Raw genomic sequence first — 72,089 nt, 5'->3', positions numbered from 1 at the left:
TGAATCGAAGGAAGTCGAAAATAATGAGGAATGAGAAATTTGAAATTTACTTATTCACTAGATGAGAAACCCAGCTATGCTCGGGGATTTATTCATTCCATTTTTCTGTTAGTTCGTCTCCTCCTCCCCCCTTTCGTGTCCGTCTCCTCCCTTCCTCTCTCTCTGTCAATCTCCTCCTGCCCACTTTCTCTTTCCATTTTCTCCTTTCTCTCTCTCTAACTCCTCCTCCCCCATCTCTCTGCCCATTCTCACGCTCTTTACCCACTTTTGCTTCCCTCTCTCTATCCATCATCCTGTCCCTCCACCCCTCCGCCCCTCTGTCCATCCTTATCACCCCTTCACTCTGTCCACCTCCTTCATCCTCCCCTTTTTGTCCCTCTCCACCTGCTCCTCTCTCTATCCATATCCTCCTCCTTCATCTTTCTGTCAATCTCTTCCTCCCCCTCTGTATATAACTCCTTCCCCCTTTGCCCATCTTCTCACCCCTTTAATTCCAACTACTCTTCTCTCACCTCGTCCCCTCTCTCTGTCCATTTCATCCTTGCACCCCTCGCTCTCCATCTTCACCTCCTAATCTCCCTTTTCATCGCCTCCCCTTTCTTTTCTGTGTCCATTTCTTCCTCTCGCTTACCTCATTCCATTTCCTCACCTTCCCTTTCTCTGCCAATTCCTCCTCCCCCTCTGTCTATTCATCTCCTCATCCCCCATCTCTGTACTGTCTCTTCGTCCCTTATCTTTGCCCATCTCCTCCTCTTTCCTTTCCCTCTCCATCTCCTCCTCTTTCCTTTCCCTCTCCATCTCCTCCTCCCCCTCCCTCTGTCCATTTCCTCCTCCCCTATCTCTGTCCATCTCCACTTCCTCCTATCTGTGCCTATCTCCTCCTTCTCCCTCGCTGTCTATTTCCACCTCCTCCCTTCTCTCTTCACGTTACTTTACTCTCCCAGTAGACTGCCCCTATAGTATTTCCCTTCGGTTTGTGACTAGTATGTGCACCAAATTTGACAGAAATAGATCCTGGAGTTTGAGATAGCTTCTTACCAGTGGCATTGCTCTCATACACAAATATCAAAAACATTGAAGAGCCAGAGAAACTGGTACACCTGCCTAATATCGTGTAGGAACCCCGCGAGCAAGCAGAAGTGCCATAACACGGTGTGGCATGGACTCGACTAATGTCTGCTGAAGTAGTGCTGGAGAGAACTAATACCATGAGTCCTACTGAGCTGTCCATAAATACGTAAGAGTACGAGGGGTTGGAGATCTCTTCTGAACAGCACGTTGGAAGGCATCCAAAATATGCTCAGCAATGTTCACGTCTGGAGACTTTTCTGGCCAGTGGATGTGTTTAAACTCATAAGAGTGTTTCTGGAGCCACTCTGTAGCGATTTTCGATGCGTGGGGTGTCGTATTCCCCTCCTGGAATTGCCCAAGTCCGTGGGAATGCACAATGGGCATGAATGGATGCGGCTGATCAGACACGATGCTTATTTACGTGTCACCTGTCAGAGTCGTATCTAGCCGTATTAGGGGGGCCATATCACTCACACAGCAAACACCCATCACCATGACAGAGCCTCTACCAGCTTGAACAGTCCCCTGCTGACAGGCAGAGTCCTTGGATTCATGAGGTTGTCTCCTTACCCCCAAACGTCCATCCGCTCGATAAAATTTGGTACGAGACTCGTCCGACCAGACAACATGTTTCTAGGAATCAACAGTCCAATGTTGGTGTTGAGGGGCTTTGCGTCGTGCAGTCATCAAGGGTACACGAGCCGGCCTTCGGCTCCGATAGCCCATATCGATGATGTTTCGTTGAGTGGTTCGCACGTTGCCACTTGCTGATAGCCCAGCATTGAAATCTGGTGCAATTTGCACGGTTAACGATTCTCTTCAGTCCTCGTTAATCGCCGCGCGGAGTAGCCGTGCGGTCTCAGGGGCCTTGCCAAGGTTCGCGCGTCTGCCCCCATCGGAGGTTCGAGTCCTTCCTCGGACATGGGTGTGTATGTGCTGTCCTTAGCGTAAGTTAGTTTAAGTTAGATTAAGTAGTGTGTAAGCCTAGGGACCGATGATCTCAGCAGTTAGGTTTCAAATTTCCAGAGTGATATAATGGTACTTTCACTGGCGACATGAATACTGCCTGCTAAATGTGTCATAAATACAGATAGTAGCAAACAGGTAAGAAATTAAAATGCCATGGTTTACGTGGCAGTTTTACTGCGTGGACTGCAGAAATATAATAAGCGACAAATACTTTTCCTTTTATCGTTTTGTAGGTGTCGACAGCGAGAAAAATTTCGCAAAAGTTTTAAATTATGTTTAAAGTCTGTTGCAAGTCATTAAGTGCTCTCGTTCTCAAATGCTGGATAAATAAAGTATAAGTATTCTCGCGTTGTGTGTTACACTGCTTTTTCACCCCCACCCCATGATAGGTAGGTGGTTTTCCCCCTCACCGTGATTCTTTGCAGACAAGATGTAATGCATGTACCAGGATTCATTGAAATCGGTCCTTTGGTTTAGGAGGAGATACGGACATTCATTTTTATATTTGTATTGATTATCGCCGCAGAAGTCAAAAAAATTATAATTAGATATCTCTATTACTTACAGTGTGAGAGAATCAGCTGTCTACGGAAAGTTCTAGTCCGTTGACCGGGGGCGCCCAGATGTGCTGCAACTGCAATAAAAAACATCCTTCGGGGAGGCTCTCATGTCCCTCAGTCTGAGATAAGCAACAAACTTAACATCAAAATTGGGGGCCACGAAGTAGAAACCTGAAGAAACTGTGCTACCTTGAAAGCAAAGTAGCACACGGCGGCCGAAGCAAGGGGGACATAAAGATCACACTAGCACAGGTATAGCGTGTAATCCTCGCCAAAACAAGTATCCTAATATCAAACATGGGTCTTAATTTGAGGAATAAAGTTTTAAGAACGTTCGTTTGCAGCTGTCACTGTCTGGAAGTGAATGAAACACTACCTACCTCCGTAGCCAAGGTCGCCAATACACACCTGGAGGTAAGTCGTTTAGAATCCCGGTGGTGGAAAGTTTTCACTACCAGTTATTGGCCAGGAAGGGGAGTGACGTTCCCGTCCACCAGTTTACGTCTTAGTGTCCTGGATTAAATTTCAGGTCTCTCTGCATTGTCTCATGAAGTGACGGTATGTGACACCGGTGATGTGTCAGTCGTATGGGGACTTAAAGCTCGGCGGCCCCATTTAGACAATTGGAGAGGAGTTGGCGAGGTGCTGCCATCGGATTTCACCCTCTCGGAACCCTTCATGTGTAACAACACATACCTAACACTACAGCATACAGGCACTCAATCAGCACAGTCATCCACACGTTATAGATACACACTTGAAACTTCGCAAAAATTCGGAGGACGGCGACGACAAACCATCTTCACGAAGACCCTGTCTAGAACAGCTATGCAGGATTCGTGCATCTGCTCCCTTACTCTCATATTTCAGGAATGGAAATACTTTGAATCACGGACTACGAGAAAACTGGAAAGAAGAGAATCGAAGTATTTGAGAAGTGGTGCTATAGAAGGATGCTGAAAACTAGAAATGTGGAGGTTGTCTTCAGAATCGGCGAGCAGAGTAGCACGTAGAAAACATTGACAAGAAGAAGGGACAGGTTGATAGGACGTGCTAAATCAGGGTAGTTGAGACAACTCTAGAGGATAAAAGCTAAAGGACATTGATCAGAATATATACAGTAATCAAAGGACGACGTTGGGTGCAAAAGCTATTGTGAGATGCAGCGGTAGGCATAGGAAAGAATTCTTGTTGGGCCACATCAGTCCATTCAGGGGTCTGATGTTCCAAAAAAAGTTTCTGGGCGTACAGTTCAGATTCGCGTTGAAGATTTTTCGCTATGACATCGGGATAAAATGTTTCGTATTGAAATGTAATTTAATTATCAGTCTCTTTATTAAAATGGTTGAACAGAGTAGTATAATGATTACAGAATAGTTAAAGTTTGCACTGGTCTCTGTCTGCCCGACAGGCCAGCTACGTAATCCCTTTACGCCTTAGTTCGTTTCATTTTCGTCGGTGCCGTAGCTCTCGCTTTCACTGGGCTCTGGAGTTTTCAGGGTTTTTGCGTGCCTCCCGAGGCAGGCTTTCCTCTGACTGGCGTGCAACTGTTCAGCAACTGCCCGTCCAGGCCAGTGGTCGTCAAACTGCTGTCCGTGGGGCGAATGGGCTCCGAATCGAGTGCGCGTGCGATCCACGGTCCTCAGCCGTATTTTGTAATATGCATCTAGCAGCCGAAACCAAAAATCAGTTAACTTCTTAAGAGTGTCGTTTTCTTGATCAGTAACAAACAAAACTACAAAGACTGTAATATTTTAAGATATCCTTAATTTTAGTTGACGCTGGCTTATTTGACTGTGAGCTAAGTAAACTTGTCCGATAACCTCCTGGGCAGAGAATAAATAACCGTAGACACTGTGGGTTTAGAGAGTGTGAGAGCGGAAATGTTTTACTACTTGGCTTTCAGTACTGACAACTCAAGGTTGTGCGCGGATAGTACTGATCAGCTGCTGTAGTATACATTCCTGACTGAAGTTACATGGAAATAACGTGGATTCGTAAATGCTCATTATAGAGACGGACATCTTCAAATGTAGTACATTTTTGTTGCAAGTAATATGAAATTAAGTTAAGAGTGCTGTAATACAACAGAATGAGTAGAAGAAAAACGGCAGTTGAAACGTTTAGTAAAGATACTTGTGATCGTCTCTCATATTGCGTAATTTATTTAAATATAAATAGAAGAAGTGTTATCAGTCAGTTAATCATCTATTCACACCGAGATAACATCACCACTTCGTCATATAATTACAGTGTCGCAGCTTCGGGGTCGCTGAGGGTGGCAGCAATCTGAAACAGAGAACAGTCGACACGAATTGTTCCGAATGGTAGCGTCTTTTAACGACGAGCATTTGGAGACAAGTAGTCAACGTATCGCACTCTTGCTATAATCTAATAGCGGCTCTTGGCATGTTAATTTATGTAGTTTAGCAACTAATTCTCGGCATGCCGTTCCCAAAGTCAGTATTGGCTCTCGATCAAAAACGTTTGACAAGCACTGGCCCAGATGAATCAAGAGCTACATGCCGTATGGGCTTCCGCAACAGACGCCAGGTTCACGCGCCCGCCCTGAGTGCCAACTGTTGTGGCGTAACAAGACAGCTACGCCACACTGAAGTAGCCGAAAGGCACGCGTTACTGACGCAGGCTAGAGATAGGTCTGAAACAGGATACGTAATGAATGCTATAAAGAAAAGTACGTAGCTGCTATAATACTTAACTTTAATCCATCACTTGTATACAGCATTCTTGATGTTACAAGTGAGACTCTATCTTGAAATGGTTAATGGCGCCTTGCTAGGTCGTAGCCATGGACTTAGCTGAAGGCTATTCTAACTGTCTCTCGGCAAATGAGAGAAAGGCTTCGTCAGTGTAGTCGCTAGCAAAGTCGTCGTACAACTGGGGCGAGTGCTAGTCCGTCTCTCGAGACCTGCCGTGAGGTGGCGCTCGGTCTGCGATCACTGCCTGTGGCGACACGCGGGTCCGACATGTACTAATGGACCGCGGCCGATTTAAAACTACCACCTAGCAAGTGTGGTGTCTGGCGGTGACACCACACCAACCATGGCTGGAATTTGCATCGCCAATGCCGCAACTGGATGTCCACTGAGTGGCGACTGGTGCAACAGACAGTGACCGCTGGCGTGACATTTCTGGAAACAAACACCCTGCAACAATCTACTGAAAGGTCTAGGGCGGGGAAAGGAGAGTTATGGTCTGAGGAACGTGTCCGTGCCATTTCCTTGATGATCTCGTCATTCTGGAAGGGACAATGGATCAGCACCATTGGCCATGTCCACCCCTACACGCCGTTTGTTCTGCCTCGGCACGATAGCATCAACCAGCAGAACAATGTAGCAAGTAACACATCTCGCAACGTACGTGCGTGATTCGAAGAGCACCAGGATGAGTTTACTCTACTCTTCCGGCCATCAAATTTCCCGGGTCGAATCCAAATCGAGAATCCCTGTGACCACATCGATTGGGCTGTTCCTACCATGAATCCTCAACCGAGAAATATAGAGCAGCTGACCACGGCACTGGAGTCGCCACGGCACCACATCCCTGTCGGTACCTTCCAGAAAATCACTGACTCTCTTCTTGCACCTCCCTCAGCGGTCCGTGCTCCAAAAGGTGGAGTTAAGTTCAAAAATGGTTCAAATGGCTGTAATCACTATGGGACTTAACATCTGAGGTCATCAGTCCCCTAGAGTTAAAACTACTTAAACGTAACTAACCTAAGGACACCACACACATCCACGCCCGAGGTAGGATTCGAACCTGCGACTGTAGCAGCAGCGCGGTTCCGGACTGAAAGCGCCTAGAACCGCTCGGTCATAGCGGCCGGCTCGAATTAAGTCTTTTTGTGAGGTGGCCACATTAATGTGACTAGACCGTGTATAATTTAGAGCAAGTTTAGAAGTCGTATGAGACGATATGTTTAATAATATTTAATTTTCAGTTCAATACCTATTACCACTTACATTTCGGGGAATATTTTCTTTGTCCCACTATGGGTCGTACTGGTAGGTATCTACTAATACACCCACTATTTGTCCCAGCCAAACGCATTCTGAGGCTGAATCAATTTATTAATTTATAGAATGCTTATTCGTAACGATCGCGCGCTTGCGCCTCTACTGGGAGGATGATGTCACAGGCAAAAGAAATAGTACGCGACAAACAAGCACAGGTATTATCTATCTGTTTTTGGGATTAACAATTGTTTACGCGTTATGAGACTTGTAGATGTATATATTGTATGTTAACCGGCGGCCTAGAAACGACGGAGAGGCTCCGTCCCCGCCGCAGCAGCAGCGGTCCACAACCCCACGACGACTACCGCAGTCCACTTCACCCCTCCACCGCCGCATTCCGAACCACTCTTTCAGAGTTATTGTGCGGTTCGGCCCCCGGTGCTTCCCCCCCCCCCCCCTTCCCCCTCCCACCTTCTCCCACGGAACGTCTCACACCAGACGAGTTCGCGTGGTAGAGCAATTTTGGTGTACCCGTACGTAGATAACTTAATTGCACAGCAATCGCCGACATAGTGTAGCTGAGGCGGAATAAGGGGAACCAGATGGAAAACTTCCAAAAACCCTTCCACAGACTGGCCAGCTCACCGGATCTCGACACAAGTCTGCTGGGCTGATTCGTGCCGGCGACCAGGCGCTCCTTCCCGATCTGGAAAGCCGTGTGTTAGACCACACTGCTAACCAGGCGGGCTAAACTTGTAGTTACTACTGATTCAAATCTTACAGTAATTTATCACACAAGAAATTCTAACGATGAGCGAATAGACGTCTCCACATCAAAAAGTTGGATAAAAATCAACACCATTTATATAATTTATGGTTTCCTTACCCGTTATGAAGAAGATCTACTTAAAACTAGCGCGAATCAGGAAGTCTTTACCCGTATTTTATTCTAACCAAATTGTGGCTGTAAATGCAAATTCAGCACTTTCATTCCCGTTGGTGGGCCTTTCTTTTACCGGCCCGGTCTTATCAGCTGATAGCTCAGCTGAATGGCGCTGGTGTCAGTTCTTGAAAATGGTGGTTGTGCTTCACAAGTCCACCGCGTATCAGCAAATAAGTGTGATTCGTTTTATATGCAGCAAAGAACGATCTCCCATCGTAAACCTCTGGGAAATACAGTCCATGTATGGGGAAAAGTGTCTCGCCTTAGAAGTGTGAGGAGGAGGAGGAAGAGGAGGTGTTTTGAATTTTCAAACGGCCGTGAAGACTTGCTTTAAAGCTTTGGGAGAAGCAGTGCTCGTCGCAAACTGACGAAAGAATTTCTCTTGTGGATGTAATGATGAAAGAGGATCGACGTGTTTATCTCAGGAATATTGCACAGGAGCTTGGCATTTCGTATGGGAGTTTATGACATCGTCCACAGGTCCATAAGATACTGGAAGGTTTCATGTCGGTGGGTGACCAAGTAACTGGATGACATGATGAAAGTCTAGCAAATGTTTGCTTCACTGAATCATCTGGAACGGCATACCGAGAATGGTGACAGTTCGCTAGACCGCATTACTACTGGTGATAAAACGTGGATCATTTCACGCTGCAATCGAAGCAGCATAATATTATGTGGATTCATTCGGATTCGCCTGTGGAAAAAAATTCCGTTCAGTGCCATATGTTGTGAAAGTTATGCTAACGCTCTTCTGGGACTGTCGCAGATGGCTCCTATTCGATTTCACGCCAACTGGTGAAGCCATCAATGCCTACAGTTATTGTTTCATACTGTCACGTCTGCGGCCTGCCATCAGGAACAAGCGCCAAGGGATTCTGATGTGGACAACATGGTTAAACTCCGCGAAAATGTGAGGTCACATTTGGCAAACAGAACAATCGAAAATTTTCTGTCCTTTCACTGAGAGATTCAGGACCATCCGTCATAAATTCCGGATCTTGCCCCTTGTGATTTCCACGTTACAGGTTTGCTGAAGAGTTTACTTGCAGGACAGCGATTCAGATGCAACGCTAAATTGAAAACAGCAGCACAACGGTGGTTCCACAATTAGCTGGAGAAACTGTACAACCAGGGAATCTCAAATTTAGTGCTGCGGATGAAAAAATGTCTGAACCGGTGTGGGGAGTATTTGGGAAAATAATGCGAGGCTCGAAGAATGGTAGTACTCTCTCAGATGTCAAAAGTTGTGGGTTACCGTCTAATATCGTGCCAGACCTCCTTTTGAACAGCGTAATGTAGCAAATCGCATGGCATGGACTCCATAGGTCGTTGGAAGTCCTCCGCAGAAATACTGCACCATGCTGCCCCTATATCCGAACTGTGCATGTACTGATCTCCCGATTATGTTCCATAAATGTTCGATGGGCGGCCAAATCATTTTCTCTAAATGTGCAGAATGTTATTCAAACCCATTGCGAACAATTGTCATCCATAAAATTTGTACCGTTGTTTTGGTACATGAAGTCACGAATGGCTGCAAGCAGTCTCCAAGAAGACGAACATAACCATTTAGAGTCAATGATCGGTTCAGATGGACAGAGGACCAAGTCAATTCCAAGTAAACACAGCCCTCGCCATAACTGAGCCACCACCAGCTTGAACAGCGAATTGTTGACAACTTGTGTCAATGGCTTCGTGGAGTCTGCGCCACGCACGATCCCTACCTTCAGGTCTTACCAACTGAAATCGGGAATCATCTGACCAGACCACGGCTTTTCAGTCGTCTAGAGTCGATCGGACATTGTCACTAGTCCAGGAGAGACGCTGTAGGTGATGTCGTGCTGTTAGCAAAGGCATTCGTGTCGGTCGTCTGCTGCCACAGCCCCTTAAACACCAAATATCGCCTCACTGTTCTAACGGATACGTTCACAGTACGTCTCACATCGATTTCTGCGGTTATTTCACGCAGTACTGCTTGTCTGATAGCACTAACAACTCAGCCACCGCTCACGGTCGTTAAGTGAAGGCCGTCGGCCACTGCGTTGTCCATGGTGAGAGGTAATGTCTGAAATTTGGTGTTCTCAGCACACTCTTAGGACTGTGGATCTCCGAATATTGAATTCCCTAATGATTTCCGAAATGGAATGTCCCATGCTTCGTTGGAAGTCCCCTGCAGAAATATTGGACCATGCTGCCTCTATAGCCGGCGCGGTTCTAGGCGGTTCTAGGCGCTTCAGTCTGGTTCGAATCCTGCCTCGGGCATGGATGTATGTGATGTCCTTAGGTTAGTTCGGTTTAAGTAGTTCTAAGTCTAGGGGGCTGATGACCTAAGATGGTAAGTCCCATAGCCCTTAGAACCATCTGAACCATTTTTTTTTCAAAGTCTGTTAATTGCAGTCGTGTGGCCGCAATCACATCGGAAACTTTTTCACGTGGATCACCCGAGTACATATGACAACTCTGCCAATGTTCTGTCCTTTTATACTTTGTGTACTAAATTGCACATTGATATCCCATGACGTTAGTTGTCCGCAGCTCGTGGTGGTTCGGTAGCGTTCTCGCTTCCCGCACCCTGGTTCCCGGGTTCGATTCTCGGCGGGGTTAGGGATTTTCATTGCCTCGTGATGACTGGGTGTTGTGTGATGTCCTTAGGTTAGTTAGGTTTAAATAGTTGTAAGTTCTAGGGGACTGATGACCATAGATGTTAAGTCCCATAGTGCTCAGAGCCATTTGAACCATTTTTTGACCTTAGTTACCTCAGTCTATTTGTAATTAGCCAGTTCGTCTAATAAAAAATAGGGGCTAAGGTTTTCTGCTTCGCCCTCATGTCATTGCTAACTGGTGTGATTTTTTATGTTCCATCCACTGTGGGCCAACCATCGACCGACTGAACGTTGCCGTTACCTTACCTGGCCTCCCACCAACTACGAGCATGAGAGTGGACCTCAAGATCGATTAACAAGGAGTCCGGCCGACATCGGCACGTGCGACAAGGCCGTTGCCGGAGAACTTTGGGTGTGTGCCGGGTGGGGGAGAAACTCGTCGACCCCTCCCCCCCCCCCTACCCCAAACGCCAACCGCACTCACCCTTCTCCTCCGGGCGGGTGCCGCCACGCCCCGGCGGTGTGCATCCAATTTGCCAGTTAAAATGTCGAGATTGCGGTGACGTGCGAATGGCGGCGCTGGCGGCGGCGAGAAAACGCGGGATTAGCCCGGCCCGGCGGCCGGATTTGCATACTATTTAGTTCTATCAGCGGGTGGCAATAATTTGTATTGGGCCGCTGCGGTGCGCCGGTGGCAGGTAGCATTAGCCGGCGCAGCGCACCGTAATAACTCGCCATGGATATTTAAATTAGAGGCGGCGGCGGCGGCGGCGGCGGCGGCCACGGCTCCTGCCAGCCGCAGCGCAGGGCGCCACCTGCTCCGCCGGCCATGCCGCGGCATTCAGCAGCGCAGGCCGAGCGTGCAGGCGCGGGGGCCGCCCCTGAAGGCGGGACGGACCGCGACACTGTGCCCTCCTCTGGCCCGCGGGTTTCAAGCTGGTGCGTCCCGGTGTAGAGACCGTTTTTCATTTCATGTCTGTCTGGACTCTTTCGTGGCCGTTGTCATTGGTCGTAAAATCTGTTGAGTCGTTAGGCCTCATCGTTATTGTTACACTACTGGCAATTAAAATTGCTACACCAAATGCAGATGATAAACGGGTATTCATTGGACAAATATATTATACTAGAACTGACATGTCATTATATTTTCACGCAGTTTGGGTGCATAGATCCTGAGAAATCAGTACCCAGAACAACCACCTCTGACCGCAATAAAGGCCTTGATACGCCTGGGCATTGAGTCAAACAGAGCTTGGATGGCGTGTACAGGAACTGCTGCCCATGCAGCTTCAACACGGTAACACAGTTCATCAAGAGTAGTGACTGGCGTATTGTGACGAGCCAGTTGCTCGGCCACCGTTGACCAGACGTTTTAAATTGGTGAGAGATGTGGAGAATGTGCTGGCCAGGGCAGCAGTCGAACATTTTCTGTATCCAGAAAGGCCCGTACAGGACCTGCAACATGCGGTCGTGCATTATCCTGCTGAAATGTAGGGTTTCGCAGGGATCGAATGAGGGGTAGAGCCACGGGTCGTAACACATCTGAAATGTAACGTCCACTGTTCAAAGTGCCGTCAGTGCGAACAAGAGGTGACCGAGACGTGTTACCAATGGCACCCCATACCGTCACGCCGGGTGATACGCCAGTATGGCGATGACGAATACACGCTTCCAATGCGCGTTCACCGCAATGTCGCCAAACACGCATATGTGACCATCATGATGCTGTACACAGAACCGGGATTCATTCGAAAAAAATGACGTTATGACATTCGTGCAGGTTCGTCGTTGAGTACACCATCGCAGGCGCTCCTGTCTGTGATGCAGCGTCAAGGGTACACGCAGCCATGGTCTCCGAGCTGATGGTCTATGCTGCTGCAAACGTCGTCGAACTGTTCGTGCAGATGGTTGTTGTCTTGCAAACGTCCCAATCTGTTGACTCAGGGATCGAGACGTGGCTGCACGACCCGTTACAGCCATGCGGATGAGATGCCTGTCATCTTGATTGCTAGTGATACGAGGCCTTTGGAATCTAGCATGGCGTTCCGTATTAGCCTCCTAAACCCACTGATTCCATTTTCTGCTAACAGTCATTGGATCTCGACCAAAGAGAGCAGCAATGTCGCGATACGATAAACCGCAATCGCGATAGGCTACAATCCGACCTTTATCAAAGTCGGAAACGTGATGGTACGCATTTCTCCTCCTCACACGCGGCATCACAGCAGCTTTTCACCAGGCAACGCCGGTCAACTGCTGCTTGTGTATGAGAAACCGGTTAGAAACTTTCCTCATGTCAGCACGTTGTAGGTGTCGCCATCGACGCCAACCTTGTGTGAATGCTCTGAAAAGCTAATCATTTGCATATTACAGCATCTTCTTCCTGTCGGTTAAATTTCGCGTCTCTAGCACGTCATCTTCGTGGTGTAGCAATTTTAATGGCCAGTAGTGTGTATAGTATTGTACCTAATAGGAGATCTGTGTCTTCGTATGGAGAATGTCTGACGCCAGTGTTCTCTGTCCTTAGTTTCTTCCTTTAGTCTTTTGTATCTCCTTCCATCTTTCATGCCATCGACATGTTGAATTATTCTTCTCCACGTACTGTACAGTTTTCTTCTCTCCTAGCGTTCTTAGTACATCGTCCCTTCGTTATCCGTTCTGTCAATTTGATCTTCTGTATTCTCCAGAACCACGATTTAAAATTTTCCAGGTATTTTTTTTTGTATCCCGCCTGGATAGGCGGCACCTCGGTCTGCTCCTGTGAACTGCTTCTGTAATATAGGCCGAGAGTGAAGGAAGCTAGTAGGAGCAGGACAGGTGAAACACTCCGGTACTGCATGTAACGTTAATATTTTTACTTTGGTTGAAAGGTGGATTTCATTTGCGACGTTCATTTCACAGATTATTCTCCATGTTTGAAGTAAATAAACCCATATAATGGTTAATTAGTCTTATTAGGTGGATTAGGAAGAGAGAGACACGTGATGATTAAACACGTCTGAAACAATACGGGCTTTGGTAATGATAATATTTAGTTGCATGCTGTAGGTGTAAGCAAAGTGGATGGGGCGGAAATCAAGGCGGCACTCCCTGAGCTTCACAGCGTCGGCCAGAGGGCGCTGTGGTCGGCGTAGTTAGTCTTCTCTCGTAGTGCCAACTTACGAGAGCGTGCACCTACGTTGTGGCATCGTAGCTATCGACGCCACATATTTCTTTTTTACATTTTTTTCAGAGACCGCGTCTCTGCTCCGTACAGTGCAATGTTCTATACGGAGCACTTCATCAGTTTCTTTCTTAGTTCCAAGTTCAACTTGCTGATCACCAGAGTCAACCTCTTGTTGAATGCGGATTTGGTCGTGGCGAGTTCTCTTGGTATTTCATTTGTGTAATGGGCAGCCTTTGCAAGCGAGCTTCCCAAGTACTTGAACTGCATCACATTCACTACTTCTAGATCGTTCAGTTATCCTCAGAGGTTTTCCCCTTCCCCGAATCACTTTTGATTTGTCGCTTCTGATTACAGTGCCGTATTTCCTTCCAGTTTCACAATGTGTGCAGTGGTGAGCATTACCAGGTCACCTCCACATTTGATGATCATTATAAGTCGTCTTCCTACCATGAAATTTCCACATCCTTTCAAAGCCTTATCGCCAGCCATTCTCCGTATAGACTGAAGAGACCCAGGTTAGATAACATTCTTGTCTGATTCTCTTCCTATTACCACGCTCCTTGTCTCTCCGTAGTTCAGTCGCATCTCAACTCTTTTTCCCAGGTACAAATTAGTCTCTGGTCTCTCCAGTTTATTCCTATCTCCTATTCACCAATTTTGCGCAACTGATCCCTACGGAGGGTTCTGCCAGTCTATAAAACAGGCACAAACTTCTCCCTTAACAGTCAAAGTCTCTCTCAAAACATCCTCATCATGTCCACGGCGTCTCTGGTTACTTTTCCTTTCCTAAATACAAACTGGCCCTCTCCCATTACCTCCTCAGTTTTGTACGAGGGTCGTTCAATAAATAAAGCCCCACAATTTTTTAAATATAGCCAGTAATATACATGCACAACCGCCCTTGTTCGTGCTTCACATTCGATGTTTGTTCTGTACGCAGGGGAAGTTTCGAACCGTTCTGGCAGATGGCTGAGCCGTAGTACAGCGTCAAAATGGCGTCTACATACGGCTCACGTTACAAGCAGCGTGCTATTACTGAATTCTTATGTGCAGAAGAAGAAACCATGGTGAACATCCACTAACGTTTGTGTGCAGTGTATGGCGATGCTGCAGTTGATAGAAGTACAGCTGGGGTGGTGGGTAAAGAAAGTCACAGCCTCAGGAAATGCAAAAACAGAGCTCCTTGATGAGCCACGCCCGGGACGTCCTGTCACAGCCACTGGACATCATTGCCTCATCCAACCTACAGTCCAGACCTGGCACCTTCGGACTTCCATCTCTTTGGACCGCTCACGTACAGGACAAGAGCTTTCAGCAGCAGGCAATGCATGTTCTTCCCCAGCGTTGGCGTACCGCCATAGAACGTTATGGAGATTACATAGAAAAATAGGGAATGGAAAAGACATGTTGATGTGTATTGTCACCAAATTCTGACTCTTAACAATAAATACGTTCTGAGAAAAAAATGTGGGGCATTATTTATTGAACGACCCTCGTATTAGAGCCAACAGTTGAGTATTCTTGCAATCATGTTAGCCACATGTGGTATCATACTAATGGTTCTGTAACCACCACATCTCTTGGCCTGTTGTTTCTCCTCAAGAGCTACATCACATTCCTCATCAAACTTCACTAGTCGACGTTTCTATCCGAATACCCTGATCTTCTTCGAAATTCCACTGATGTATCTCAATGGCTGAACACTGTGGAAAGAGCGTCACTTACACTCGTAAAACGCCCTTTTTGTCAGAGAAGTGAAGTTACTGGTCAAAAATTTTCAAACTGCTGTTGGCGGCAGGTCCATACAGTGAGCGTGCTGAGACAGGCCCCTGCCAAGACCGTAAACATAGAGAGCGCGTAAGAGATGAAAAAAAAAGTGAAGAATAACGGTTTAAGACACAATCAGAAGATAAACGTGAGTTCTCGTCTACACCTACACCTCCGGAATCCACCGTACGGTGCTTGGTGGAGGGTACCCTGTACCACTACTAGTTATTTACTTTCCTGTCATACTCGCAAATAGAGCGAGGGATACTTCTCGTATCTTATCTTCGTGGTTATTACACGCAATGTACAGGGTGTTTCAAAAATGACCGGTATATTTGAAACGGCAATAAAAACTAAACGAGCAGCGATAGAAATACACCGTTTGTTGCAATATGCTTGGGACAACAGTACATTTTCAGGCAGACAAACTTTCGAAATTACAGTAGTTACTATTTTCAACAACAGATGGCGCTGCGGTCTGGGAAACTCTATAGTACGATATTTTCCAGATATCCACCATGCGTAGCAATAATATGGCGTAGTCTCTGAATGAAATTACCCGAAACCTTTGACAACGTGTCTGGCGGAATGGCTTCACATGCAGATGAGATGTACTGCTTCAGCTGTTCAATTGTTTCTGGATTCTGGCGGTACACCTGGTCTTTCAAGTGTCCCCACAGAAAGAAGTCACAGGGGTTCATGTCTGGCGAATAGGGAGGCCAATCCACGCCGCCTCCTGTATGTTTCGGATAGCCCAAAGCAATCACACGATCATCGAAATATTCATTCAGGAAATTAAAGACGTCGGCCGTGCGATGTGGCCGGGCACCATCTTGCATAAACCACGAGGTGTTCGCAGTGTCGTCTAAGGCAGTTTGTACCGCCACAAATTCACGAAGAATGTCCAGATAGCGTGATGCAGTAATCGTTTCGGATCTGAAAAATGAGCCAATGATTCCTTTGGAAGAAATGGCGGCCCAGACCAGTACTTTTTGAGGATGCAGGGACGATGGGACTGCAACATGGGGCTTTTCGGTTCCCCATATGCGCCAGTTCTGTTTATTGACGAAGACGTCCAGGTAAAAATAAGCTTCGTCAGTAAACCAAATGCTGCCCACATGCATATCGCCGTCATCAATCCTGTGCACTATATCGTTAGCGAACGTCTCTCGTGCAGCAATGGTAGCGGCGCTGAGGGGTTGCCGCGTTTGAATTTTGTATGGATAGAGGTGTAAACTCTGGCGCATGAGACGATACGTGGACGTTGGCGTCATTTGGACCGCAGCTGCAACTCGGCGAACGGAAACCCGAGGCCGCTGTTGGATCACCTGCTGCACTAGCTGCGCGTTGCCCTCTGTGGTTGCCGTACGCGGTCGCCCTACCTTTCCAGCACGTTCATCCGTCACGTTCCCAGTCCGTTGAAATTTTTCAAACAGATCCTTTATTGTATCGCTTTTCGGTCCTTTGGTTACATTAAACCTCCGTTGAAAACTTCGTCTTGTTGCAACAACACTGTGTTCTAGGCGGTGGAATTCCAACACCAGAAAAATCCTCTGTTCTAAGGAATAAACCATGTTGTCTACAGCACACTTGCACGTTGTGAACAGCACACGCTTACAGCAGAAAGACGACGTACAGAATGGCGCACCCACAGACTGCGTTGTCTTCTATATCTTTCACATCACTTGCAGCGCCGTCTGTTGTTGAAAATTGTAACTACTGTAATTTCGAAAGTTTGTCCGCCTGAAAATGTACTGTTGTCCCAAGAATATTGCAACAAACGGTGTATTTCTGTCGCTGCTCGTTTAGTTTTTATTGCCGTTTCAAATATACCGGTCATTTTTGAAACACCCTGTATGTTGGCGGCAGAAGAATTCTTCGGCAGTCAGCTTCAAATACCGGTTCTCTAGATTTTCTCCGTAGTGTTTCCCGAAAAAAACGTCGCCTTCCCTCCAGGGATTCCCAATTGAGTTTCCGAAGAATCGCCGTAACACCTACTTGTTGTTCGAACCTACCGGTAACAAATCTAGCACCCAGCCTCTGAATTGCTTCGATGTCTTCCTTCAATCCGACTCGGTACGAATCCTAAACAGTCGTGCAGTACTCAACAATAGGTCACACTAGCGTCCTATATATGCGGTCTCCTTTACAGGGAGCCCCTCTTTCGTAAAATTCTCCCAATAAAGCGAAGTCGACCATTTGCCTTCCCTACCACAGTACTCACATGCTCGTTCCACCAAACATCGCTTTGCAGCGTTACGCCCAGCATTTAAATGTGTCAAGCAGGACACTGGTAATACTGTATCCGAACATTAAGGATTTTATTTTCCTACTTAATCGCATTAACTTACATTTTTCCGCATTTAGGGGTAGCTACTATTCATTGTACCAAGTGGAAATTTTGCCTTATCGTCTTCTGTGGACAGGAACAAGTCACTCCCTCCGCCTGCGACTATTATTACAGTATCATTTCTACAGTGTCATTCTGTCCAAGTAGCGCCATGAAGAAATGGCTACTACCGAAAAGACGTCTGTTATAAACATGCACTATCTGATTAAAAGTATCTCGACTCCTAGTGGACATTAATGTCAGAAGTGTCCACTCCTTCCCGTAATGGCGGCACGGACTCTGTTGGGGTCACTTTCAATTAGGTGTGGATATCCTTGGTGGAAAACAGCAGCCCATTTTTACTCAACAGCGGAAAGCAGAGAAGGTAGTGATATTGGACGCTTGGATATTGAGCGTAGTCGACGTTCTAACTCATTCCAAAGACGTTTCATTGTGTTCTGGTCAGGGATGTGGGCAGACAGATCAATTCCAGGAATCTTTTGGCCCACAAACAATTACCTCATAGATGCTGCTAGTACACTTATTCATCGTCTTAGAACTGTTCCTCTACTGTACACAGTACACAATGCTGTAAAATGAGTTTCTGTCCTTCTGAAGTTAGCGTTTCTTTAAGTACATTAAGGGGGCCACAGCCTAACCACGAAAAACACATGAAAATACTTCAAACTTGCCACGAGACATTATCCGCTTTACAACCTCACCTATGCTTTTTTGCGTGCATTGGAGTTGAGATGGCGCGAAGAGAGAATGAATGCTACAGGAAACGCACATTTCTGACAGACGAAGTCTGAGTTTCAGGTGAAGTTTGGGGAATTGGGACTGCCAAGGTGTCGCAGGGAGTACCAAACCATTTCCAGCTTTACGACCTTGCGCAGTCTAGTGTGTGTCCGGGGGAGGAGAAGCGCCACGAGGTTGTAGGTTCATGCTTGGCAGACAGCCTTTGTAGTTAGCCATCGGCCGCAATAGAAAACACGGGCTGCAGAAAATAATACGGTAGCCTCGTGAACTTTCATTCCTAATTTCAAACGTCCTCTGATGCGAGGCTATTGTAACCAACACTAAAACGCGCGATTGGTACATTAGAGTGTGACGTCACGAGCACAGAGCTAGATCGGACGTGTTTAGTAGCAGGAGAGAGATAAGATATATGACTGGCGTGAGACTGCGTCACACCGTTTTTGAGGGATTGTCTGTGCCGAAGAGAAACGGGCTGCAGTGTTTTGTTCGATATTGGTGTTCGATATTGGTGACTGACAGCGTTTGGTGGAAAAGGAGAGCAGGGCGTAAGAGAAAGCCTGCTCGAGACGCGTCATAAGCGCCACCGACTTTGAGTGAGACGCTGGAAACGACTTTGCGTGGAGAGGGCGTACAGAACGCTCCGATTTCAGACTGTGATGTCCTGCTGATCAGAGCGACCTCCGAGTCTGCAGAGGTCCAGAAAACGCTGTTGTAGTTGTAGCAACGCGTTCTGTTCATCACGGCTCACGATAATTAAATTATAGTGAGCAATCAAATGGTTCAAATGGCTCTGAGCACTATGGGACTCAACTGCTGAGGTCATTAGTCCCCTAGAACTTAGAACTAGTTAAACCGAACTAACCTAAGGACATCACAAACATCCATGCCCGAGGCAGGATTCGAACCTGCGACCGTAGCGGTCTTGCGGTTCCAGACTGCAGCGCCTTTAACCGCACGGCCACTTCGGCCGGCAGTGAGCAATCGCAGCAGCGTCGGCGTGCTGGGTCATTCTTATTCCGCAATTGTCGAATCATATACGACTGCCTGTCTCACGTTCAACGTACATATGTTGTAAGTATGAACCTTTCAATCAGTCACCAAACTTCGTAGTTGCTCATGTAGTTCAAAATGGTTCAAATGGCTCTGAGCAATATGGGACTTAACATCTGAGGACACCAGTCCCCTAGAACTTAGAACTACTTAAACCTAACTAACCTAAGGACATCACACACATCCATGCCCGAGGCAGGATTCGAACCTGCGACTGTAGCGGTCACGCGGTTCCAAACTGAAGCGCATACAGGAAAATTAAAGAGACCTTTGGAGAAAAGAGAACCACTTGTATGAGTATCAAGAGCTTAGATAGAAACCCAGTTCTACCCAAAGAAGGGAAAGCAGAAAGGTGAAGGCGTATATAGAGGGTCTAGACAATGGACACTTAAAAGTTTTGCTATTTGGGGTGCAAAATAACTGATGATGGTCGAAGTAGAGAGTAAACAAAATGTAGACTGCTAATGGGAAGGAAAGCGTTTCTGAAGAAGAGAAATAAGTTAACATCGAGTGTCAGGAAGTCTTTTCTGAAAGTATTTGTATGGAGTGTAGCCATGTATGGAAGTGAAACATGGACGATAAATAGTTTGGACTAGAAGAGAATAGAAGCTTTCGAAATGTGGTGCTACAGAAGAATGCTGAAGATTAGGTGGGTAGATCACGTAACTAATGAGGAGGTACTGTAAAGAATTGGGGACAAGAGGAATTTATGGCACAACTTGACTAGAAGAAGGCATCGGTTGGTAGGACATGTTCTGAGGCATCAAGAGATCACCAATTTAATATTGGAAGGCAGCGTGGAGGTTAAGAATCGTAGAGGGAGACCAAGAGATGAACACACTAAACAGATACAGAAGGATGTAGGCTGCAATAATTACTTGGAGATGAAGAAGCTTGCACAGGATAGAGTAGCATGGAGAACTACATCAAACCAGTCTCTGAACCGGACACCACAACAAAAAGGACAACAGTGTATTCGTGAGTCTGTCTCTTGTGGCATATAGTTGTCAATTCCTCACTACATAACGGATGTCCGAGATACTTTTATCAGCACTCGTATGTTCCACCACTCACCTTCGCTGGACGTTCACTTGCGTCATAGATGGTAGAAAACGACAACTGAGGCCTGTAGCCATCATGTCTATTTAATCTGTATTCACTCTTCGATATTTCAACTCATTCGCAGACTTTCATTCTAGAAATATTATTTTCTCTGGTTAGCGTTCCTATGTTCCTAAAATCCACAGTCTGGTACATCCTTCTTGGGGTTCCGCTGCCGCTGATTATACGTTTTGTGACCTCCATCGCGTTGTTTTATTAACCTTTCCATTTTTACCGCTATATACTTCGCTCCAACCGTACATCACTTTACATACTCCCTCACTATAGAAGCCGTGGGACACCTCCGATGTAGGTCGAAAGAAGACTTTTGTATTGTGTTGACTGAAAAATGTAGTCCGTATACAATTCTTCCGAATGATACTTTTAAGGTGCTCATTTATTCTAGTAAAAAGCTATGTACGGGAGGTTCCCCGCACCTCTTTTTTTTCATTACGATTACTGGTGTTATTGTTACTACTGCTTCATTCGAAGTCCCTACTTATGGTAAGGACATTACAGCCATCGACTGTCCACGTTTCCCTAAGGAGATCGAGTTCTGATCGCAATATCCTACTGTCACTGATGCGGAATGCTCTCGACAACCGTGTTCAGAGCGGTTTGCTTCTGTTCTGGTTGCTGGTGCGGAACGGCGTCTGAATAACTGTCTCAGTCGGTGGGCATCTTATAAACTCTGTGCCCTAGAGTATTGTCACATTTTCTGCAGATTAACACATCTAATAACGGGAGTTAGTCCTCGTTTACCATCGCCATAGTGAAGCTGATTTTTTTTTGTATGAATATGGCCCAGAAAATTGTAAAATTTTTGAAGGTTTCTCCCGTTGTGCGTCCGTACAACAGAGTGTCAATTACAGAACGGAATGGTTTTATTTCCCCGTTACATAACATTTTTCTGACGCGTTGGTCAATATCTGGCCCTGATGCAAGCAGTTATTCGGCTTGGCATTCATTTACACAGCTGTTGGATACACTCCTGAGGGATATCGCGCATAATTCTGCCGAATTGGCACTTTAGATTGTCAAAATCCCAAAATGGTTGGAGAGTCCCGCCCATAAAGCACCAAACGTTTTCAGTTGGGGAGAGATCCAACGACGTTGCTTGTCACCGAAGGGTTTGGCCACTACGAAGATAAGCAGTAGAAACTCTCGCCACATGCGAGCGGACATTATCTTGTTGGAATGTAAGCCCAGGATGGCTTGCCATGAAGGCAACAAAACGTGGCGTAGAATATTGTCGACGCACCACTGTGCTACATGTAGGGGTGCCGCGGATTACAACCAAAGGGGTCAAGCTGTGAAAAGAGTTGGCACCTCAGACCTTCTGTTCTCCTTATCAGGCCGTATGGCTGGCGGCAGTCCGGTTAGCATCCCACCGCTGTGCGGGGCCCCAAATATGTCTTAGGCCTGGAATATCACTGTCTGCGTAGAACTGTCCTCCACGATGAGTCCCACTTCGAAATGAGCCCCAATGACCATTGAAGACGTGTCTGAAGACGCTCCGAACACCTGTGGGAGATGGCCCAACAACCAGGATGGATGGATTGGGGTGCCATTTTTTTTCGTAGCAGGCCTCTTTTGGTTGTCATCCGCGGTGCCCTTACAGCGCAGAGGTACGTCAATGATATTCTACACGCCGTTTTCTTCCCTTTCATGGTAAGTTATCTTGGGCTTAATTTTCAGCAAGATAAGTCCGCCTGCACACGGCGAGAGTTTCTACTGCTTCTCTTCGTACTTGCCAAAACCTACCTTGGCATGCAAGGTCGCCGGACCCGTGTCCAGTTAATTTTTGGTGCATTTTGGGCAGGACCCTCCCACCATTTTGGGATTCTGACGGTCTAACGCGCCAGTTCGACAGAATGTCCCTCTGGAGGACACCCAACAACTGACTCAATCACTGCCAAGCCGAACAATGCTTGAATAAAGGCCAGAGGTGAACCAATGCATTACTGACTTGCTCACTTTGAAAAACTCTTTCTCTTGAACACGTCATCCAATTTTCCTAAAATTGTAATCGTTTCGTTTGCACATGTACGATGGTTGGAACTTAAATAGTGGCAACTATTTATTCACAATTGATACATAAGAATTACATGTTTTCACATGTTACTGTCCTTCAAAGTAGTCACCAGCGTTGTGTAGAACCCGTTGCCAGCGATGTGGAAGGCTTAGTATACCGTTAGCAGAGCCTGTTCTGATGATGGTGCGAATGGAGCAGTCTACTGCCTGTCGAATCTCTGGAACAGTTCTGAAGCGAATGCCACGAAGTGGTTCCTTCATCTTCGGAATCAAATCAGAGTCACAAGGAGTATTGTGGATGGTACAGTACCTCCCAGTCCCATTGACCGAACAGAGCGGCCACAGCTTGCGCTATATGCGCCCGCGCATTTTGGTGCAAAATGATGGGTGGGTTGCGCAGGAAGTGTCGCCGCTTCTTTCACAAAGCTGGACGTTTTTTCAGAATGGAGTCAATGTTATGTTGACTAATACAGGCCAAGTGTATCAATGGAAGTGTAACTTATATCAAGACTTAGGTGCTGCATTATTTAGACGTAGTTTTAACCAGAGTACCTTACTGATCTTTCCCTAAAACCCACATCTGCTACTCACCTTGGAATATTCCAGTCATTCACCTGTTGGCTGCTGACAAGGGTGAGGCACATCCCTGGAAGGGCTTCAGAAGACCTGTCTCAAACATACATAATACTAAAATATCCCCATTCACAAGGCATCTAAAATGACTCCTTGATTTGAAATCTAAATTGAATCATTAATACTACAAGGGCACTTTCTCGAGAATACACTACAACCGATGAATTCGTTTTAGCTTTTCAGAATGTTTATCGTACTCTGTAGGGTAAATGGAAGTCGATAAAATCACAGGAACATCGTGGAGAGAATATAGTTTCATGTGGATGGAAATCAGTTTGTATAGGTCTACAGAACCTTATATTTTCATTTGCGAGGGAAGAAAGATTGCAAACGATCACAGATAGAGAAACGGGATACAACAACCACGCGAACAACTTTTCAGATGCACGTTTCATCCAGATTTCCTCTTCACGGATGGAGACGCCTATCCACTCGAAGCTCTTCCAGCAAAAATTAAACGGAAATAACAGCCTAAACAGGAAACATATTTCTTTTAGCAAGCTGATCTAGCACTTGATATTCTCGTAGGTGACGGCAGCACTGCATGAAATGTCCACAAGTCTCATCCTGAAAAAATCTCTCAAATTCTTTGGGGAGATAAAAGAAAGATTGTCATCCATCTGGCCTCCAAAAATCATTTTCTCCGGACTGATAGTCCATCTCGTAAACAGCAAGTAGCGTCACTGTAACAGTCAACTGTGGCAGCAAGAGTTAAACACGTCCACTGCATAGCGAAACAGATTTTGTAGGTTCCTTACTTTTGTGACATACATAACTTCTGATCCGGTTTAATGGCTGTATGGCTTTCGGGCTAAAAGTCACAAGTTCTACAATAAATTAATATAATATTCTGTGTGATTACATGTTTGTAGACATTGTTGTATTCCAATGTCTATTTTGTTCAGTATTCTTCCAACATCATGTAGACGAAATATGCTCTCATTCCTTCATTATAATGAACCTTTGGACATCAGCAAACATACTATTCTAGGTTGACACCCACTACTTTTTCTACACTGAATGCAGGATAGGTTAACGAAACTATTGTCGTTGGATGTGTTCTAACAGTTCAGTTTATATTATTTCTTTAATAAACAAATAATTGAAACGTACGTGAATTCGAAAGTGAAATAGCAAAATACATATTGTGATGCAAATGTAGACTAAACAGCGGTGACGAGCTTTGTGAATGTTGCAAAACGCTTAAATTGTAACCTTCGTAATTAGCACCTGTATTTGAGCATATGTCAGCTAGAAAATGTTCTGGAACAGTAAATAAAAACTAATTAAATTTCGTGATTGAGTACTTGTTTTTCCAAAGAATGTGTATTTGAGTGTTCTTATTTAACCAGTACACTTTAGAATTGATGTTCAAAAAGTTTTAATTTAGTTATGAAGAAAAATTATGTAATTAAAAATGTCGATTTTGACAAACGTTCAGAGAATACATTTTCATGTATCTGAGTACTGGTATCATTGACACTGAAGACAAACAGCACTACACACTACTAAATAATTTCGTCTCATCCGGCTTATCAACTAGTTCTTACAAAGCTAAAAAATTCCGGGCATTTTAGCAACAATTTTTTTGCCGTTAGACTTTTGATTGGTTTGCTGTTGCCCTCCGCGACTTCCTCTCCAGTAGCAACGTCTTCACCTCAGAATAGTACTTACACACTGCTTTCTCAGTTATTTGCTTGGATGTTCTCTAATCTCTGTCTTCCCTACAGTTTTTACCCTCTACAGATGTAGATCTCTCTGGTACCATGGAAGTTTAACACGTATCCTATCATCCTGTCTCTTTTCGGTACCACTATTCTTAACAAGTTTCACTTTTCCGCCGATTCTGCGGGGAACCTCCCAATTTTTTTTATCGGCCCATATAGTTTCAGCGTTTTTCTGCAGCACCACATTTCAGACCCTTCGACTTTCATCTTTTCCGTTTTTCCCACGGTCCATTATTTACTTTCGTACAACACTCTGATCCAAATATACACTGTCGGGAAACAACTGCAACATAAAAAGTAAGCAATGTGGAGTATATTTGCCTAAGTAACATATTTAAGTGATTAACAGTGCAAGATAACAGGTTCATGTAGTCGAGAGATAAGCCATTGCAAATGTGAAATGCCGATACATTAACAACCGCTGTAAGCGCCAGAATATTGAATGCAAACGTGCTTACATTGTGTTCTACGGATACCGGATGTCAATTTGTGGGATGGAGTTCCATGCCTCGTGCACATAGTCAGGCAGTACAAGGATGGTTATTGCTGTTCGTGGATGACCGTGGAGTTGTCGACCAACGAGGTGTCATATGTGTTCGAGTGATCTGGTGATCGAGCAGGCCAAGAGAACATGTCGGCACTCTAGCGCATGTTTGGTTACAGCAGCGGTATGTGGACGAGCGTTATCCTCTAGGAAAATACCTTTGGAATGCTGTTCATGAATGGCAGCACAACGGGTAGAACCACAAGACTGACAAACACATTTGCAGTCAGAGTCCATGGGATAACCACGAGACTGCTCCTGTAGTGATACGAAATCGCATCGCAGACCATAACTCCAGGTGCAGGACTAGTGTGTCTAGAACGGAGACGGGTCGGTTGCAGGACCTCAACTGGCGTCCTCCTATGCCGTCACTGCCACCGAGGCAGAACCGGCTTTCATCAGAAAACACAACAGCAAGTTTAACACGTATCCTATCATCCTGTCTCTTTTCGGTACCACTATTCTTAACAAGTTTCACTTTTCCGCCGATTCTGCGGGGAACCTCCCAATTTTTTTTATCGGCCCATATAGTTTCAGCGTTTTTCTGCAGCACCACATTTCAGACCCTTCGACAGCAGTTATTGCTTGAGATCACTGAAGTTGGGATCAGTGGAATGCACGGTACAGGGCCTCTGGCTCGGAGCTGTACTTGAAGTAACAGATTTATAACAGTTCGTTGTGTCACTGTGGTGCCAGCTGCTGCTCAGATTACTGCAGTAGATGCGGTACGATGCGTCGGAGCCATACGCCGAATACGATGGTCTTCACTTTTGGTAGTGCGAGGAGCCCGGTCTTCTTGCGACTGTACGTTCTCGTGACCATCGCTGGCAGCAACCGTGTAATGTGGTTACAATCCTGCCAAATCTTTCTGAAGTATCGCAGAAGGAACATCCAGCTTCTCGTAGCCGTATTACACGACTTCGTTCAAACTCAGTGAGGTCTTTGTCGCCTTATATGCATTCTTGACCAACACCGACTCGCCTCGTCCAGTCTCAAAACGAACTGACACTTACGACAGTTACAGCGTTTATTTAAAGCAAACTGATTTGCATCCTCATAGTGGCGCTTCTAGCGCCGCTCTAACGTGACTGGCGCGAAATCTGAACAGTCGTCATCTTTCAGATGTAGAAACTTGCCTACTAACTTTCGTTTACGTCGCACATTTCCCTCTTGGTGTTACGATTATTTTCCGGCAGTATACGTCCTCAGAAAGTTCTTCCTCAAATTAGGAGCGATGTCTGGTACTAGTAGACTTCTTTTCACCGGATTTGCCCGTTTGGTAACAGACTTTTTTTCTTCTTTACGTCGTCCGTCGCCTCCAAAGCACCAGCATTTCCTCATTTCGTCTGGTTTGTAGTCTCCAATTTTTATGTTAATTTTATATCTAATCCGTTTTCACCTCCAGTAATTCTACCTCACTTTCACTGAGGACTGCAATGTCATCAGCGAATGTTGTCATTGATACGTTTCCAATCTAAATTTTAGACTGAACAGTAGGGTCTAAATAGCACAACTTTGTCTTACATCCTTTTTAATCCGAGTACTTCGTTCTTGGTCTTTTAATCTTACTGTACTACATATAAAACTGTAAAACAGAACACTTGTTTCCTATCTTAACTTCTATACTGTGTCATACGACGGCTTTAACTTTCATCAGTTAACAGATTTACGTTGACTTCGCTTTTTGTTACCATTCTAGGCTACTATCATCTTTATACTAACAGATTTACGCAGACTTCGCTTTTTGTTACCATTATAGGCTACTATCATCTTTGCACTGAATTTGCCTCTCCGTGCGAAGCAAGGAAGAAAATTTAAGATTCATCACTCCGGTACATGACGATGCCACTGGAGCTGCTGCATAAGCTCCGGTATAAAATTGGTTAGGAAGGCAGGGCTGTTCGAAATAACCATCCTGCAATTTGTGTAGGGAAACCACAAGAATTCGAAATCTGATTGAATAAACTGAGATTCGAACTCCTCTCCTCCCGAAGGAGCATCCAGTGCCTAAACCAGTGGGGTGCTTCACTCGGCTCTTGCCGCGTGTGGAAGCTTAATAACTGATAAGCGACCAATATAAAAAAAAAGAAGACGTGGCGTGCTAAGACACTGCGCTCATAAGACTAGCGTACACGCTACCGTTGTTTGCGGACACGCAATGATATGGTAAAACGCGATTCCCGCCACTCAAAAACTGGTCTATGGGTGAAGTAACTTGAACGAGACCGAGGGCAATTGAAAGTAATTCCCCGACACAATGCAGCAGCGTGACGCAAATGGATCGTTTCGGAATGGAGACGTAAGAGCTGATGCGGGTGGAGGCCGCTGTTAAGCTCGCGTCTGAGACAACACAATCGACTTGGGAAGATCACTTGTTAGGGAATCCTCAGGAGGCATTACACAAACAAGCTCTTGCGTGGGCGCGACGTAGACACGTTACGACAGACCGTAAGGAAGAGAGGGACAGACGTTAACACGAAATAGAACGGAGACGTGGCGTGGATCAGAATAGACTACAAAACCTTCACGTTCAGTGCCACGCGTAAGTGCTGCAAAGTAGTTGTACGCTGAAATTTAAGTGAATGCAAAACAGTACTGCTTAGTTCATTCCTCTCCGCACATTCTGAGCTTCCATGACTCATCACCCAGCAGTCTTAGGTACGTGCACTTGAAACCGCTGATTTCGAGCTGGTGGTAAATTTTAATTCACAAATACAGTTAAGTAGGTAAACTTAATGACTTTTCACTGTGCAGCGAAGTGTGAGCTGATTTGGAACTTCCTGGCAGACTGAAGCACTGTGTCAGATCGGGACTCGAACCCGAGTCTCAGGTTAATAATTTTCATAATGAGTCATTTATCATCCACTGCTGGATAGCTTATAGATTACTTTCATAACTCTCCGTAGCTTATGATATCTAGCTTTCTGCATGCAAGTTTGTCCCGCCTGTTTCTTTCGCTCGTTCTCGAGGTATCTTCTTATCACGAGGAATCTAACAAACAATGTCCGTAGTTCATCTACCATCATTTCAGATCTTTATACGCCCAGCTTGTCTCCACTTCACTTTTGTAGCACTCTCTGTCACGTTTTGAACTCCAGTATTTCTCTTATCATTTCGTTGTTTTACTGTCTCTTTTTGAAATGTCCAGCTTGCAATTTTGCACTGCTTGTTGGAAATCCTCAACACTCATGTGACGTCGGAATCTTACTACCGTAAGACAGTGCTGCCATTATACAGCGTATCTCTGAAGTGATGGTCAATATTCAGGGCTGTGATAGGATTGATCTTTCGAAACAAAAAGTCAAGTAAACATGGGTTCTAAGAGAGCTATGGGCAATTCTTTTTCTTCGATACTGTGACACAAATCTGTTCTACTACAAGTTCTTTGCTTTCCATATTTTGGGTAGTGATAGTATGAACCAAAATAAGAAAAAACGTCCAGTTAACGTGTGCTCTAAAATCCATATCTTGAAGATATAAGGACGTGTTAATCTTCACTACTTTTAAACACAACTCTTCTAATGAACAAGTGTCCATAACTTTTAAGGTATGCATTTTACAGCACATGTTTACTGGACATTTTTGTCTTGTTTTGGTCCATATTACAACTTTCTATAATATGGAAACACACTCCGCTGCAGAGTGAAAATTTCATTCTGGAAACCTCCCACAGGCTGTGGCTAAGCCATGTCTCCGCAATATCCTTTCTTTCAGGAGTGCTAGTTCTGCAAGGTTCACAGGAGAAATCCTGTAAAGTTTGGAAGGTAGGAGACGAGATACTGGCAGAAGTAAAGCTGTGAGTACCGGGCGTGAGTCGTGCTTCGGTAGCTCAGATGGTAGAGCACTTGCCCGCGAAAGGCAAAGGTCCCGAGTTCGAGTCTCGGTCGGGCACACAGTTTTAATCTGCCAGGAAGTTTCAATCCATAGCACGAGAAAGCACATACACAATGGCGTTGATTGCATCGCAATATTCCCATTACATCCCGAGATATTAAGACGCGAAGTTGACACTTGAAACACCCGACATGCGCTGCTAGCGCACGTCCTGAGGCTCATGCGTGAACCCCATGCTGCCCGTAATCGCGATGTGATTGACATGCGTTATCACACTTCCATACTTATCAAGAGATCCGAAACGAATAATACGGTCTGCTGCCATCCTGCATTAACGTCGTACATTCCAGCAGGTATTTATCCCATAGGCTAGGGGTGATGCGGTTCTGTAACATATCTGTGTACCGCAACGTTAGTCACAAAGTTAACTTCGCTTATCGTTAATCCTTTACTAAAAAGGTAATGCCGTTCAACGTTAAAACTTTACTTTACTGTAGATCTAGCGCAAGTGACAGTTAATCATTCACTCGTAATAGTAAAATTCATGTTGATGGTTTTAGTGAAACGAGCAAGTGGACTAAAAGTTTTACCGTTGTTTAGGAAAAATGTTTTGATTTGGGAAGTTCAGGGAGGACATAGAAGATGAATGTAAACATGTTTATCCAATTAGTTTTATTATCACATAATTATCAATGCTATGTTTATCTAATGCGTTAAATGACAAATTGTTGCAAACAAATGTTTCTTAACATCACAGGGTAAAATGGCCCTTTGTAGAAACTTCCACTGTGATACCAGCACTACATACTAAACATAGTGTTCACATCTCATGTTCAAAGTGATGCCCATTGGCTTGCATACATAGGGTCACTCTGCGGATGAAGGATGCCCTACTTCGTGCTACTGTTTCCTCTTTGATAGCTGTACAAGCATCAATAATGCGTTGCTTCATGTCCTTTGGTGTTGTTGGTTCATGTTAATAAACAGCATCCATCACTGCTCCCCAAAGAAAATAATCCAGCGGTGTAAGGTCCGGAGATCGGGCAGGCCACCTAACTGGGCCACCTCGTCCAATCCACCTACCAGGGAACTTACGGTTCAGAAGTCGTCGTGCTCGTAAGGCGTTATGTGCAGGGCATCCGTCATGCTGATACCACATGACCATTCTCCGCTTCAGAGGTACGGTGTCCAAGAGAACAGGAAGATTGTGTCGTATAAATCTGGAGTATTGTCTGCCATTTTGGATGCTATTTATAAAGAAAGGTCCGATATTGGTATCTCCAATAATCCCACACCAAACATAAACTTTCCACGGACGTTGATGCTCTACCTGACGGAGCCATTCTGGATTGTCTGCGGACCAATAATGCATATTCCTCTTATTGACAATTCCTTTGTTGGAGAATGATACCTCGTCGGTAAAGAGAACATCTGCAAAAAAATTTGAATTAGTCAGAAGTTTTTGCTGAGCCCACCGACAAAATGTTACCATATTGCGAAAGTCATTTCCATGAAGATCCTGGTGTAAATGAACATGGTAAGGATGAAATTTATGACGTTTAAGAATACGCTGTGCACTTGATTTCGACACACCAACTTCATGTTCAATTTGACGTGTGCTGATTTGAGGATTCACAGCTATGGTAGCGAGCACAGAAACTTCAGCACGTTCATCTGTGCGTGTTCTAGGACGATGTCGAGGTCTTGGATTTAACCTTCCCGTTTCACGTAGACGAGATGTGAGACGACCAAACATCAGGCGCGAAGGCGATGGATTGTCAGGGAATCGTCTTCTGTACAGTCGTTCTGCCTGAACAGCATGTCGTCCACCTACAACAGGGTACAGTACAGGTATGTAGAGTAGGGTAGAAAACAGACATATTAACTTAATAATCATGATGTTCGCTAACAGTACTATCAACAAACAAGCAATCTCATAACGTATTTCCCGTCAACGTACATTCTCCATAGATCAGCAGCATTTCTACCATATCTTCATGTGTGTACATTATACTGTACAGTATAAGTTCCACAACACAACGTTTATTCACAATGTGTACTACCTCCGTGCCGTCACTAGATTACTCTGATGCACGACTACACTGGCAAGCGGTGTAGTTCACGCCAAAGCAACAACAAATAGGATGCTCGGAGGGTGGTGGAGTACAGGAGTTTGCATGGGTCGCAAGTCATAAACAAGGTGAAGTGGTAACTGTGGCAGTAGTGGGAACTACGTTGGACACTTGACTAGGTAGAGCCAGGCCCTGCGCGACAGGCACAATGGGTCATATAACGCATTAGATAAACCTTATTTTGGGTGTGGAGGATAAATAAGACAACCTGACGGGTGTACACCGATCGGTACTGGTTCATATTGTGTACGTAGATACGTAAAACGTGCAAGAGGGAAACCATTATGTGCTTATGAGAGTTGATGGCAGCAGACCGTATTATTCGTTTCGGACCTTTTGATAAGTATGGAGGTGTGATTACACATGTCAATCACATCGCGATTACGGGCAGCATGGGGTTCACGCATGAGCCTCAGGACGTGCGCTAGCAGCGCATGTCGGGTGTTTCAAGCGTCAACTTCGCGTCTCAATATCTCGGGATGTAGTGGGAATATTGCGATGCAATCAACGCCATTGTGTATGTGCTTTGTCATGCTATGGATTGCTGAAGAAAAAATATAGGAGGTCCATTTTAAAAAACATAAGTTTGTGTTAAAAAACACATATGCTTTCGTTTTAGAATGTTTCCAAATATGTACATTCATGGGCCCCAGCCCTACATTGATACCGGTGAAAGTCGTTTTCCAATAGCTGTTATTGTTCCAGAGATATTTTGGGTGGACAAGATAGCTGGGACACCCTGTATATATATATATATATATATATATATATATATATATATATATATATATATATATATATATATAATTTGACCATCTTATTCTGTGCGGATGCACAAACAGTGAGAATCTAGGCACTGGACTCGCATTCGGGAGGACGACGGTTCAATCCCGCGTCCGGCCATCCTGATGTCAGTTTTCCGTGATTTCCCTAAATCGTTCCAGGAAAATGCCTGGATGGTTCCTTTGAAAGGGCACGGCCGACTTCCTTCCTCATCCTTCCCTAATCCGATGAGACCGATGACCTCGCTGATTGGTCTCCTTCCCCAAACAACCCAGCCCAACCCAACCCACACACAGTGCCCGAACTCTTGCGGGAAAAAGCAGCGAGTAATGAGTATATAATGGGCAGTGGCACTATGAATATAGTGCGGGACAATAATTTGGGAATGTGGGTCTCACGGGAGACGTGCAGAAATAGGTTCCTGCGTCGCACTATCCTCTGCGTCCTCGGTGGCTCAGATGCCGGCACGATAGCTCAGCGTGTTCGGTCAGAGAGCTGGTTGACCTCGGAAAAAAAAATCCTGAGTGGAAGGATCAACAAACAAACTTGAATGGATGTCATGTGACGTCCGCAACGACCAAACACAGCGATCAACAACGAACAAAATGAGAGAAAAAAGAAAGATGGATAGAGTGTCTGCCATATAAGCAGGAGATCCAGGGTTCGAGTCCCGGGCGGGGCACACATTTTCAACTGTCCCTGTTGACTTATATCAATGCCTATATGCAGCTAGGGGTATTCATTTCACTGTAATACAGATATCTTTTCCAAATCGTTTTGCAATTTGTTTTGATCTTCTAATGGCTTTACTACACGAAAAAAGACAGCATCACCTGCAAACAACCTAAGATGCCTGCTCAGATTGACTCCTAAATCGTTTATATACGTAAGGAAAAGCAGAGGCCCTGTAACACTATCTTGGAGTACGTCAGAAATCACTTTTGTTTTACTCGATGACTTTTCGTCAGTTACTATGTAATGTGACCTCTCTGATAGGAAATCACGAATCCAGTCCCATAACTGAGACGATATTCCATAAGTACGCAATTTGATTACAAGCCGCTTGTGAGATGCAGTGTGAAAAGCCTTCTGGAAATCTAGGAATGTGGAATTAATTTGAAATTCCTTGTCAACAGCACTCAACACTTCGTGTGAGCAAAGAGCTAGTTGTGTTTCACAAGAAGGATGTTTTCTAAATTTGTGTTGGCTACATGTTAATAAACCTTTCTCTTCGAGGTAATTCCTAATGTTCGAACACAATATACGTTGCAATGTATTAGTGATAACAGATGTTGCCTTCTTTATTGAGAAATATTGTTTCAGTTGAAGCTGTATTTCATCGACTTGACCTAGTCAATGCACGATCCCAAAGTAGACACCAAACGGAAATGTACAGAGGAAATCTTATTATAGTCACCGCAGGAGTTATAAGAGTACGAGCAGCAACTCGTTACAGATTTTTTATTTGAGACACATTGGAAGTTTACATTTGAATACAGCAGTAAGTTTACCAGATGATCTCCAACCCGTTTTTACCATTGTCTTTATTTCTTTAAGTGCCAATTCACTTGTTTTCATCGGTTCTCTTAGTATACAAATTCGTAAACTGTTTCTATAACTTCATAATTAATCCTTAATATTTTACCATCAGCATAATGATAGTACTTTACTTTGAACTTACTGTAACTATTCTTCAGTGCTGCCGTTATACTCGCTCTGTTTAGTTTCTGAACCATTTGCTGCAGTTCTTCCGGATCCGAAGCAAACTGAACGATGCCGTATGCAGTGATACGCACTGTAAAAGAAGACAAACAATTTGGTACGAAAAACCCAGTTCATTTTTCAACATAGTCTCCATCCGTAATTATACATTTGCTCAAACGATTCTCCTGTCTTTCATGAGACAAATAGGATTTGTCAGTTTTTTATTGACGCGAACGATCACCTTGTCATTCGATGCAAATTTGTTTCCACCAAGCCAAATTTTCAAGCTAGACAATAAGAAGATGGCACTCGGAATTTGGACAACAGGATGGCTGAGAAACTCCTCTCCAATACGAATTTATGATATTCACCTGCACTTTGCTCGGCTTAGCTTTTAGAAAACGAAGTTCACGTAATCGGTATGCGTCAGGGATACCGCCGAGAAAATGAAGCCCAGCTGCGTGGAGCCATAGACATTGCATAACCCAGGGTCATGGAACTAGTTATTTGCTGTCATCATCTATTGTCGACCACTAACAACCGGAGAGAAGACACTTATTAAAGGGGATCACTGGTGTGCAGTTTACTGACTCGTATCAGTGTCAACAAACAAGGAATAGCCGAGTCGGACGTTTCTACAGCATAATACTGTACCTATCAGCCAAAAACGCTGCTCAAGCACCAGTTACTAAAACTGCTTCCAAGCTTCACAGTTACGGTAATTTAGTGTAGTTCAGACAGATTAGGAGATGGGCTCTTGCCGGAACCGCCAGTAGACGGGTGATAAGATGAGAAGACACGGTACTATGGATTCCAGAAACAGCAGTAAATAGCACCAGCAGAACGAGAAGTATTTTGAGGAGGTTCTAGGAAGGACCACCTTCGGAAAGGAAAAAGGAAAGCAGGTTAGGATTTAACGTCCTGTCAATGATGAGATCATTAGAAATCGAAACTCTAATAACTACATAAAAAGCTTGCTGAACACGTTCAATAAAAGTTGTGGCATCAACAGCTATACGTCCACTACTCCCATGGAACATACCACTGTACGGTACAGCCATTTTGTACTTAAAATCCTCTTGTCAACTAGTAGCATCCGCCTGCCTTATTCGAAGTCTCTACTTCTTCATCTGTGTAGTATATATACTCACCTATAGGTTGGTTACGTGGTCAGTACAGAGTAGTCGAGAAGTTAAAACCCTAGAACTTGAAAGCGGTTGCATTTCGCTCACCCAGAAGTCTTCAACTACATGATGGTTTGTAGGCAACTGAAATGTTTATAAGCTTCCTGTAACAAGTTTTGTTGCCTTAGTTCATAAGGAATATTTGTTTCGAATCCGTGGACGTTCCTGCCGGCCGCTGTGGCCGAGAGGTTCTAGGCACTTCAGTCCGGAACCGCGCTGCTGCTACGGTCGCAGATTCGAATCGTGCCTCGGGCGTGGATGTGTGTGATGTCCTTAGGTTAGTTAGGTTAAGTCTAGGGAACTGATGACCTCAGATGTTAAAAATGGCTCTGAGTACTATGGGACTTAACAGCTGAGGTCATCAGTCTCCTAGAACTTAGAACTACTTAAACCTAACTAACCTAAGGACATCACACACATCCATGCCCGAGGCAGGATTCGAACCTGCGACCGTAGCGGTAGCGCGGTTCCAGACTGAAGCGCCTAGAACCTCTCGGCCACCCCGTCCGGCTCAGATGTTAAGTCTCATAGTGCTTAGAGCCATTTCTTTTCGTGAACGTTCCTGGCTGGGGTTTCTTCGATGAACCACTGTCGATAGTCTGAAGTGCTGTTACACGAGATGGAGTAAAATCCTCCGCTGAATAAACATCACCGTTATATGAGCATATTCGCATTACTTAAGATGATTTTGATGTCTTCTTTGTAGTACTGTCCGTTAGAAGGCACTTTTGAATAAACTGCCACGATGGTGTGTGTACTCTTGCCCGTATGTCCATTAGCTGGCAAATGTGTCGTTAAATCCCACCAAATGAAAGCTGCTGCCGTGTGGACAGGAAAGCACTACCTGGTTGACTTAACAGGTAATTCTGTAAATTAAACGGTAGTCATTGTTTGGTTAGCGCTAGCTATGTCATTTTCGATCCTAACAAAAATGCTTTCTTACATGACAACAAATAACGAGTAGAGGAGTAACAGCAAACTTGTGGTCCTAAGTCACTACGTACTGTACAATGACTAGCGAATGCCACTTTCCAGTCAAGTGCAGCCAACACACAAAAAGATGCATACTCTTACGCTATGCGTTCTTGACGGTACTTCCCTCACTCATATCGTAAGGAAAGTCACCATTTTTTAAAAATATAAAGCATCAGACATATTCTCATCGAACGAGTCCATCACGTCTATGATTTTTAAGCACTACTTGTATCCAAGACGTTATTCACTAAAGCTGCACAATAGAACACGCTCCCGGCACTTTCGCATTATTGATGGGACATTTTTTCCTGCTTATCCCGACTGTACAAGAACCGATCAACAAAAAAAAAAAAAAAAAAAAATAATTCAAAAGCGTATGAAATCTTATGGGACTAAACTGCTAAGGTCATCAGTCCCTAAGCTTACACACTACTTAACCTAAATCATCCTAAGGACAAACACATACACCCATGCCCGAGGGAGGACTCGAACCTCCGCCGGGACCAGCCGCACAGTCCATGACTGCAGCGCCAAGACCGCTCGGCTAATCCCGCACAGATCAACGCTTCTCTGAGTTCTCGCACATTGCTCTAAGCCGCTGCCCTCTTGTAATGGATCTGAAACGTTCCTGAAAACTACTGAGCGCTGGGGCTCATAATATTTCGGCATCCTGTAGCAGGTATGCGCATCACAGGCAGCCAATAGCGCAGGGACATCGGCACTGGGTGAAGAGGACGCGAGATTCTGCGCCAGCAGGGGGAGGGCGTGTGACGTCACGCCAGATACGGCTAGCAGCTCGTCTGGTCTTGTTTTCGCCAGTGCCGCGTTCTGGCCGTAGCTGTAGCGGCCCCAGCGTGCATGTAAATGAACCGCCCATCTAGCGGTCATTAGGGGAAATGAATTGCCCTAGATTACATCGGGAATAATTTGCCTACTATTAAGATAATGTTTCTTAATTTCATTATTACAGGCTGCAATTTCTGCGGCTTATTTTCACAACTTTAACCCTTCGTTAGTGCCGCATACGGAATTAAAAATATCTCGGCAGAGCTCTTCGCTCAACAGCGAGGTTGTTTCGACGCCAGTAGGTACCGAGTAATAGTTGTATCAGGTCACCACATGAGATTTTGGATATTTTGGTGACGTAACTACAAAGACCCGAATATTTAGGCCAAAGTACGCGTCATTGGCGGCTCCAGTTAATCATAATCAACCACCTCACTACCGGGTTTAGCTGGAGATACATACAAATGCATTTATCTTAAGAACAGAAATTGATTACGACTTGGAAGCTGTAGTTAGAACGTCAATTTTTCCGAAGTTCTACAGTTCGTGCAAAGAAAATGATGATGATTGTTTCTTCCGCTACTGTCATTCTTCACTGTTCAACGCTGACAGATAGTGACAAGATGATAAGGAATGCTACGCATTTCAGGTGAAATTCATTAAAAGTAGTGGAAAGCAATTTACTCTGTTTCATACTGACCCTCTCTCGTGAAAATCTTTCACGTATTTGTGGACAGAGAACAGGTTAACCAAAGAAACAGCTACTGGATACGATTTTGAAGAGTTTCTTCAGTCGATGAAATCGAAAATCAGCAAAACTGTCATTAATGCTGTATTATCACTTTGGTAGAAAATTACAATCCTAACAGTACTGACAATGACCTGTAAAAGTGTATTCTAATTGAGATATCTTTTCTTGGACTTTGACTAATAAACTCGGCATTAGAACCCGGTAGCGTATTCTTTAAACAGTAAAGACAGTCGCCAGATTAAGAACATGTTGTTGTTTTTTTTTTTTCAGTTCCATGACGTTTGATGGCGCTCTCCATTAAAGTCTATCCTGTGCAAAAGTGTTCGTCTCTGCATAACTGCTGCAGCATGCATTCACTAGAGCTTTCTAACTACTATGATCTACAATTCCAACGCCCCTCCTCCCTCTGCCCCCCTCCCCCTAGCCACACACACACATTCGTCAATTATCAGTTTCAATATTCCTTGATTTCTCAGTGTGTGTTATATCAACCAATTCTGTTTATTAGTCATATTGTGCTGTTCAGGTCCGTGCCCCTCCATTAGTTGTCCGATCTACCCATCTAATATTCTTCTGTAGCAACAAATTTCAGAAGATTCTATTCTCCTCTAGTCTGATAGTCTGAACTGTTTATCGTTCACCTTTTCACTACCGTTCAATGCTATAATCCAGGCAAATGCCGTAAGAAAAGACTTCCTAACAGTAAAAATTATGACCAATATTAATAAATTTTTATTTCCAGAAGCGTTTTTGTTGCTGTTACCAGTCTACTTCGGCTATCATCAGATAGTCTGTTGTCCAATTAGCATCCTTCATCTCCTAATCTAATGCCCCCAGCATCACCTGATTTAATTTGATGACATCCCATTACCCGTGTTCTGCCTTTGTTCATTTTACAACTACTTCACAAGACATTATACATTGCACTTTGATAGAAAACATCAGCAAAACAGATGGAATATCTTGAGCGATAGGCTTCAGCCCTCTGTCACTCCGATCTCGACATCTCCATCGTTTCAAGTCCTTCGTCTTTCATAAGTGCAGTATGATTTCTGTATAAATAATAGATAACGTTTGCATCCCTGTGTTTCTACCATTTCACCTCCATAATATCAAAGAGTGTGTTCTAATCGACGTTTTCAAAAGCTTCGTCGAAATGTAAAAAAATGCTAAGAGGAATCGTTGTGCCAGTAATGCCTCGCGTGTTCCTACATTTCTCCGAAACCCAATCTGGCCTTCCGCAAGGTGAACATCTACCAGTTTTCCCAGCCTTCTGTAAATAATTAGTGCCAGTACTTTGCAAACATTACTTATTAATCTGGTGGTTCGGTTACATTCACACCTGACAGCACCTGCGTCATAAGACAGAGCCGACCGGCAGCGATGCGACATTTCATCCTCGTGCTCACAAAAAAACCAGTCCCGGGCGATGCGAGCTATGTGAACAGGTGCTTTGTCGTCTTTCAACTCAGCATCACCATTGGGGAACAAACACTGTACCACAGGGTGTACCTGACCAGCGAAAACTGTCTCATAATCTTTGACGGTAATGCAGTAGTGGGACTCATGGAATACCACGATGTGGCTGCGCAAATCGTCACCGAAAGCTCGCCATGCTTCGCTCTTGGGACGTAAGCTCGGCCAGAAGTTGGAAACAGTGATAAACAAGACTTATCCGCCCAAATGACTTTCTTCCATTTTTCCAAATTTCAGATTTTATGTCTTCGACGTTTTTCTGTTACGGGTATTTAATTCACTGATGTATTCTGGAACTCCAGCTTGCTCTGCAAATCTCTACTTATGCAGCGTTCTGCAGTGACTTTTGCAGGGGTCGTCCACTTATTTTTCTTCACATTCCCCTTCATGACAGTCTGTCACGATAACTTAATACACACTTTCGCCCACCTTGTGACATAGCGGATGAGGTTCTTCCACTTTCCCTGTGTGCGGTATAAATCCTCGATACAGTTCCTCTTGAAATACCAAACGCTTTGTCTTCCTTGGTTACTGGAGGAACAACCGTAAGAGCACAAATAATTTGCGCACGTTCGAATTCACTTCGCTCCGACATAACGCACTGACAGCTACACAGAACTGTTCTGAACGCGAATCACACATGCAACGTATCGAGGATATTGCACAGGTTGCAACGTACCTAAAACAAATGAAGCTTATGTTCGTCTGGGAATATGGACTCGCTAAGCCACCTGAGCTATCAGTAATCGGAATCTAACCTGCATAACACTGTGTTTGTGTTGTATGAGTGTCAGTTTCACTGTCATTTAAGCCCTCAACAGATCGGTACATGAAAAACTTAAAACTAACATTTGGATAAGATATCTGACTGCGCGTTTGAATATGAAAAACTACAATGAATGCCTAAGCTATCTGAGTGCGTATCTGAATAAGAATTTACAAGTGATACAGTATCTGGCTTGTGCAACGGAATTTATTGGATCAGAGTACATGACATGTTGTGGTGTGCCAGTGTCTCTCGTTTGGCCCAAGTTTTGCACTCACCTCTTTAGATGACTACCTTTTCCAAGTGGTTGGCAGCAATTCGCAGCAGCATGCAGCAGCAGATGCTGAAGCTTATTGTTACTAAGAATGAATTTAATAAAAAAGAGTTTGCTTGGGTCCTGTTAACTACTGAATAACTTGTAAGAAGGGATTTTATAAATTAATTAATCAATAAGTATCAATAATGGTTGAGTGCCTGATTAACGAATTATTTCAATTTCAAAGTTACGTTAACATTTAATAACCACAGGATATTTATGAATTAGGTGTGGAGAATTATTATTAATATCTGAAGGATAAGGAGGCTTCTTTAACTGACAAGCAAAACATGGGATTATTGAAAACTCGTACTAACAATCACGAGCGTAACCCTGCAATTGCGCTTTACGCTATGCTTGCGAATTTTACCTTGAATTCCATCTTCTAGCGTAGTTATGCCATCTAAATCCGTCCTGACCGTATAAATGAAATCAAGCCTTGAGTGTGGTAAGATCTGCCAACACTGACGTGAGGGCAGCATGACACGTCTTCTGTGTCCGAGCTCTCGACCAACACTACTGAAATTTTACTCTCGCAGACAGACCTCGTCACACAACAATGCTTAGAATCGCGCTCGCATGTTTCGCCCTCAGATTAGTTGGCCATATTGTTTTCTATACTCAATGTAATATTTATTCAATGTAATAGAGAGTTCGACACACTCCTTACAAGGTGCTGTTCGTGGTCTAATACAATACATCCTACAGGCTTGGCTTGCATCTTCATATATGTTGAAGCATGTATTTCTCGCTGTTTTCATTTTTTGACTGGATTTTCCAGGTATTTGAATAATTCTGTATGGATGCCTTGTTTCGACTCTTTGATCGGTCGAATTTTTCTGGCTGTACTTCTCCTGTCATCCTCATCTACTTCCTCTTCGCTTTCCATAATATTATCTTCAAGTTTATTTGAGTTGTAGGCTCCTCTAAATATTTATATCACCATTCAACTTTCCCTTCTTTGACTTGTGCTGACTCTGGCTATTTATACAGCTGCTTCTCTTTTCTCCAAAGGTCTCTTTAATTTTCCAGTAGGTCTCACTTGTTTTGCGCCTGCTCACGCAAGCTTCTACAACCTTACATTTGTTTTCTAGCCATACCTGCTTAGCCATGTATCTTGAGTTATTCAAATGTTTGTACTGAGCCTTGTACTTCGTCTATTCGATCGCCTGCTGCCTTCACTGTTTCACCTTTCAAAGCTACGAAATCGTCAGCTGTTGAATTCCTTTCTCTTGTTGAGTCAGTCTTTTCCTAATACTCCGTTTGGAACTCTCAACAACCAGTGGTTCTTTCAGTTCATCCAGTTAATTTTCTACTTATCTACAATTATTTCAGATTTAATTTGTAGTTCATAGTCAATAAATTATGATCAGTGTCCACATGTGCCGCTGGAAACGTAGAGAAGATAATGAGATGATAATCACTACTAGAGAGAATAATGTGAAAATCCCTGTGTTATACATGGCAAGGCTGAAACTGTTTTCACATACATTTACATGTACCGGTTTTTCTGAAGGCGCTCTAGATCTGCAGTTACCGTTAACAGACGAAGCGGCGGGCCGACATTATGTGTTGTCTCCAGAGTAGTAAGGCAAGGAGGAAGACGACGCCAGCATAGTCGGCACCCATCGCACGAAACCCTCCGTCACCTACTGACACCTGGCGGCAAGGAGTCAAACTATGCGAGCGACAAATGTGTTTGCTATGCCGCAGGTACTTCGTTTAACGAGCGTTGCTGTATGTCGTTGTAAGCCATTAGCAAAGCGGTGTCGCAAGAAGTTTTGTTCCTTTGTTAAAAGAGTTTTCTTCCCGATGAATAGTAAAGAAGCTCTATTAGTACAATGCGCTTGAGTTTGACACCTGGGCAGATTGCCTACAGTGTGTAGAACAGTATATTACAGTGACATACCTTCGTCTACCGATTCTTTCTATTTAGAGGAGTGGCTCATAAGACAACCATACATTCATTATCATTATAATAAAAACAACAATAATCATCGTCATCAACTATAGTATATGCACTACTAGATAAAGGCCTCATTTAGACTTTTGCGTGCTTTAACGTCTTCAGATGTACGCGCTTGTATTGTTCCTGAATTTTCTCTGATGACAACTATACACTTTGAATTTGGTCTTCACCAAGTTATTTCCTTATCACGTCGTTGAGCTTTCTAATATCCATTCGCCTGGGACCATAACCGCTCCATCTCTATTTCAATACGGCACATATTACGTTTTCTATTCTAGTCTGCTTCCTGGTCGTTTATTCTATAATCATTTTCCCGCCTCTTCCAGTAATTTTCCACGTGAATCACAGGCTCACTTAAGATTGCACAATTTTCGCACGATTTTCACATGAAAATTCATTTCTCAATGCCGTAAGTCAAAACTAGTAGTACACACAGGTCGTAAGATATTCGTTTCAAACATATCGGAAATTTACTTTCAAAAATCCTGTTTAGTATCAAAAGGACTCCAGGAAATTTGTTTCCGTTATTTATTGTGCCGTCCCTCTAACCATTGTCTTCAGATGCCTTAAATACAGGAACCTATTTTTTTCTGTGCCTTCTTTGTTAATGTGTACTATTCTGTTTTCGTTATGTTGGTTGTGCATTAGTTTAGTCTTATTGTAACTGGTTTTCGACCTGGCATTCAAATTTATTCCAATAATTTTTCCTCTCGTTGCTGAGTTTTGTCTACTCTAGAGACAAACGGTAGTATGTTGTCAACGAAATGAATATATGTCCCATTAACACGTTTTACCTCTTAATATTTTGAGCCTGAAGACTTCATACGAACGCTGATAACAATTTTTGAACTCTACACGTCATTGTGTGAGTCTTATTTCAGTTTTTACTTTCCTACTGCCTTGATGAATTCTTATTGAAGCTATAGCATTCACGTATTCATTCTCCAGTATACTGAAATACGTTAAATCACAGATTTGTTTCTCAAGGAATGTCGTAAAAGTTTTATTGAAACTGAATAAAATGTTGTCTAAAAATCTGTGAACACCAGTCGACAATTCATATTGAGTGCTGTTTCCGATAATTTCGTTCAAGTTTCAAAATGGTTCATTGTGCTACACCCACTTTTAAAGCCTGCTTTCCTTTGCTTAACTGGAATGCAATGTTTGTTCTGTGCCGTTGAGGTTAAGAAAAATGAATACTTCGTTAGTTATAGAGAGGGGACAGGCAGTTATACAGATTTATTAAATTTCTTGTCTGTCTTCTTTCTTGCAAAGGAGAATAATCAGAACATTAGTGCCAGCTTTTGAGAATTGTCTTGTTTCGTCAATATTCTGTAAATAATTTTTGAGGTCCCTTTTATATTACTAATGCCTAGCTGCAAACGTTTCTATTGAAAGGCCACCATGCGCCGGTGCCTTCCCTTTCTTGACAGCTCATCCAGAAGTACCAGAAGCATGTTATTACGCATTTTGCAGTTGCGTATTTTAGTAGCCAGCAGATTGCCGTATTGTAGTATTTCTGTGAACGAGCGAAGTAAACAAAGAAACGCTGCATCTCGTACCGTCACTCACACGAAAGAGGGTACGGTATCAGTGAATATTTATTTTAGGAGATTGTTATGCTCTAGTATATTTTCATACCATGGGAACAAAGATACAAAATTTTGGTCTAGAATGTATACCCGTTTGAAGATTGGTTTAAGACTGAATACGATGATAGTTCGTTCATTCAACAAAATTGTACTTGGTTGCAGCGTTTTTGGGCACTGGTACATTTCTAGCTGTATAAATAACAATAGTGCGTACGTCACGAAGGTGATGCATCCAGACAGAGCATTAGGGTTTGTGAAAGAAGTTCAGTGCATAATATGGACTCCTTCTGGACACCGAAATGCAGCACTGTAAGGCATGTTTGCAGTTTTCACTATGACAGTTATATTTCTTGCAGTTTTATGTAGTGCACGCATTTCGTTGTTGTTTTGTATGCTTCATTATGCAAAGTGCTGGTAATGAGATGGTAATCTCGAAACGAGTAAGGTATTAAAGTGAATAACTGTCTCATCCTAAGTGGATAGTTGCTGTTAATTGAAGAGTCTGAAGTATATCTGCTGTTTTCCGCTGGTATTTCTAGCTCCTGCTACAGGGACAGTCAGAGCAGGAATAATAAACAGGGCAACTGAGAGCAGGACCCGCGCTTTGACGTGCAAACTTAATTATGGATGTAGATAACAATAATAATAATAGTTTCATGGAGGTCAAGGGCCAGGTGCAAGTCTTTCTATTGGACGCCCATTCGCCGTCTTACGTGTCCCTAACCCACCCTAGTTATCCAGCTTGTAAAAGGGACACACAGTTTACGTTGGAATACGAACCAAGTGTTATTTTTGGCGACCCCTCACATCGTCGAGAGTTAAAGGCTAGGTTAAAACGAAGACTAAAAAATTCGCTGTCCGAGTGTGATTCGTTCCTGCAACGTCTCGGTTTCATGCCACTGGCTTCACTGCTGGTCTATGAGGCACATTTTTGTAGGCAGATGTAGATTTTGATGAGTGACTTTGTATCGAAGTAGGTGACATATACGGTAGTAGCGTTTGATTGCATTGACGTAGAAGCTTAAATTATTTACAATGTCAAGGGACCATAAACCTTAGTATTTAACATAAATTTCTTCTTTCCACCTCTACCCGTTCTTGAGAAAAAGAGGTTTCAACAAACGGACTGACAACAAATAGTAAAACTAAAATGTTTCATGTGATATAGTTAAAAATTAATAATTTTCGGGTTTTCCAATTTACTTATACTGTGAACCTTCGCTTCTTACCAAATTTTATGACTAGGTCAACAGGAAGTAACCTCAATATTTTGACGCGTGAGTTAGCGAGTAACAAAATCTCTGACATAAATGGCCATATCTTTTGATTACATCAAGCTAGGAGTTTACAATTTATACTCCGCGAAGGGATCGTAGACCTTAGTGTCTGCCATAATTGTCAACTTGATACCACTACTCTTCCTGAGAAAAAGAGGTCTTAACAACAGACGGACGGGCAACGAATTGTTCCTATAACATTCCTTTTTTACCGACTGAGCAACGGAACCCTAAAAACTGTCGATTATTAATGGATATGGAAAGAGTACTAAAAATAAAAACAAATGTAGGGAGTTGGAAGGCAGCCTTTATCAGCTTAATCTAAAAATAGTTTCCTAATTGGAGTTTTCTGAAGTTACCAATATCGATTATGGGCCTCAGCACCGTTCTTAAGAACCTGATTGCAATGTCTGTTACCTTACCTGAAAAAACGACTGTTTTCTAGAATGAAATTTTCTCTCTACAGCGGAGTGTGCGCTGATATGAAACTTCCTGGCAGATTAAAACTGTGTGCCGGACCGAGACTCGAACTCGAGCCCTTTGCCTATCGCGGGCAAGTGCTCTACCGACTGAGCTACCCAAGCACGGCTCACGCCCCGTCCTCCTGCTCGCAGGAGATCTTCTGTGAAGTTTGGAAAGTAGGAGACCCGCAGGAGAGCTTCTGTGAAGTTTGGAAGGTAGAAGACGAGGTACTGGCAGAATTAAAGCTGTGAGGACGGGGCGTGAGTCGTGTTTGGGTAGCTCAGTCGGTAAGGCACTTGCCCGCGATAGGCGAAGGTCCCGAGTTCGAGTCTCGGTCCGGCTCACAGTTTTAATCTGCCAGGAAGTTTCGACTGTTTTCTACGTTGTCCCACTTATTTCGCGATCAATTATTAATTTAACTTTCCCGTCTATGTGAAGCAGAGAACAATCAGAAAACAGGCCAGTGTGGCATCACTAGCGCAATGAATTGACGTGTTGTGGCTGTAAAATCATGCACCGTTATAAGCAGTCATATATATCTTTTTATTCCCCTATTGACATTAAATGATCATTCTTCAAACGTACAGTCAACTAAAAATGTGAATATGGGTTAACCAAGTGATGTGTTCAAGCTAAATCTATCAAATATAGGCTCTGTTCATCTTCTGCATTATTATTCCTACTTGACGTCCAAACAAGAAACCAATGTGTCTTGCGTGTCTGGGGTCTTGAACTCAAGAGATATGCTTGGCGGACTCTATACTGACACGCATTTCCCATGGCTGGATATGAGATCGTGACTGTACTCAACTTAAGAGCTAAACTGTAGATTCAGTAACACACAGTGCGAAAACAATAACTCAACGCGTGCCGAAGGTCATCACAACTATGAATCTAGACACAAGAATATTCATTGCATGAAATTCATTTACAGATATTCATCCACTCAAGGACACACATTCGCTAATCATTACAAAACTCGTCTGCACCCATGCACGCTATGGAACTGGCCATCTTCTGCTGAGGATTAAGGCTCTTATAGTCTTGTACAGTGAAAATAAAGGGAAGAAATCCAGACTGCTCTAAGAATTGGCAAATTGTGGGGAAAATGAAAATACGTCAGATAATGGAATAACTTTTTAAAAAATTTCTGTAGTTATTATTTTTTAACTTCATTTTAGTTTGATAAAGAGCATTTTGACGTACACTACGCACTTCAGTGGTGTATATTTGCTAGACTCGTATATGGGCATATAGGGCGTGATAGCTATAAGTGCAGATCTTTCTGTTGTTGACTGAGGCCGGTCTTCTGAACAGCATTACATCAGTATTTACTAATAATTATAGCTATTACAAGTCTTTTGTTTTTATGTTAGGTAGTAACTCCAAGTGCATGTGGCAGCAGCAACCCATTACTGCTTATTTTTCCTTGGGGTAGCAGATCAGGTACTGAAGTGCAGATGCGTAGGCGCAAAACGGGTAGTCTATACTGCACAGAAAAATAAAACAACCAACCCACTGATATGTGTACATAATAAGGTAACACATATAAAAATATCTGCACTTATACAAGTTACACCCTGTATACTCTACCATTAGTGACATCACTGGCATCCGACAGGTGATAAGCAAACAAGTGTCTGCATGTCAGTGTCGACAACATAGTGCATTTTGTGTACACTAAAGCAGAAACATAAGATAACTTATATGTTGTGCACATCTACATCAACCGACAGAAATGTCAAGTATAAAATTATTATGCTAATTAAGAATAATGTGTATCTCGGTAACAAAGAACCTCTTAAGTATTCAAAGTAGTTAAATGGCAATGATAGGGTAAATTACCTGTCTTACCACTATGATAGTACTTCAGAAATGCAGCTAGTGATGTACAGCAAGATGTGCTTTATCAAATTCTTACAAGCTGTGGAACACTGAACTGGTAAAATTTCCACATAGTCGTGTGGGTCCTTTTGGAATTATTATGTGTGATGATTCGAGTTCCCAGTCATTTCCATTAGGGGTGTTTGACACTGGATACGTTTTGGGAGAATCTTGATTTCATGTAAGAGGTGGTCACAAGGGGTATGACTCACATCAACTGATTCGCCTCACTCACCCTCCCCGTTTTTGAAAAACCACTCCTAAAGTCCAAGATGCACAATCGACTCAAAATTGGCAGATTCGATAGAAAATTGACAACTGAGCAATTTTCATCATAATTTGTGTGATCCGTAAAAGCTTATTTTCCTAGGAATCGAGTAAATAATTTTGTACGACTGCCGCTTATGTACCTACAAGCGCCATTCAACATAAACGGCGTAGCGCCATTTAACATAAAGGGCGTTGCCGTAGCGACCAAGGTTGGGAAGCAGGAAACCAGTCTTCGACTCCCACTAGGATACTGCAGTTTTTTACATTTGTATTTTTTCCATTTCGAAATTGATAGTAACAGGACGGTTAACAAGGCAACGAAATCAGTAAGAAATGCCAACATGGTAGGCAAATAAATTTCTTTGACGACTTGCATTAGTAAGGGATCAAAAATTTAATCCTAGTCGCTTTACTAAAGCTCTTTCACTCACTCTATCACGTATCATTAGTTTCCATAGAACAACCAGGCGGATTATACTTGTCATATAAATATCGCAACTAGTACGCTCGCAGCACCAACAACACCTAACGAACGCAATGTTCACACAACTACACAGTTCCTTCCAAAGATTTGGCACGAAGCAGAGTTTGTTTACATTATTAATATTTTTTTCCAGAATTAATTTTTATGCATACTACCCATACGATGACGTTGCCTGAAAAATCGGTGCTGAAAGTTGATCGTGAACTACGCGGTGAATCGTTATTGCATCGGTGCGGCCGTGCAATTCCCACTGGTGTACAGAAGCAGACGGGAATTCTGAAAACTCGAAATAAAGTTCTGAAAATGCCGATAAAAATACACATGGCTGCCACCAGGTGTCTAGTTTGATTATACTACTTGTACAGTGCAAGTCGGTTGACACTTGTCGGCTGTAAACATGCTGTCATATATGACGGTATTAGTTTGTCCATACCGGGAATGCAATTTCAGCCAAAACTTGTTATCAGAAACATATGAATCTAAAATGTTGTGAAAGTATGTTTTGTAAACAGAATTTGTCCATTTCCCAGATTTGGAACAAGTGATGAAATTATTTTTTAACGAGTCAGTTGTATGGTTGACCTCTTCCACACAACGAGAACCAAATTAAACATTAGTTTCTTATCAACGCAGGAAAACGGAAGACAACAGTTTTCCATACTCTGTGATCGAGTATTGCGATGTGCATTAAAAGTTTATTATGTGTACACACCAATTGTGACAAGGGTTCGTTTTTCTCCGTTACGCAAAGGGTTGTATACATGGAAGAACCCTGGAGATACTAAAAGGTATCAGATAGATTATATAATGGTAAGACAGAGATTTAGGAACCAGGTTTTAAATTGTAAGACATTTCCAGGGGCAGATGTGGACTCTGACCACAATCTATTGGTTATGACCTGCAGATTGAAACTGAAGAAACTGCAAAAAGGTGGGAATTTAAGGAGATGGGACCTGGATAAACTGAAAGAACCAGAGGTTGTAGAGAGTTTCAGGGAGAGCATAAGGGAACAATTGACAGGAATGGGGGAAAGAAATACAGTAGAAGAAGAATGGGTAGCTTTGAGGGATGAAGTAGTGAAGGCAGCAGAGGATCAAGTAGGTAAAAAGACGAGGGCTAGTAGAAATCCTTGGGTAACAGAAGAAATATTGAATTTAATTGATGAAAGGAGAAAATATAAAAATGCAGTAAATGAAGCAGGCAAGAAGGAATACAAACGTCTCAAAAATGAGATCGACAGGAAGTGCAAAATGGCTAAGCAGGGATGGCTAGAGGACAAATGTAAGGATGTAGAGGCTTGTCTCACTAGGGGTAAGATAGATACTGCCTACAGGAAAATTAAAGAGACCTATGGAGAGAAGAGAACCACTTGTATGAATATCAAGAACTCAGATGGCAACCCAGTTCTAAGCAAAGAAGGGAAGGCAGAAAGGTGGAAGGAGTATATAGAGGGTCTATACAAGGGCGATGTACTTGAGGACAATATTATGGAAATGGAAGAGGATGTAGATGAAGATGAAATGAGAGATACGATACTGCGTGAAGAGTTTGACAGAGCACTGAAAGACCTGAGTCGAAACAAGGCCCCCGGAGTAGACAACATTCCATTGGAACTACTGACGGCCTTGGGAGAGCCAGTCCTGACAAAACTCTACCATCTGGTGAGCAAGATGTATGAAACAGGCGAAATACCCTCAGACTTCAAGAAGAATATAATAATTCCAATCCCAAAGAAAGCAGGTGTTGACAGATGTGAGAATTACCGAACAATCAGTTTAATAAGCCACAGCTGCAAAATACTAACACGAATTCTTTACAGACGAATGGAAAAACTAGTAGAAGCCGACCTCGGGGAAGATCAGTTTGGATTCCGTAGAAATGTTGGAACACGTGAGGCAATACTGACCTTACGACTTATCTTAGAAGAAAGATTAAGGAAAGGCAAACCTACGTTTCTAGCATTTGTAGACTTAGAGAAAGCTTTTGACAATGTTGACTGGAATACTCTCTTTCAAATTCTGAAGGTGGCAGGGGTAAAATACAGGGAGCGAAAGGCTATTTACAATTTGTACAGAAACCAGATGGCAGTTATAAGAGTCGAAGGGCATGAAATGGAAGCAGTGGTTGGGAAGGGAGTAAGACAGGGTTGTAGCCTCTCCCCGATGTTATCCAATCTGTATATTGAGCAAGCAGTAAAGGAAACAAAAGATAAATTCGGAGTAGGTATTAAAATCCATGGAGAAGAAATAAAAACTTTGAGGTTCGCCGATGACATTGTAATTCTGTCAGAGACAGCAAAGGACTTGGAAGAGCAGTTGAACGGAATGGATGGTGTCTTGAAGGGAGGATATAAGATGAACATCAACAAAAGCAAAACGAGGATAATGGAATGTAGTCGAATTAAGTCGGGTGATGTTGAGGGTATTAGATTAGGAAATGAGACACTTAAAGTAGTAAAGGAGTTTTGCTATTTAGGGAGCAAAATAACTGATGATGGTCGAAGTAGAGAGAATATAAAATGTAGACTGGCAATGGCAAGGAAAGCGTTTCTGAAGAAGAGAAATTTGTTAACATCGAGTAAAGATTTAAGTGTCAGGAAGTCATTTCTGAAAGTATTTGTATGGAGTGTAGCCATGTATGGAAGTGAAACATGGACGGTAAATAGTTTGGACAAGAAGAGAATAGAAGCTTTCGAAATGTGGTGCTACAGAAGAATTCTGAAGATTAGATGGGTAGATCAAATAACTAATGAGGAGGTACTGAATAGGATTGGGAAGAAGAGGAGTTTGTGGCACAACTTGACCAGAAGAAGGGATCGGTTGGTAGGACATGTTCTGAGGCATCAAGGGATCACCAATTTAGTATTGGAGGGCAGCGTGGAGGGTAAAAATCGTAGGGGGAGACCAAGAGATGAATACACTAAGCAGATTCAGAAGGATGTAGGTTGCAGTAGGTACTGGGAGATGAAGAAGCTGGCACAGGATAGAGTAGCATGGAGAGCTGCATCAAACCAGTCTCAGGACTGAAGACCACAACAACAACAACGCAAAGAATGCTCGTCTTCGCAACATTCTCGCAATTAGTTTCATACAAAGAGGCTTAATATTGTATCTGTTTAGTGCGCTTAGTCTTTTGCGAAATTTGTCTACTTTGTCACCTTGATCGCTACGCCAGCAGCGTTTTCGTTGAACGACATATGCCTTATAGGCACATAAGCGATATTCTTATTATTTCTTTTATTCACGTCTAGGAAAATGTACTTTTGTCGACCCCATATATTCCGATGGGCCGGCCGCGGTGGTCTAGCGGTTCTAGGCGCTTCAGTCCTGAACCGCGTGACTGCTACGATCGCAGGTTAGAATCCTGCCTAGGGCATGGATGTGTGTGATGTCCTTAGGTTAGTTAGGTTTAAGTAGTTCTAAGTTCTAGGGGACTGATGACCACAGTAGTTAAGTCCCATAGTGCTCAGAGCCATTTGAACCATTTTATTCCGATGAAAAATGCTCAGTTTTCAATTACCTATCGAGTCCTTCAATTTTGAGTAAATTGCGCGACAAGAGCTGTAGGGGTGTTGAGCGAAAATACACTATAAGACCAAAAAGAAACCACGCACCACGAAGGAATTATCCGAATGGGACGGATGATTTATTCAAGAGAAAGAGCTTTAAAAATTGAGCATGTCAATAACTCGTTGGTTAACCACTGGACCTTATAAAAGCAGTTATTGTGCTTGGCTTTGACTGATAGAGTTGTTGGATGTTCTCGTGTGGGATATCCTGTAATATTCTGTCCAGTTGGCGCATTAGGTCGAGATAGTTGGAGGACGCTGCCCACAATGCTCCAAACGTTCTCAACTGGGGAGAGATCCGGCGACATTGCTGACCAAGATATGATTTGACAAGCACGAAAAGAAGCAGTAGAAAATCTCACGGATGGACATTATCTTGCTGAAATGTAAGCCCAGGACATGTTGCCATGTAGGGCAACAAAACGGGGCGTGGAATGCCGTCGACGTTGCACTGTGCTGTAAGGATGCCACGGATGACGATATAAGGGGTCATGCTGTGAAGTGAAATGACGCCTCAGACCCTACTTTGGCCGGAAACGTAGCCGGTTCTCTCCCGAACAGCTAACATTTGAAGCATTATGGGTAGGACCCTCCAAAAAGATCGGGATTGTGGCGATCTAACCGAACTTAACAAGACAAGAGAGAACCAGTGGGACAACGTCGTGTGGACTCAGCTAGAAAATAATATGTGGAGAGAACCGTGCAACCTACAGACTGACAAGTCAAATCATTACTTGTAATGTCCACACTGAGACATCCAGACGGCTCCACTAGGCGAGGACGGAGAAGTTGCGCAGAATACCTTCTACAAAAGCCTTCCGGACGATGACCCAACTCAGGTCCAACAATAACACGTCAATCTCCGCTGACTAATGTAAACTAAATACGCTACTGACCAAGTAGTCATCCCCTAGGCTCAGGAGGAAATGGGTGTGGCGATTAACAAACTCAAACCCAGAAAAGCCGCAGGCACCGACGGAATTCACGCAGAAAATATCAGGAATATAGCAGCACAGATCATTTAGTTTCTGATTGAATTACTGAATGACACCTTACAACAACACAAGATATCCATACCATGGAAATCTGCAGATGCAGTAATCATCAAGAAGACAGAACAGACACGCGACTGATACGAAGACATTCAGTGCAATTTGTTTCATTAACAATTCCCAGCAGACATTACAAACGTCACAAGACAAATACATAGCTGCGATCTTATTTGATATAGCCGGCGCCTTTGATGAGCTCTGGTGGCCTTCACTGTTTCCCAGTTTTATGTAAATGTAGATGCCCATATCTTTATATTACAGTCTCCTAGACTACTGCAACAATAGAGTAGTAGAAAGGCGCACAGGCCATCAGAGGGTCGTCAAAGGAATTACGAAAGGCTGCCCACATGGGTCTATATGTGGTCGCATTTTCTGGGAGTAGCTGTAGAATCTGTTTTAAACACTGTAGATAAGAACATGAGGGTGAGAGCAGTATCTGAGTATGCAGGCGACGTAATGGTAATTACATAGGCCAATCTTGAACTAAAGCCAACACAGATACTGGAAAAAGCAAACTTCAAATAGCAGCGAACAAAACTGCCAAATGCTGCTAAAGGGAGCATTACAAAGAAACTCAACAATCAGATTTGACAATACCACCATATAATGAGAAATTATCACAAGATACCTCGGAATATATGTTATAATTAACGAACAGGTTAATGCTGTAAACAGATTTACTTGTATTTCTCTAAAGGTACGAAGACTTGGTTCAAATCATGCTGCAAGAATTAGAGACTAGCTGTCAACCAGCATGAGGGTCTCTGCAATAACTGACAGAAACTTGCAATTCCGTTGCCAGCTTCGTGAGGCCCGTGGGGTAGTACCAATACGTGATATCACACTTTCAGCACAAAAAAGTGCAAATGTGTTTGCATACACAAGGCGGAATGAAAGGTATATGTTATTGTTAGTCAGGGCCATTCTTTTGTAGGGATTATTGAAAGTCAGATTGCGTTGCGCTAAAAAATATTGTGTGTCACTTTAGTGATGATCAGAATAAGTAAAGAGAGAAATGTCTGAGTACAGTCAGTTTTGCACAGCTGTTAGAAAATCAAAGAACGTAAGAGGTTTACCAGTACAGTAATTCAGTAATTTTTCTAAGGGGATGTTTCAACATGCTTATCGCTGCGCGACGCACTTTACCACCGCACTCGGCTATCCTCATCTCGCAATACTCTTTCTTTTGTGTTATTGTGAACCATATCCCTTTACCTGGCCCACGGCTGCTATCGCAACGCTTTACTATGGCTTTCTCACTGATTCTTATTGCTTTTGCTAACACTTATTACCTTTGCTCAAAGACTGGGTAGTGACATTACAGCCTCGTGATGACTGGGTGTTGTGTGATGTCCTTAGGTTAGTTAGGTTTAAGTAGTTCTAAGTTCTAGGGGACTGATGACCATAGATATTAAGTCCCATAGTGCTCAGAGCCATTTGAACCATTTGAACCAAACAAATGCCATATTGTATAAGGATAACGCATTCGTCTGTGATTCACACCACAAACGACTTGAGGAATGTACGGAATCCTTTACTCACCCACACAGACCCCTGATTCTTCACCCATATGTACATCTACATCTACATGCAATCTCCGCAAGCCACCATACGGTGTATGGCGTTTCTTTCCTGTTCCAGTCGCAGATAGAGCGAAGGAAAAACGACTGTTTATTTCCCTGCCTACGAGCCCTAATTTCTCGTATCTCACCTTCGTGTTCCCGACGCGAAATGTACGTTGGCGACAATAGGGTCGTTCCGCAGTCAGCTTGAAAACCGGTTCTGTAAATCTTCTCAGTAGTGTTCTTTGAAATGAATGTCTTCACCCCTCCAGGAATTCCCACTTGAGCTCCCGAAGCATATTCGGAACACTTACATGCTGATCGAACTTACCGGTAAGCAGCCCGTCACTGAAATGCTTCGCTACGGTCGCAGGTTCGAATCCTGCCTCGGGCATGGATGTGTGTGATGTCCTTAGGTTAGTTAGGTTTAAGTAGTTCTAAGATCTAGGGGACTGATGACCTCAGAAGTTAAGTCCCATAGTGCTCAGAGCCATTTGAACCATCTGAACTGAAATGCTTCGATGTCTTCCTTCAGTCCGACGTGGAGAAACTCCCAAACATTCGATAACTACTCAAGAATACGTTGCACTAGCATTCTACACTGAAACGCTAAGAAAACTGGTATAGGGATGCGTATTAAAATACAGAGATATGTAAAGAGACAGAATACCGCGCTATATAAGACAACAAGTGTCTAGCGCAGTTATAAGATCGGTTACTACTGCTACAATGACTGATTATCAACTAAGTTTGAACGTGGTGCTATAGTCGGTACACGAGCGATGGGACACAGCATCTCCGAGGTAGCGATGAAGTTGGTATTTTCCCGTACGACCATTTCACGAATGTGAATATCAGGAATCTGCTAAAACATCAAATCTCCGACCGGAAGAAGATCCTGCAAGAACGGGACCAACAACGACTGAAGAGAATCGTTCACCTTGACAGAAGTGCATCGCTTCTGCAAATTGCTACAGATTTCAACGCTGGGCCGTCAACAATTGTCAGTGTGTGAACCATTCAACGAAACACCTTCGATATGGGCTTTCGGAGCCGAAGGCCCGCTCGCGCACCCTTGATGACTGCACGATACGAAGCTTTACTCCTCACTTGGGCCCGTCAACACCGACATTGGACTGTTGATGACTGGAAACATGATCAAAATGGTTCAAATGTCTCTGAGCACTATGGGACTTAACATGTGAGGTCATCAGTCCCGCGGGCTGGAGCGGCCGAGCGGTTCTAGGCGCTACAATCTGGAACCGCGCGACCGCTACGGTCGCAGGTTCGAATCCTGCCTCGGGCATGGATCTGTGTGATGTCCTTAGGTTAGTTAGGTTTAAGTAGTTCTAAGTTCTAGGGGACTGATGACCTCAGAAGTCCCGTAGTGCTCAGAGCCATTTGAACCATTTTTTTCATCAATCTCCCTGACTTAAAAATACTTGAACCTAACTTATCTAAGGACATCACACACATCCATGCCCGAGGCAGGATTCGAACCTGCGACCGAAGCAGCAGCGCGGTTCTGGGCTGAAGCACCTAGAACCGCTCGGACACAGCGCCAGCTGGAATCATGTTGCCTGGTCGGACGAGTCTCGTTTCAAATTGTATCGTGTGGATGGACGTTTAGGGATAAGGAATCAGCCTTATGAATGCATGGACCCAGCCTGTCAGCAGTGGACTGTTCAAGCTGGTGGAGGCTCTGTAATGGTGTGGAGCGTGTGAAGTTGGAGGAATATGGGCCTCCTGATATGTCTAGATACGACTCTGACAGGTGGCACGTACGCATCCTTCCTGTCTTATCACCTGCATCCATTCATGTCCATTGTGTATTCCGAAGGACTTGGGCAGTTCCAGCAGGACAATGCTACACCCCAGACGTCCAGAATTTCTACAGAGTAGCTCCAGGAACAGTCTTCTGAGTTTAAACACTTCTGCTGGCCACCAAACCCCCCAGACATGAACATTATTGAGCATATCTGGGATGCCTTGTAACGTGTTGTTTAGAAGAGATCTCCACCCTGTCGTACTCTTACGGATTTATGGACAGTCCTGCAGGATTCATGGTGTCAGTTCCCTCCAGCATTACTTCTGACATTAGTCGAGTCCATGCGACGTCATGTTGCGGCACTTCTTCATGCTCGCGGGGCCCCTACACCTTATTAGGCAGGTGCACCAGTTCTTTCGGTCTTCCGTGTATATGTCGTCTCCTTTACAGATGAACTACACTTTCCTAAAATTCTCCCAATAAACCGACGTCGATCTTTCGGCCCCTTCCCTACCACAGTTGTCACATGCTCGTTCCATTTCATATCGCTTCTCAACGTTACGCCCAGATATTTAAACAACATACTGTGCCAAGCGGGAGACTACTAACATTGTATCTGAACATTACGGGTTTGTTTTTCCTATTCATCCGCATTAAATTACTTTTATCTACATTAAGAGCCAGCTGCCATTCATTACGCCAACCAGAAATTTTGTCTAGGTCATCTTGTATTAACCCACAGTCACTTATCTTGGACACCTCATTGTACACCATAGCATCATCACTGAACAACTGCAGATTGCTACCCATCCTGTCCGCCATATCATTTATGTATCATATCTAGAAAATAGAAACGGTCCTATTACAATTCCCTGGTGCACTCCTGATGTTATCCCTGTCTCCGATGAACACTCGCCGCACAGGACAACGTACTGAGTTCTATTACTTAAGAAGTCTTCGAGCCATAAACTTCCATCAACCCGCCGGCCGTTGTGGCTTCAGTCTGGAACCGCGTGACGGCTACGGTCGCAGGTTCGAATCCTGCCTCGGGCATGGATGTGTGTGATGTCCTTAGGTTAGTTAGGTTAAGTAGTTCTAAGTTCTAGGGGACTGATGACCAAAGATTTTAAGTCCCACAGTGCTCAGAGCCATTTGAACCATTTTTTCCATCAACCATCTTCAATATGGAACACAGCAAGTGTTTCAGGCATGCCCGAAATTCCTCAAGATGACGTCTCGAATGTCAACGAATGACAACGAATGAAGAGGTGTATTTATTCCTCTGCAATTCATACGTCGTACTGATCGTGGTAGTGGGCGTCAGTTCCAGATGAAATGAATGTTAAATCACTTAGTACCTACTAATATTATGTAATGGGAGCCTGTTCCGTATGCAAGTACCTTCGTTAACAGTCTGCAGTGGGGTAAATTCTCGAATGCTTCTCGGTAGTCATAGAACATGTCTGGGGTGCAATGGGAAAACGTATTCTTTCATACCAAACTTCCATCAACCCGCAGGCCGTTGTGGCTTCAGTCTGGAACCGCGTGACGGCTACGGTCGCAGGTTCGAATCCTGCCTCGTGCATGGATGTGTGTGATGTCCTTAGGTTAGCTAGGTTAAGTAGTTCTAAGTTCTAGGGGACTGATGACCACAGATTTTAAGTCCCATAGTGCTCAGAGCCATTTGAACCATTTTTTCCATCAACCATCTTCAATATGGAACACAGCAAGTGTTTCAGGCATGACACGAAATTCCTCAAGATGACGTCTCGAATGTCAACGAATGACAACGAATGAAGAGGTGTATTTATTCCTCTGCAATTCATACGTCGTACTGATCGTGGTAGTGGGCGTCAGTTCCAGATGAAATGAATGTTAAATCACTTAGTACCTACTAATATTATGTAATGGGAGCCTGTTCCGTATGCAAGTACCTTCGTTAACAATCTGCAGCGGGGTAAATTCTCGAATGCTTCTCGGTAGTCATAGAACATGTCTGGGGTGCAATGGGAAAACGTATTCTTTCATATCAAACTTCCATCAACCCGCCGGCCGTTGTGGCTTCAGTCTGGAACCGCGTGACGGCTACGGTCGCAGGTTCGAATCCTGCCTCGGGCATGGATGTGTGTGATGTCCTTAGGTTAGCTAGGTTAAGTAGTTCTAAGTTCTAGGGGACTGATGACCACAGATTTTAAGTCCCATAGTGCTCAGAGCCATTTGAACCATTTTTTCCATCAACCATCTTCAATATGGGACACAGCGAGTGTTTCAGGCATGACACGAAATTCCTCAAGATGACGTCTCGAATGTCAACGAATGACAACGAATGAAGAGGTGTATTTATTCCTCTGCAATTCATACGTCGTACTGATCGTGGTAGTGGGCGTCAGTTCCAGATGAAATGAATGTTAAATCACTTAGTACCTACTAATATTATGTGATGAATATCTCTACAAAGTTTAATAAAAATCAGACTGTTGCTTCATTGGTGTAACCCTTCCTGATTCTGTCCCTCTACGAGTATGTCACCATTATTGTGACTCTTTCCTACTCACAAAGAAAAGAAAAATGTTGTTCTGGTCCGTTAAATGCAGGAAATTATGATTTCCTCTCTGTTCCAGCACTTATTCATTTCCTTCATTCCACATAAAATCACGTTGTCAACACTAACCATTATTTTAAGAGCGAAGTAGGAGCCTGACTAGTCAATCATAAATCAAATTATTGATATATGGAGCCGACAATCGATTGTGGAGCTCAGAATCGCAAACCCGGAATCAGCACTGAAGTGTTTACATGGAGTAGGGCATTACTGGTGAAGCTCTATTATCAAAACAACAGTACTGTTGCAAATGCACTTTGCGAATATCGCCGGCTGGAAAGATAATGGAAGAGTCCTCTTTCTCCACCTGTTGTGCGGAGCATAATGAAGAAATTCGAAACAACCGGAGAACTGGGCGACGCTCCCGAAGAGGCCGACGACCGGTTGCACCACAGGTAGTTGATGAAATCCTTGTTGCTATGGTAGACAACGCTGCGCGCAATTCCCGATCGTCAGGCAGTGCGCGTGCTGTGGTCCACTGTACGGAAGGTGCTTCGAACCATTCTGAAATGGTATTCGTACAAGTTCCATATCGTACAGCAGCTTGCATCACAGGACGCACAGCGACGTATTGACTTCGCTCTCCGCTTTCTCGCAAGAACTGAAGTTGACGAGGGCTGGCCGTGGACCATCCTATGGAGAAACGAAGCTCATTTTTCCCTGACGCGTGAAGTGAACACACGGGATTGCTAAGTGTGGGGATCTTCACCTCCAGTCACTGTGCATGAAGTTCCTCTGTACGGTAAATGTGTCACTGCAGGGTGTGGCTTCGCGACTACGTTCGTCATTGGCCCATTCTTTTTTGAACAGGTTGGCGGTCAAGGACCAAAGACGTGAAGTGTTACCGGCCGGAGTTACAGCGATATGCTTCGCCAGCATGTCATACCCACCCTACAGGAGAGGAACGCATTGAACTCGTTTTCATACAAGACCACAGCACATCGCCCGTGAAGTTCGCCTGCTTCTCCGAAACACATTTGAAAACGATCGAATTATCAGATGATCGTTTCCAAATGCTTGTCCGGCACGATCCCCTGTTCTCACTCCCTGTGATTTCTCGTTGTGGGGCTACCTGAAGGACAGGGTTTACCAGGGGAATATCCACACAAGTGCGGATCTGAAGCTCAGCATATCATGAGAGGTAGCCAGTATACTGACAGGCACGCTTCGTTCTGCTGTGCAGAATGCAATTCTGCGCTTTCAGACTCTTCTACTGAGCCCCTTTTGCAGCAGCAGCAGTAATGGTATGAGGTGCCGTAGCAGCACATTAAAAGTGTTTCAATTAAACTCATCCTAAGTTATTTCTCTTCCCCATGTCCTTGACATTAATGCTACCACGTTTGGTCCTCGTACGGTAATTAGTTCCATGTTTAACGTGTTAAATAGGGAAAGTTTAGTTATAACCATCCATCAGCGTACATGAGGTATCTGCAGTAGGACAAAACTTAAGACACATCACTCTCGTACAGTGAAAAGGATATAGGACCTAATATCAAATCCATTATTCTATACATCACAAAGAGATCCAGAAGTATGGAAGCAGATTTTCGAACGAAACCTGTAACAGGCCGACTTAATTCTATGCACCTCTTGTGTATGTGACCAGTGATCATGGATCATAAAATCATCTAAAGAAGAAATTGCTAATAAGGAACTGCTGTGCTATAAAGTAGCAAAATGAAAGCAATATGACCATTTAAGTTAATATAACAATAAATGATACTACTGCTACCAACTACTTTGCTAGCAATACCACCACTGACTCCACTACCGCTGCTACTACAGCTGCTAGTACGACTTGTAATAAGAATAGTAATAATAATAACGTAATAGAAAGTATTGCGAAAACCATTTTTAAGCGATCAGTCTCCTCATAAGTTTTCTGCAACCCCCACTACTTCCCCTCCTGTGCCAACATCATCTTGGAGTAGACTTACACCCAACGCCCTCGATTATTTACTGAATACACTAACGAGCCAAAATGTTATCACCATCTGCTTCGTAGCGTGTTGGTCCCACTTTGGACCCCAATACAAGAGAAATGCTGTTTGGTATCGATTCAACAAGTACTTAGCAGGTTTCCCGTAAATTATGAGCCTATAATTTGCGGACCCGTGACTGGCGCCCTATAACGTCCCACATACGTTCCGTCGGTTCAGATCAGTCGAATTTGTTGCACTATACATCACCGTGAGTCCACCATCATGCTCCTCAAACAACAGTAGTACGATTTAGGCCTCAAGTCACAGACAGTTACCCTGCTGGAAGCTACCACCGCCGGTTGGGAAGACATCAATCACGAAGGGATGTAGATGGTCCACAGTAATGTTCTCGCAGTCCACAGCTGTCTCGGGGTCATCGATTGATACCAAAGGTCGAGTGGAAGCCAAGGTGAAAATCATAGTTTCACCGTTCTTCAGCCAGTTTCCATAGATGTTCCACGACAATATTACACGGACAGCCGACCAACTTCGTCGTTTCCGGGACGCTCTTTACCAACTGCCAGGCAATGACTGTCAGCCCTTTGTGGAACATTCAGTGGATTTCTTCATTTGTGGCTCATATCGTCGCTAGAACGACATACTTATTCATTCCTATTCCATATACAGGGTGTCCTAGAAATATTGTGACGAACTTCGGGTGATTGTATAGAGTGTCATCAGGAACAAATCGAGGACAGGAACCAGTGTCCGAGAACGCCATCCAACTACGTTACGGAGCTGCCACTACACCACTAATTGATAACAAACGTGACTTTGTACGCTGTATTCAGTGATCGCGACTGATTGCCTCGATCGTCAGTGAAAAATATGTAGCTAGCTGCTGCGTAGAAAGGCCTTCTCTCCTATAAACGATGATGATGACTGGTTTGTGGGGCACGCAACTGTGCGGTCATTAGCACCCGAATGAAGTCCCAGTTTTTACACAGTCCTAATTTTTTACACAATCCAATCTAGCCACTGTCACAAATGATGATGATGATGATATGGTGAGGACAACACAGACACTCAGTCCCTGGGCAGAGAAAATCCCACCCCGGCTAGGAATCGAACCCGGGACCCCGTGATCCAGAGCCAGCAGCGCTAGCCGCTAGACCACGAGCTGCGGACTCCTATGAATACGATTCTGTATTACCTCGGTGGATGACGGTTCCTTTTGCAGTTCGTTTTTCTCCTGCATACCGAAAAACATCAGAGGTTTTAGGTTCCAGGAGAAAAATAAACCGCAGATGGAAATTCAAGTGCGAAACTGCCATCGAGTGAGGCAACAGAACCACGAATTCATAGAAGACAATGCCTTTCGAAGCAGCTGGATCCATCTTCTATACTGGATATCGAATGGGAGTCAGTCGGGATCAATGAATAACAAACAACATGGCGAGATGTTGTGCCTACGGTCCATCAGCGTACAAAGTCATGTCTGCTGCTGAAGGCGTGGCGTATTGGCAGGTACCGTCACCTATGACTTGACGCTTTATAGCATCATTTGATGACATTTCCGGACTCTGGTTCTTATCTCTGGTTGTCCCTGAAGACAACCTCTGCAACCCCTCGAAGTTCGTCGCGACATTTCTGAGACACCCTGTATACTTTCCTTATCACAGCCTGTGCCGTCAACGCCACTGGACAGTATCCAGTCTCTTGGTGGCGAGTGCTCATAATATTTTGGCAATAAATGTATATTCCAATATCTCTCTGTCCTTAAAGTTTTTACTTTTTATGGATCCCTCTAGTATTGTTGAAGTTTTCACAAACTGTCTAATGACAGGAAAACAATACTTTCACTTTAGCTACCTAGACCTGAAACACGATGTAAACTGTGTGAGGCTGAAGTCTCACTAGCGTGTTTAGAACTCAAGAATCGTGGAGTTATTATTGGAGACATCAAGCTAATTTATAAGGTTCTAACTCACAGAGACACCACCCGCAGGCCCTTCCTCTATGAGTTTCAAAAAGTGCGCACTCACAATCCCAAGCTGTCACTCTATAGTATGATTTGGACACGACCGTCCTAGAATATTTTTGTGGGATTAAATACTCGGAAATCGGGAGTCGTCAGTGGTGTTATGTTATCATTTGAACATGGAACCACTAAAAAAATAAGAGTGCTAATGCACCTCATCATTCATCCTGGCTGTCACACTATAAACAGACTGTAACTTTCAGACAAAGTTTTCAAGTTACAGCGTACAGCCGATTTCATCACCAATGTAACAAGGTGAACCTGAATGAAGCAGCTTTTGGAGAAAGAGGGGGCCATGAAAGAGAATCGTCGCTGTGCTACTGGGTTCTTCTGAATCTTTTTTTTAAAATACGAGTTTTTATTATTTTCTGCTTTAAATTCGATTTTTTCAAAACGACTTCTTTTGCAGTGGATGTTCCTATATCTGAAAAAATGCTTCTGTTAAGTACATGAAATTTTGTGAGATGCATCGTTATAACTATGAGGGGGTGCTAAAAGGTACTGCCTGCAATTATTATTTTTTATTTATTTTGTTCAGACTATCGATTCAGGTATTATGTGTCAAGCAGATAACTCGGTCGATTTTCCTGCTTTGCTGACTCAAGTTGCAACCCTCTACTGTTGCCTCCGAATTATAGTGTGTAATTAAGTCGGTGAGTGGGAGGAATAGCGTGCTGTAACCGCAGAAAACTTTGTCCAGACAGTTTCAGCATGACAATGCCGGATATCACAGGAGCGCTGCTACATCTACACTCCTAGAAATGGAAAAAAGAACACATTGACACCGGTGTGTCAGACCCACCATACTTGCTCCGGACACTGCGAGAGGGCTGTAGAAGCAATGATCACACGCACGGCACAGCGGACACACCAGGAACCGCGGTGTTGGCCGTCGAATGGCGCTAGCTGAGCAGCATTTGTGCACCGCCGCCGACAGTGTCAGCCAGTTTGCCGTGGCATACGGAGCTCCATCGCAGTCTTTAACACTGGTAGCATGCCGCGACAGCGTGGACGTGAACCGTATGTGCAGTTGACGGACTTTGAGCGAAGGCGTATAGTGGGCATGCGGGAGGCCGGGTGGACGTACCGCCGAATTGCTCAACACGTGGGGCGTGAGGTCTTCACAGTACATCGATGTTGTCGCCAGTGGTCGGCGGAAGGTGCACGTGCCCGTCGACCTGGGACCGGACCGCAGCGACGCACGGATGCACGCCAAGACCGTAGGATCCTACGCAGTGCCGTAGGGGACCGCACCGCCACTTCCCAGCAAATTAGGGACACTGTTGCTCCTGGGGTATCGGCGAGGACCATTCGCAACCGTCTCCATGAAGCTGGGCTACGGTCCCGCACACCGTTAGGCCGTCTTCCGCTCACGCCCCAACATCGTGCAGCCCTCCTCCAGTGGTGTCGCGACAGGCGTGAATGGAGGGACGAATGGAGACGTGTCGTCTTCAGCGATGAGAGTCGCTTCTGCCTTGGTGCCAATGATGGTCGTATGCGTGTTTGGCGCCGTGCAGGTGAGCGCCACAATCAGGACTGCATACGACCGAGGCACACAGGGCCAACACCCGGCATCATGGTGTGGGGAGCGATCTCCTACACTGGCCGTACACCACTGGTGATCGTCGAGGGGACACTGAATAGTGCACGGTACATCCAAACCGTCATCGAACCCATCGTTCTACCATTCCTAGACGGGCAAGGGAACTTGCTGTTCCAACAGGACAATGCACGTCCGCATGTATCCCGTGCCACCCAACGTGCTCTAGAAGGTGTAAGTCAACTACCCTGGCCAGCAAGATCTCCGGATCTGTCCCCCATTGAGCATGTTTGGGACTGGATGAAGCGTCGTCTCACGCGGTCTGCACGTCCAGCACGAACGCTGGTCCAACTGAGGCGCCAGGTGGAAATGGCATGGCAAGCCGTTCCACAGGACTACATCCAGCATCTCTACGATCGTCTCCATGGGAGAATAGCAGCCTGCATTGCTGCGAAAGGTGGATATACACTGTACTAGTGCCGACATTGTGCATGCTCTGTTGCCTGTGTCTATGTGCCTGTGGTTCTGTCACTGTGATTATGTGATGTATCTGACCCCAGGAATGTGTCAATAAAGTTTCCCCTTCCTGGGACAATGAATTCACGGTGTTCTTATTTCAATTTCCAGGAGTGTATAACATTCCGACGTATCGGATCCAATGTATCGTCAGTCATCCTCCATACAGACCCGACTTGGTCCTATCAGATTTTCATCTGTTTCCAAAACCCTCGAAGACTTCACTTTGGTAGTGATGAAGAGGAGCAATCAGAGGTGATGTGGCTCTGTCAAAAAAGTCAGACATTCTACAGTGACGGTATGAACAACCTGGTTTCCCGTTGGGAGGAATGGGTTCGTTGCCAGGGTGGCTACGTTGAGAAATAAATATGGGTTGGGGTTGGGTTGTTTGGGGAAGGAGACCAGAGAGCGAGGTCATCGGTCTCATCGGATTAGGGAAGGGCACCGGCCGGAGTGGCCGAGCGATTCTAGGCGCTTCAGTCTGGAGCCGCGAGACCGCTACGGTTGCAGGTTCGAATCCAGCTTCGGGCATGGATGTGTGTAATGTCCTTAGGTTAGTTAGGTTTAAGTAGTTCTAAATTCTAGGGGACTGATGACCTCAGATGTTGAGTCCCATAGCGCTCAGAGCCATTTGAATCATTTAGAGAAGGGCGGCGAAGGAAGTCGGCCGTGCACTTTCAAACTAACCATCCCTGCATTTGCCTGGAGCTGTTTAGGGAAATCACGGAAAACCTAAATCAGGATGGCCGGACTCGGGATTTAAATGTCGTCCTCCCGAATGCCCCCTCGCTCGGTATTAAATATGTAGACATGAAGAATACAGATGGAGAAAGTTATTAAACTTTGGTTGTTCGCTCGGCCGCTTTGATTGTTAATCAGGTGCAATGTTTGTACACAGGCTTTCATCTACTGTATATTGTCACACTTACAATACGGATGGTTTGAAAATGGACGTAGGTGTCCGAAACAAGTCAAACTCAAGAAATAAAAAAGATACCTCTTATGCAACTTATGACAGAGCTATAGCCGTTTATTTCAGTTATTAAACTTTATTTTGTTTAAAAAAAGTTTAAGAGTTTTCACATAAAAAATTTGGAGGGTTTACTTTTCTGCACGTCCTTGTAGCTACACCTACTGAAGCAAATGATGGCAGTGTTTGTAATGGATATGAAGTTTGATGTTTGTATCTACAAATAGTTATTGTAAAACTACATGTCTTTAATAGTTATCGGAATTGACAATTTTGCATTGTATTTCTTAATTCTGCTTCAGTCAATAAAAATAACTTTGATATTTCAGGTTAAGTAAATTTAGAATGTTATCTTTACTGGTTCTAAAGATAAGGGTACATAAATTTGGCTAATCTGTCATTGGCAGCATAGTCGCTGCAAACTCCCCTTGATCAGATTGCTCAGACAGCACCTGATCCCGCCCATTCTAAATGTGGGTACAGTGCCGTAACCACTCCTTCACCTGGCCGGCTGGCAGAGAATGGATTGGTGAGTAACCGACAATACCGGAAGCTTGCTGAAGGCTCACGTCAGCTCCTTCACGCCATAAACATTGCCCAGTTTCTTAAATTAAGTCCACATACAAGTCCTGTTTGCCTTTTTTTTTTGGGGGGGGGGGGGGCGGCCGGGTAACTCGGGAACCTGTTCTGCGTGAGCGATAACACGACCTGGGGATATAAGTGCACACGAGCCTCGCTGCCTCTGCATCGCGACTTGCACCGGCCAGCCACGGAATGCCATTTCTTCGCCTCTCCCTCTGCCCCGTTCTCTCTTTGCTTGTTTTTTTTTTATTTTTTTGCTCCACAGTCTTTCTCGCTAGTTCCTTTTTTCCCGCCTTGACAGAAATTACTTGTGTATGCATGATGAAAGCTCGTGTTCTATTACGGCGGTCATAAAGATTTCTGGGTCAGCAAAGTGGATGCTGAAGACAATAAGTGCTTCTTCGCCGGTCCTCTATTTGCATTACGTGGGCCCCGCGTTACGGTTATGGCCCGGAGCTGCGCATACATTAGACCCCTACGGCCGCACAACAGAACATCCCCCCCCCCCCCTCTCCTACGTGCTGCTGCTTCATTGTCACTGCCGCTGCCGCGTGGCACAGTCTCTCCCATTGAGAATTCGTTACAGTACTTTTTTTCCCTTTTTTTTTGCATTCGCAGGTGTCGTCCCCCTTGTCTGCAAGGTGAGGCTATTGCAACAATAAAGGGTGAGGCAAGCAGTGGCAGATGTAAATTTGCTGATTTAACTCTTTTGCAGACAACCACTTACAGATGGAGTAAACAGAGAGCTTTAGGTACAAACAGATATTTCATTCTTATTCAAAAGACGCAGCAACGTAATAGTTATAAGATTTCTAATGTGTGCTAATGACAGTCGAATCATTCCTTGGAGACACCAAATCGTTACATAAATAGTGATTATATAGTGTGACAGTGTGTTCTTTAGGAATGGAACGGTAGATAAACGACGAAATACAGTGAAAGAACCTACTCAAAGGGCATCATACAGAACTAACGCGCATAGAATATTGAATCAGTAAGCCATTCGAAATATTCTCTTCATTCGTTCAGTGACCATACTGGCACTAAAACGGAAGATAAAAGAGGAAAGGCCGAAATATTGATTCTGTCTTTCGAAATTGTTTCACCACGGGATAACGTAACAGAAACCCTTCATTCAATCACCGAACGAACGCCGATGTGGGAAATATTAAGATAAGCGATCGTGGTATAGAAAAGAGCAGCTACAATAGCTTAGTAGTGGGAAGGCGTTAGAGATGAGATACCTGTAAGATTATGGGAAATAATTTACACCCTTTCTAACAGCAATTTACTGTAGATCGCTGGAGCAACTAAAAGTATCCAATGAGTGGAAGGAAAACACAGATCATTCACGTTTTCGGGAGGGTTGTAGGACAGATGCAGATAATTATAGGTCTATATCGTTTACGCCAATCTGTTGTAGAGTTATGGAACATGTTTCATGCTCCAGAATTATGACGTTTTTGGAGAACGAAAGTCTCAGCTTTAAAAATAAGCAGAGATCTTGCGAATCTCAGCTCGTTCTGTTTCTTATACATGAGATCCATAGCGCTATAGACAACGATGCTTATGTTGATGCTGTATTCCTTTACTTCACGAAAGAATTTGACCCAGTCGTGCATTGCCGTTTAGTGGCAAAAAATAATGAGCTTACCGACTATCGGACTGAATGTGCGACTAGATTCAAGACTTCCTTGCAGGCAGAACTGAACTCGTCGCTCTTAGCGAAACAAATCAACACATGTTCAAAAATGGTTCAAATAGCTCTGAGCACTATGGGACTTAACATCTGAAGTCATCAGTCCCCTAGAACTTAGAACTACTAAAACCTAACTAACCTAAGGACAACACACACATCCATGCCCGAGGCGGGATTCGAACCTGCGACCGTAGCGGTCGCACGGTTCCAGACTGAAGCGCGTAGAACCGCTCAACCACACCAATCGACACATGTACATGTAATTTCCGGGGTACCACAAAGAATGTGATAGGACTGTTATTGTTTACAGTGTATATGAATGATCTAGTACAAAGCACTGGAAGCTCTTTAAGACTATATGCCGATGATGCCCTTGTCATAAGAAAATAGCAATAGCAACACCAGAAGATAATATCGATTTTCAGAATAACCTGCAGATGAATGGGGCAAGCTCTAGCAATTGACCCTGAACTTAAATAAAACTAACATATTGCGCATACTTGGGAAAATAAATCAACTACTGCACAACTACACTATTGATGACAAACTGCTGGAAAGGATGTCTACCGTAAAATGTCAAGGATTAACTATCCAGAGCGACGTTAAGCGGATTGATCACATAAAGCAAGTGCGACTGCTACGGTCGAAGGTTCGAATCCTGCCTCGGGCATGGATGTGTGTGATGTCCTTAGGTTAGTTAGGTTTAAGTAGTTCTAAGTTCTAGGGGACTTATGACCACAGCAGTTGAGTCCCATAGTGCTCAGAGCCATTTTTGAACATAAAGCAAACAATACTAAAACCAGATGTCACACTGAAATTCATAGCAAGGATCTTAAGGAAATGTAGCTCATCCACGAAGGGAGTGGCATACAAGGCGCTTCAGTACTGATCATCTATCTGGAATCGTTACCAGGTAGTTCTGATAGATGAAATAGAGGAGATCCAACGAAGACCGCCGCATTTCTTCACGGGATCAAACCTCAGTTGGAGACGTTATAACAGGGGCTTTGTACATCACGAAGACATTTACTATTGAAATTTGAAGAGAGCACTTCCTGAAAAGAGTCGGACAATATATTAGTACCTCCCACCTACATCTCGCAAAATCACCACGATGAGGAAATTTGAGAAATTGGAGCCAGCACAGAGGCTTATCGACAGTCATTCCTCCCAAGCGCAGCTCGTGAGAGGAACAGGGAAGGTGCGATGAAAAGTATCAAAAGTACCACTATGCCACACACCGTTAGATGGCTTGCAGAGTATAATGAAGATACAGATGTAGAGTGAGAGTAATCCAATGCAATACGAAAGGAAGGAGGAGTAGCAGAAATGTGATTAGTGGTAAACCCAGCATCAAAATCAGGAAGCACTTAATACGCCAAGTGACTCTGCTAACTTGGAAGCAAAATGACGCATGGAGGACGAAGCGAGGAAGATATAAGCAGATTAGCACAGGTAATGAGGGAAATACTTGCTAAAAGAAGACTACTACTATCAAACGTACAGGATAATTTGAGGAAGCAAAATCTCAGAATGTACTTCTGAAGCACAACATTTTATGCAGGTAAATCACGGACTACGAGAAAATCCGAAGACAAGAGTATCAAAGGGTTTGAGATGTGGCAGTACCGATAGGTGCTGTAGGTAACCGGGATGATATGGTAAGACCTGACGAGTTTCCTCAGAGCTTCCGCGAGGAAAACACTAGTTAGAAGCACGGACGGCATAACAGGACATCTGTTAAGACTTTTGTGAATAATTCCAATGGTATTTTGAGAGAAAAACTGCAGGGAAGAGAGTGGAATGTATCCTACAAACAAGTGAAAGCCTTGGGTGGAAGTGTTATCTCAGAGTACGATTTTGGAACAGGAGATAAGGTCGTGGAGGGCCGCTTCAGACCAGTCAGAAGAACATATAATTTTCACTATCGCAACTTACAGATATTTGATAAGAGCGAAAAATCCCTTGCTCACTGTAGAAACTGCATATATTTTCGAAGACATCCATTTTAAGAGAGCGTCATTAACAGGAACGTAGCAGAGTTAGGTCGGAGCTCTTACGTCGTTCCACTACTTACTTGTGCCAAACCTGTTGTTCTGTAAACTATTAATTCAGTCACAGTCGCTTATTTGGATCATACTAATTTAACCACTGACTGAATTACGCCCACCTGCTTCTCTGCGTAACACCTATATCCGACCGTGCAATGGCAAATTGCTCTCACAGGCTTTGGCAAAATGAGGTACTACGTCCTAAGCTTAATGTATCCTGTTACTGATGGATAAAAGGCCAAAGATACATGGAACAGGGAAATGGAAGTCGACGGAAGGAGTCCTCGGACCTGTGTGTCGTCATAAAAATGTTTTCGATGAGGGAAGGTCTGTAAGTCTCCACTGCTGATACCCTCTCATACACGCGTCCACGATGCTGTGATGCACTGTGCACAAACTAGAGATTTTTTTTCCGTTTCACACTGCCTGCGGCCGTAAACGCGTCTGTTAGCCGAAAAAATACACCGTGAGCTGGCATAAATAGGTTCACTCCACCGGAGCAAACGCCGGCTGTATTCATTACCGTTCCACATACTGTTTCTGTTTGCAGGAACTACCGCTAGCTTGTTGATTTTGCCAGATACTTCCATGCTTGTAGGGAAACGAAAATGATCAAAATTGGACGTAAATGATTGTGGTCTACTTCGTCCTGGTTTTTTCCATCAGATTCGTTTTTACGAAAGCAATCACAGTCATCAAATTGTACTTGCGGTACATTATTAGGATCCGCAACCACGCGCTGTTACTGTCCAGTTTTTATTCATCCAGCGGTTGAGTGTGCCCTAGTTTCCGCTAAATTATGTAGCTGTGACAGTTCTCTCTCGTGCCAAGGTAAACACTAGCATCGAACGTGGGCGACTATTGGAGATCGACTGGATGAGCAATTTTGTAGCTCCGTGGTTATGGAAAACTATGTGGACGCCAGCTGAAAAATCATAAATACTTTCCCTCTTTCTGTTTCCCTATTTTCAGTCAGCTGAACTTATTGGTATCAAATTATGATTTCAAAGTCAGATGGACCTGTATGAAGGTAAGTGTAACGATTATTTTCCTGGAAGTTGCAATGACTGAGGTGTCTCTGGACTAGTGTTGACAAGTGAAAATCATTTTCGTCTTACAAGAACACCACAACGACACTCGGATTATTGAAATTTGTTATATTTATGGTGCATGAAGTTCCGAACGCCAGTACCAGTCATCCCAAACAGGTCTACGTAGCTCTCGTAAATTATCGAGAAAATATCGACTTTGAAGTCTTCCAGGCGTCTTTAATCCACTAAAATTACAACAGTTTTTCCATAGGTCTCGTGGCTGCGTGATGAATGCTTACCTACTTCGCGGGCTACGATTCCAGGTCGATGCAAAATGTACGAGCATTTCCGTGAAGCGTAAAATACATGAAGACGAAAATAAAACCGGTAGCATTCGATACTGGTAATCGCAGGTCCGAATCTCATTTTGATCATAATTTTTTCGGTCAATTAGAACACCTACATCATTTAAATATAATATTCATCAAATATCTGCTAACTAAAGCGTATGTAATTATCGGTTTTATGATAACTGTATGTGAGTGATAAACATGCAACATTTTTATGGTGTGCTCAATGTTGTTATTGTGTTGTGTGTTTCACGTCGTTTATCACCCAGAGAAGGTAACGAAAAGTAGCAGAAATGAGAAAACGGAGATATTTAAAGTCAGAATTGATCACGAAGTAGATGAGGTTAAGAAATTCTGTAGCTACGTAGCAAAATAACCTGTGACGGACGAAGCAAAGAGGATATAAAAAGCATACCTGCACTGCAAAATACGCCATTCCTGGCCAAGAGAATCCTACTAGTATCCGAAATAGGCCTTAATTTGGGCAAGAAATTTTTAAGAAATTATGTTTGCTTCGCAGCATTGTATGGTAGTGAAACATGGACAGTGGTAAAACCGGAGCGGAAGAGAGTCGAAACATTCGAGAATGTTGAAAATAGGTGGCCTGAAAAAGTAAGAAATGAATGAATCGACGAGAAAAGAAATTCATCGAAAACACTGATAAGAAGAAGGACAGGATGAGACGACATACGTTACGGCGTCAAGGAACTTTTCTATGGTACTAGATGGAACTATAGGGGATAAAAACTGTAGAGGAAGACAGTGGTTGGAACATCCAGCAAATTCTAACGTGAAAACACATCTCTGATATAAAACTACGGACACAGTTGAAATAAAAGAGTATTTGGCTTTTTTAATTTTGCCCAAAAAATTTAAACTGTAATGATGTTTAAATTAAAACAATCTTAATTAAGAATTTTTATAACAGATGGGTAAGGTTTTGTATTTTCAAC

This window comes from Schistocerca nitens, chromosome 9 (genome assembly GCF_023898315.1).
Source record: "Schistocerca nitens isolate TAMUIC-IGC-003100 chromosome 9, iqSchNite1.1, whole genome shotgun sequence".
Classification (NCBI taxonomy): Eukaryota; Metazoa; Arthropoda; class Insecta; order Orthoptera; family Acrididae; genus Schistocerca; species Schistocerca nitens.
The sequence above is the reverse complement of the archived record's forward strand: the minus strand, read 5'-3'. Positions refer to the sequence as shown.